This window comes from Nicotiana tabacum, chromosome 24, assembly GCF_000715075.1.
Source record: "Nicotiana tabacum cultivar K326 chromosome 24, ASM71507v2, whole genome shotgun sequence".
Lineage (NCBI taxonomy): Eukaryota > Viridiplantae > Streptophyta > Magnoliopsida > Solanales > Solanaceae > Nicotiana > Nicotiana tabacum.
Genome location: NC_134103.1, coordinates 14370232 through 14442320, shown reverse-complemented (window position 1 = coordinate 14442320; position 72089 = coordinate 14370232). Strand labels below are relative to the sequence as shown.

The 72089-nt window shown below is 35.9% G+C and overlaps 5 protein-coding genes and 1 long non-coding RNA gene across 6 annotated transcripts; 3 read left to right on the top strand and 3 right to left on the bottom strand.

The window, feature by feature from the left end:
* The first annotated feature begins 5065 nt into the window (after positions 1-5065).
* Positions 5066-5626, top strand: LOC142178025 (uncharacterized). Its single transcript, XM_075247343.1, has one exon. It carries the CDS (start codon positions 5066-5068, stop codon positions 5624-5626), a length of 561 nt encoding a protein of 186 aa, XP_075103444.1.
* Positions 5627-6445: 819 nt separating this feature from the next.
* Positions 6446-6853, top strand: LOC142178024 (uncharacterized). The gene has a single exon (XM_075247342.1). The coding sequence runs from the start codon at positions 6446-6448 to the stop codon at positions 6851-6853; it is 408 nt and encodes a 135-aa protein (XP_075103443.1).
* A 588-nt stretch (positions 6854-7441) lies between these two features.
* LOC107832016 (ASC1-like protein) lies at positions 7442-20359 on the bottom strand. The gene is made up of 7 exons (XM_075248253.1): positions 20086-20359; positions 18087-18316; positions 17588-17743; positions 10608-10793; positions 9965-10149; positions 8125-8191; positions 7442-7733 (listed from the first exon to the last, which is right to left on the bottom strand). The coding sequence occupies exons 1-6, from the start codon at positions 20221-20223 to the stop codon at positions 8166-8168; spliced, it is 921 nt and encodes a 306-aa protein (XP_075104354.1). The 5' UTR covers positions 20224-20359; the 3' UTR covers positions 7442-7733; positions 8125-8165.
* A 28247-nt stretch (positions 20360-48606) lies between these two features.
* Positions 48607-50987, bottom strand: LOC142178532 (uncharacterized). Its single transcript, XR_012706723.1, has 3 exons — positions 50850-50987; positions 50501-50571; positions 48607-48744 (listed from the first exon to the last, which is right to left on the bottom strand). It is a non-coding gene; the product is annotated as an uncharacterized LOC142178532 (long non-coding RNA).
* Positions 50571-51475, top strand: LOC107799010 (uncharacterized). Its single transcript, XM_016622067.2, has 2 exons — positions 50571-50711; positions 50802-51475. Exons 1-2 carry the CDS (start codon positions 50699-50701, stop codon positions 51218-51220), a joined length of 432 nt encoding a protein of 143 aa, XP_016477553.1. The 5' UTR covers positions 50571-50698; the 3' UTR covers positions 51221-51475.
* A 2434-nt stretch (positions 51476-53909) lies between these two features.
* Positions 53910-57442, bottom strand: LOC107799009 (6-phosphogluconate dehydrogenase, decarboxylating 2). The gene is given in 3 exon segments (XM_016622066.2): positions 53910-54855; positions 54857-55635; positions 57304-57442. Coding segments are annotated over 2 exon segments (1458 nt in total). The 5' UTR covers positions 55628-55635; positions 57304-57442; the 3' UTR covers positions 53910-54168.
* Between the last annotated feature and the right edge of the window lie 14647 nt (positions 57443-72089).

Here is a 72089-nt window from a genome sequence, read left to right as displayed (position 1 = left end):
AATTTATTTTTTTGGTACAACTATCTCTAACTTATTTGTGACTGAAACATAGTTGTTATTGGTATAACCATCTTATATCCAATACCCACTCCGACTAATCCAGATTCACGCTGCATAAGGTTCATTAAAGGGGAATCACGCCTACCTGCAGGGATTTATAATGCAGATGGAATTTCCGTTCAATAATGTTATGATTATGTTTTTTCAGAGTTGAGGGTTTATCGAAAACAGTCTTTCTACCTTCACAAGGTTTACTGCGCGCACACTACCTTCCACAGACCTTACTTGTGGGTAGGGGCGGATCTAGCGCTATAGATACGGGTTCAATTGAACCCATAACTTTCGACAGAACCCGAGAATATACTGTGCAAAATTACTGAAATATGATCATATATTAGTGTTTGAACCCATAGACTAAATGAGGTTGTGGGTTCAGTGGTAAAATTGATGGGCAAAGTACTGCTCCTTACAGGGAAGATTAGAGTTCGAATCTCTGTTTGACTTCTTTGTTTGTTCCTGTTTAAAGCTTTGTGAAGACCAACTTTTTTATAATTATTAAAAAGTCCATAAGTTAATGAAGTACACATTAAAGAATAAAATTAATTAGGTGGGTCCTCGTCTTTTAAGGATAAGAAACAGACCTCTTTAAATGGGAAGGTGCAAAAAATGGCAAAAGGGCAAATATAACCCTCTACTTTCGAAAATGGTCTAAGAATACCTCTCGTTATACTATTGGGTTATCTATACCCCTGCAGTCATACTTTGGATTCAAATATACCCTCATTTAAACGGAGGGACACGTGTCATCGTCATGTTGGTCAATTCTAAATATTTTCTAATTAATTAAAAAGACCCATTAATCATACCCAAAAAACAATTTTTTAAAGCAATTATTTTTTGTAAAAACTGGAAAAAAACTGAAATTATTTTTACTAAAAAGTAAAAAAAAAAAAAAAAACTGAAAAATATTTTCTAAAACAATGTTTTTGAAAAAACTGAAAATCAATTTTCTAAAGCAATATTTTTTGTAAAAACTGAAACTTTTTTTACTAAAAACTTTTTTAAAAAAACGAAAATATTTTTTTTCCCAATTTTTACAAAAAGAACTGCTTTAAAAAAAGATGAAAAATATTTTCTAAAACAATATTTTTATAAAAACTGAAAAAAAAATTAAAAAGCAAATTTCTAAAGTAGTGTTTTTGTAAAAACTGAAAAAATAATTTTTTTTTTTTTTAGTTAAAAATATTTCAGCTTTTTTCAGTTTTTAATTGCTTTAGAAAATTGCTTTTCAGTTTTTTTTTCCAGTTTTTACAAAAATATTGTTTTAGAAAATATTTTTTAGTTTTTTAAAGCAATTTTTTGTAAAAACGGAAAAAAAATATTTTTGTTTTTTTCATTTTTTAGTAAAAATATTTTTTTTAGTTTTTTTCAGTTTTTACAATAAAAAAAATTATTTTTCGGGTATGGATAATTGGTCTTTTTAATTAATTAGGAGATATTTAAAATTGACCAACAGGACGATGACACATGTCTCTCCGTTTAAATGGGGGTATATTTGAACCCAAAGTATGACTGCAGAGGTATAGATAACCCAATAGTATAACGAGGGGTATTGTTAGACCATTTTCGAAAGTAGATGGGTATATTTGGCCCTTTGCTGATTTTTGCACCTTCCCATTTAAAGAGGTCTATTTCTTATCCTTAAAAGATGAGGATCCACCTAATTAATTTTATTCTTTGATGTGTACTTCATTAACTTGTGGGGCTTTTTAATAATTATAAAAAAATTGGTCTTCACAAAACTTTAAGATATCAAAACCTTCCACTTTTCAGAAGGTTCATCGGTTCTCAAATTTTTTAAAGTTAGGGTTTCAAAAGAATCAAAGCAAAGGCTCTTCTTCTTGGACATAAACTGCAATCAATCCTCTTCTTTAGTTTTGCTGGTATGCCTCTATTGCTCTTTCTCAATAATAATGCAATAATATTTATTAATTATAAGTTACAGGATTCGCCCCTGTTGTTCTTGGTTCTTGCATTTCGGTGCCATATAAGAAACGGGTCAAATGTTTTACTCTATTACTTCACTAATGAAAGACTTTCTTTTGGATTCATTTATTTTAACTGTTAAACTCATGTTTAGCTCACATATAGTGAATTTTAGTGATAAACTAAAACTGCTATGATTTTTTTTGTGCTTCAACATTTGAGTTTTAAGGATAGATTTAACTTTTTATATCATATTAATTACTAGTCAATCCTTTCCTAAACTAATCTTACTTTTCTTTTGGATGACACTCCAAGAATTTGAAACAGAAAGTTCATGAGTACACATGCTATGACAGTTAGGCCTAGGGAATAACTCCATTCTTGTTATGCTGAAGAAATTAGATATTGTATCATATTAACTCTAACTTCATAAGTACTGAAGTTGTTGAAATATCGATTTGGTTAGATTAAGTTTCAATTACACCTTGAAGTGTAATTTATTTTTTGTGATTTTTAGGATCTTTTTAGTGAGGGTGGATATAATCACGAAAGTTTTCAAGGCTATTCCAACTCCTTAAAGTTCTGGTTCTGGTTCTAGTCCTCCTACGTCGAGTTCTTCTCCAAGTCCAATTATTCATGACAATATCAATCCTTCGGCAGGATCAAACAAAGAGAAAATGTTGAATTTGAATCTTGAACCTGATCCCGCAGAAAGATAGCAAATTTCAGAGTATCCTCCGAATTTACGTGACCGAGTGAGGAGATATTATATTCAACAAGGACCTTGTCAACCTCGTAATTGCAGTTTTTCAAAAAGAGATTTTGGTGGATTTATACGTCAATTTAATCTTGAATGGTTTAACACTTCATACTCTGGATGGTTAGAATGTAACACTCCTCAAATCTGTAGAAGTTTCAAAATTCTCTAAATATATAATTTAAATTATTTTTATCTTAAATTATACTTCTATTACGGATTTAAACCCATGTGATTGATTTTTGAGTTACTTCTCTATTTATAAAGAATTGGATATACAATTAGGGGAATATTGATAATTTTAATATCAATAATATTTAAAATTGGGTATCATTAATTATTAGTTAACCCTCCCCCTTCTCCCCCCCCCCCCCCCCAAAAAAAAAATAACCTTCAAACAATATATCTTATATTATAGATAATTTTCACTTTAAGGCCTCTAGAAGAAGGAAAGTCCCTTCCATAAAGTTGGAAATCTTTCCACGGTCAAAACATCCATATTGAAACAAAGCAAAAATAGTATCCTTTGCAAATGAGACAAAAAAGGCAAAACAAGGGCAGAAGCCTTATTCGAAAAGCCTTGGAATGAGAAGGACGTATTTCTCATTCATAAGGGCAAAAGGGCAGAAGCCTTATTCGAAAAAAACCCAAAAAAAAAGGCTTAGAATAAGAAACACAGATGCACGGATACGAACAGAGGCAGCCAGAAATTGCTCGAAAAATTAAAGGGTTCTTCACAACTCACTTATTCTTGAACTCAGATATATAAAATTTCCTACTTGTCAATTATCCTGCAGTAGTAATAGGTAAGAATTGGAAAAGTTAATTCCCTTCTTCCTCTGTATTAACAATAAGTTCGATGTTTAGGTGTGAAATTTTGAAATTAATTCAAATATACTGGTTGTTGTAGAATCAATTGTTTGACGGGTATAAATTGGACTGGGCCTACGTATTGGCTTAAGGAGTTTTGAGGTGAGTGGATATAACCCTTTACTAAAGTGGTTATACTCACAAAAATATGCCCACAAAGTATTTGATAAAATACTTTAACGAGTCATCATGTGCTTAATTGGAACGAATGAGTAATGTTGACTAAGTATATTCTAGTTCAAGCATATGTATTTTACTCGAGAAGTATAAGCGTCTATTTTTTATATTTTATGCTTTATTACATGATCTTACATGTTAAAGTTTCAAGAGTTAGATAGAACTTTTAAAAATATTTTGTGTAGTTTTATTTCATGCTTATGTTATATATACACTCAAGAATATTATTATGAATATTGATAAATCACTTTCAAACAAGATTTAGACTTGAAAAGTTACAAGAAGGAATTTTAGGAAGAAAAGATTTTTGGGAGTATCCTCTATTCTGAGAAAGGGTCATCGTCCAGGCCGAGGGTCCTGACCAAGGCGTTGACTTCCTGAAACTACTTGTGCCAGAGTAGGGAGCACACGAGCCGAGGGTCTCGTTGATGAGAATTTACTTAGCCAAGCTAAGGTATGATACATGAGCGCTGAGAACCATAAAGCGAGTGGCATCTCGTGGATTGGGCCTATTCGATCAGTTTGGGATCGAACCCATATCGATCACACGGTGACTAAGACAGAAATAAGTCAGGATAGATGGAACTCCCGAAGTATAAAGTGAAGTATTTTTTTATAAGAAAGAAAAAGAAAAGAATTTCTTTTAGAATATTCATAAACTGCTATTATGCAATTGTTTTAGAATTGTTCTTAGAAGCTTTAAGTTTTCATGCCTTTAGAATCTTTGATCGTAATGTATATTTTATTAAAGTTCCGTCCCCTGTCATTGAGACTCACTAAGTACAATGGATGGTACTGATGTTCTCTTTTGGGAACCTACGTTGGTCTGTGATACAACGTAGGAACCGGTTTTGCAGGCGAGCAGGCTACGGGTTAGGACTTTTCTCACTTCCAGTGCTATTGGTGAGCTCCGCTTTTGTTCGTAGAGTACTTCTTTGAGTCATCATTATTTAGCTATTTCTTTGTTTACTTAGAGAACTGGCCAGGAACTCTCATGTCCTGAACAATGCGTCAATTTATCAGTAGAGGCTTCATAGACACAGTCGGTGGGTTAAGATTTAGGTGTTTTAAATAATAACTTTGCAATATTTCAGTAGTTACTATGAATAAATTTTGGAGCTGGTTTATTTTAGATATTTAAATTAATTAAAAGTATTTGGTTAAAGTATTTCCTTTGTTGCATATAAAGTTTGAAGTTATAATAGATTTGATAAGCGCAGATGGTTCACTCGGTCATGTTTAGTGATCGGGTGTCGGTCACGACTTGTTCAGAAAATGGGTCGTGACATAGAATATAATGTTAAAGTTGATGAAACATTTTGCTTATGTTGTTACTTGTTTAAAAATGAGCATGGAGGACATGGAAAAGTTGAAGATTCTTTCACAAAAAGTAGTTTTAGAGCTTGGAATAAAGTTACAGAAAGGCTTAACGCACATATTGGAGAGGTGAATAGTCTTCACAATCGATGTTTTAAGATGATGAAAGATTTAATTAATCAAGAACAATCAATTCTAACCTCTTTTGACAAGCAGTCTGAAAAAATTAAAAGTGATTATCGAGTTCGGTTGAATGCTTCAATTGATGTGGCAAGATTTCTTTTAAAACAAGGAATGTCTTTCCGGGGCCACGATGAAGGTGAAACTTCTACTAAAAGAGAAAACTTTGTAGAACTCTTACAATGGTATGCAGATAGGGATGATGAAGTGAAAAAAGTTGTGCTACAAAGTGCTCCACAAAATAACATGATGATTGCTCCAAATATCCAAAAAGAGATCGTGAATGCTTGTGCAAAAGAAATAATTAAAGCAATAGATGAAGATTTAAATGGAGATTAATTTGGAATTTTGGTTGATGAATCTAAGGACGTCTCTCATAAGGAACAAATGGCTCTTGTTCTGCGGTATGTCAACAAAGAGGAAAAACTTATGGAGTGATTCCTTAGTATTGTTCATGTTAAAAAAATAACTTCATCGTCATTACAAAAAGCAATCTATGATTTGCTTTTAGAGCACTCATTGAGTCCATCTCAAATACGGGGACAAGGTTATGATGGAGCTAGTAACATGCAAGGAGAAATCAATGGTCTTAAAACTTTAATTCTGAAAGATAATCCTTCGGCATATTGTATACATTGCTTTGCCCATCAATTGCAATTGACTCTTGTAGCCGTTGCAAAAAAATATTGTGATGTAGATCAATTTTTTGATATTGTTGCTTATGTCTTGAATATTGTTGGAAGTTCTTTTAAGCGTAGGGATATGCTATGAGAGGATCGGGCAAAAAAACTAGAGGAGCTACAAGTGCTTGGTGAAGTTCATACAGGAAGTGGACTAAATCAAGATCTTGGACTCTAAAGGCCAGGTGATACCCGATGGGGTTCTCATTTTAAGACAGTGCGTAACTTTATTGCATTATTCTCGTCATTCATTAATGTACTTGAGTTTCTTGCAAGTGAGGGTGCAAATTATCTTGAGAGATCAGTGGCAAAAAGTCTAGTGAATGACATAAGATCTTTTGAGTTTGTGCATATGATGCATTTGATGTTAAAATTAGTAGCAATCACAAATGATTCGAATATGGCTTTGCAAAGAAAAAATCAGGATATTGTAAATGCTATGAAGCTTGTTGGTTTCGCCAAGAGGCAATTGTAAGTGATGAGAGAATCTAAATGGGAATCTTTGATAGATGGCGCCTCTTCATTTTGTGCCAAGCATGATATTATGATCCCTGAAATGGATAAGAACTATCATCTTGGAAAGCCAAAGCGTAGGAGTTCAAGTGTTACATATGCTTATCATTTCCGTGACGGAGTTTTTAATACTGTTATTGATTTGCAACTTTCGGAGCTTAACCGTCGTTTTGATGCGGTGAATAGTAATCTACTTCTTGGTATGGCTAGTTTGAGTCCGGATAATTCTTTTGCAAATTATGATAAAGACAGAACTATGAAACTTGCTACACTTTATCCTCATGAGTTTAGTGGTTCAAAGCTTGAAGATCTCAGTTACGAGCTTGACAACTATATTCTCTTTGTGAAGAAGACAATGATTTCTCTAACTTGAAAGGACTTGGAGATCTTTCAGAAACACTAGTTGAAACAGATTTGTACAAGACTTGGAGACTTGTGTTTTTGCTTGTGAAGTTAAGTCTGATATTGCATGTCGCTACTGCAACGGTAGAAAGAGCTAAGAGCTTTTTCTTCAATGAAGTACATCAAAAATGACTTGCGTAGCAGAATTGGTGATGAATTTTTGAATGACTGTTTAGTTTGTTATATAGAAGATGAAGTATTTGAAAGTGTACCTAATGATGCAATTATTGATCGTTTTCAAAACATGACAACCCGTCGGGTACAATTATAATGGTGATATTCATTGAATATATATTATGTTAGATGGTTCAGTACTTGTTACATATATATTAAATATCATTGTTCGTATTTCGTTCGGTTATTATTGTATAGTACCTTGAGGTATATCCTAGAGTCTAAATCTTGAACCCATAAAGTTAAATTCCTGGATCCGCCTCTGCTTGTGGGATCACACTGGGTTTGTTATTGTTGTCGCTATGGAGTTTCTGTTAAAACCATGCAAGAATAAAATGTGATTTCCAGCACAACTGGAAACTGCTGCTGAAGTTCCATGAATAAGTTTACATCAACTCAACTTCAAGTCTTTCTATATTAACATTAGAAGTCATTACGCACATTCTTGGTGCCAAAAAATTACAAAAAAGAAAAAGGAAATACAACGAAAATGTCCTTTAGCCAGTTTCAATAACCAGAAAATGGTGAGTTAAATTAACTTCAAATGATCAATTAGCTTTCTGCTCCATAATGCAGTTACTTCAACCTACCTTCAACTACTCCCAAGCTTTCATGAGCCAAAGCATCAATTTCTCAGCTCATCGACAAGTTCATAAGAGCATTTGGTTGTTTCCTTTCTGCAAAAGAAAAGCACAACAAACATAAACAAGTAAATGAAGAGACTCCTCCTCATCAGCTGAGCTCAAATAGCCAAGAAAATAACACAACGTGAAAGTTATTTCACAAAGAACTTAGCATACATGTAGAATTTCACAGCAATTATTGAAAACATATTTGCGATTAAAACGAAAGGGACAGCGATTCTGATTTTAGTTAAAGCAGGAATGTCCTCAAAAACCTCTCATGGCGTTGAAGGAACATAAACAATTACATACGCTTTTTTTTAATAGATTAAAATTGTACATGTATTGTATATATACCATATAATTCATAAAAAACTGATCATTGTGATCCTTGTTTATCTTTTTCCCAATTTAGCATCCAAATGAATTAAGATTGATCAACTACCTTCACATGAACATCACATCAGTAGAAGTCTTAGGGCACGGTCAATCTTCATGTTCATCTTCAGAATCTGCATGAGGTAGAACACAATCAAGGACCGTAATTGAATATAGGGAAAAAACAGTTTGCTCCACTGAAGGAGCCATTTAGTTTCTTTAACTGCTATGACCAATAACATTTTAATGGGAAGACCTTACACCATTGACCACTAGAGCAAGGAAAACTCGCTATGAGCTCTAGAAAGTGAACAACAGAAGCAAAATAAGTCAGTGTCCACAGGTAAATATAGGGCTTAGAATAAACATATGTTGAAAAAATGGATACTTCTTTTCTTCGTATGGGATGTTATTGCTAGTATCATCTGCCAGGCCAGAATGAATATACAGCTTTGAAATGTGTCACTGCTTATTAATGACAGAATAAGTTTTTGAAGTTCCTGTTTCTATACTTTGCAGACATGGACGTGCGCAAACATGTTTTCTACAATCCCACATCGAACCCAGCTTGTGGAAGCAGTATAAACAGTCCAATTCGTAACTCCATGTTTTTAATCCTAAAAGTGTTGACACTCTTATAAACATTAATTAAAACAAAAGTACTATATAGATGCACATAGAGGTATGGACTAGAAGATATTTGAGGCTATGCACAAAAACCAAGTGATCCTATTTGAATTGTGTTCTAAAAAGTAGATAAAAAATTTATTCTCCTTAGATGAAGCAACTCAACATAGTAGAGATCACTTGGGAACATTGCGTAGAATTTGATTAACTTCGTGAAGGTACATATTGGAAATAAATTCTGCGACATAACCAAAGGAAATTTCACCATTGTCATAGTTATTAAGAGCATGGGTAGCACAAGCGCCTGGGGTTTTATGGGAGTCTATGGGTCAGTAGGAAGGGGTCTATATGGAGTTCTGGAAATCATCAGGAGTCAAGTTCCAAACACAAAACTAACAAGATTCCTTATCTCTCAGTCACAGACACAAACAGTGTAAATGGGAAGGACCAAAGGACAGCATTTTCACAGTGAAATCCTCCTATAGTGAGTTCTAAGGAGAGAAAACATAGAGTTTCCTCATACATGAATTGGGTTCCTAGGGCCCCGGGACAGATATTATTTTTTGTGTGGGTAGCAACATGGGAAGCCATTTTATGCAGAGAACATGAGAAAGGAACGAGAGTTCAGATCATATGGTGTTTTATGTGCAAAAGGTAGGAGAGGACGTCAATCCTCTGCAGTCCTTTGTCTAATGCATATAGACTATGGTGCGCGTGGAAAATGTTTGGTGTTCATAGGTGATGCCGGGAACTGTTAGAAATGTGCTACTAGGTCAGAAATTCAAGAGGAAGAGATGAAAATGAGAACTTGATTTCCTCGCATGTTCTAGATCCCATATTCCTCTACTCTTATTATCTTTATTATGTCAATTTTCGATCAGAAAAGCAGGGCACAAACAACTTTACAACCGCTTCATCATCTTTAATCCGTAAAAACATGAAAACATCACCTTATTATTTCACATAAAATAAAACATAAAAACATCATAAAATTTCATATTTGGACTCCAAAGTTTGGACAGAGAGAAACTGTAGATGTTTTGAGGTAGGAAAAAAATATCCACAAGCTAATTGCTGAATTGGACAAAACTACATTTCTATCCCTCGACCAATAAGTGAAATGCATGGAAACGTTACATTTGCACTTTCCTGTCTCTTTCACCATGCAAGGAGCAAATACTTGAAATAAAATTTAAGCTATGGCTTTACTTTAGCCATGATTTGCAGTGAACAATGTAAGATCAAGATGTTCAAGATAAGCATGTGGCTCTTAAACTTACCAGAACGAACGTCCTCACTCAGTTGGCCCCTTGCTTGTATTTGTTTAACAAGCATCCGGTATATCAACACCCACCAATATATATGAAGAACCATCAAGCAAAATAGAAGAGAATTGAAGATATAATAATAGATTGGTCCATCCACTTTGTGTTTCTCCTTATCCAAAGTCTGGAGAACTTCATAACTGCATTAACAGAAAAATAAAAGAACTTTCACATATATCTCGTACACAACTATTTCTCACGAAAAGGGTAACAATAACTGGTAAGTTCATATTTCTGCAGAAAACACAAATGAAGTTTTCAAAAGAGAACTAAGCGTTAATATCAATCTATCAACAACTCCATAATGCTAAACTAGTTGACCATATTAAATCCTCTGAATTAAGAACTGAGCACTGATACACAGCTTACTTAGCTGCCGGCGCGTAAAGCAATGCAGGGAAAGCTGATATAAAGCATAAAGAATTATATTAATTTGAACTCCATCATCAACAAATGATAATGCAAATTGTAACTTAAGGCAGTGAATAACATATAAGATGGTGCTTTTTTAAGAAGGTTAAATCAAGAAATGAAGGGTTCGCCAAGAAAACAGAAAGCAGTTTCTTTGAAAGTAGGAAAAAAAGCACCTATGATTCACCTGGTACTCCAAAGAACCCAGAACGGGAAGTATGTGAGGCGAAGTACAATCCAGGATAAAACAAAAAGAATAAATGAAAAGCTAGCAAGAGCTTCAGCACCACTGTATTTGGACATCTTTCCGATTTCGAGGAATATATCACTGGCATCATGAAGGGCTAAAACTACTGAACCGACACGTGCAAACCTGCAAATAATAAAAACAGAAAGCCAATAATGTTACATGCTGATAACTTATCTTTATGATAGCACAGTATTCATAGCTTTACATATTGATGGCATCGTTAAATTCAGTTGTTCACAGTTTGTAATTCGTCCCTTAGAAACCTCAAAAATCTTTATTGCTTTTGTGATTCTTCTCCACCACAAAATATTTTGAACATGAATCATCAAGGCAATTAAAATTCAACTTCACATTATTGAGACAGTTGTCCAAAGAGCATCAACCTTGTAAGTAGAAGAACACATTTGCTATAAAAAATGAAGAATAATTTGTACTATAACTTTTTGACAATTCCTCTTATAAGTAAACTAGTTCTCGAACACGTGCAATCCCATATTAATTAGTATAAATTAACAAGAAAGCTTATAAGTTCTGGAATCTGCAATCATGTTTGTGCAATATTAACAATTACTATGTATATTGGATCTCTCAACCTCTTGTGGGCGAAAGGAACTCCATCCAGAGAATAAAAATGAACTGCTTAGTACTATTTTTTTTTTTGGAGTAAAGAATGCCCCGTAAGTTTTTGTTATCATAGAATCTTTTGTAAGTTCTTGTTTTAGGGGGATTCTTATCTTTTGTTTTTTCTTGGAGTATGTATCTTGTCACTTCTAACTGCACAGTCTTTGTGCTGTTCTTTTTATAAAATTGTAAGCAACCTCAAAAAAACAAAATACATAGTACTATAAACATTTACTATTCATGTATCATGTTATATAATTTTTTTGTATACAGTCATCAATTCAATTTTTATTTTTACACGGATCTTCTTCTGCTTGCAAAGTGTCCCGCTTATTAGATACTATTAACAAATTACCACCACTCAAACCACTAGAATAACACAAAAGCCAACCAATCATTTTATAACAAAAATATAACAACAAAATCAAATAAGGCTGCTAAAGATTTCAACAATCTAAATTCCAGCTTTTGTATGTGAAAAGATGTTCATAAATTAATAAATTTATTAAAATGTACTTTTACATTTTTGTACAAAAGTGTAATAGAAATAACGTTTGTTTGAAGGGTATAATGGTCATTCAATTTTTGATGGGTATTTTGGTAATTCAAGTTTCTACTTTGGGGCTTCCTACTTATAATATAGTATGATATGATATGTCTTGATATAAATGGAAGTAAACCATATGTGCTTCATCAAAAAATAGGGAATCAAAACAAAATATGGCACTCTACATATTGCAGCGTCATCTACACTAATCGGAATCACAGGTGCTCGAAAAGCTTTTCAACATAAGAAAAAAGATGAACGATATATATACAAAAGCTATATGACTCCTTTCTTCCAAAATTGTTAGCATGAGTGTCGGTGGAGTCACATCTATGCTCTTGGGTATTCGGAGAAGGCTTTAATACAATTATATTTTTGAAGGAAAGATTTGGATGTGTCTCCTTTACTAGCATAATGGAGAGGTCCTTAAGAGTTCTTCAATAACCATCACTTAGTTGATCTTCGTCTGAAAGGTGTAAAACTTATTTGGTATAGGGTGGAAGAGTCCAGCGTAAATGCATACTTGATCGTTAACGGATCAGGACATATGAAAATAGTAAGGACATAATGATCACAGACTATTGATGAGGATGTACATATACTTTCATTATTCATTAGTGTGTGTTCCTCGAGCCATTAGAAAATTATGATTTTCTTTCTGGCTAGCAATGAGGGAAGCCGTCCTGGAAATGAACAAAAGGGAGAAAAAAAAACTCACATGACTTGGTGCTATCTTGCAAAAAGTCGATAAAAATGTGTACCAATTATTACTGCACTCTCTTATTATGTCCCATCCTTACGTAATGAAAACAATTTCATCCTAGAATTTCCTTTCAACATCGATCTTACTAACCCAACCTTAATGCCAACATTCTCAAGTAGTGTAAACATAGATTTTTAGTACTCGTTCATCATATATCTGCTCTAGCTGATATCATCTCATTTTGACCGACTTCCTTTCACACACTTGCACACTTCTAACAACTGGTTGAAAAGTACATCCATCTTTGTCTCATATTGATGAATACCTACTCTATCATCCTTGTATCTTCGATGCATACCAACTCTACCCCTAGCTCCCTGCCTCCCTCAGCCCCACCTTGATAATGAACCTTTTGCTCGGGTGATTTATCCCTTTACATTCCATGAACTATTTTGAGCTCCGTATACTTTATTCACAATCCTCTCCCAAACTCACCTGTTAATTTCATCACCTTGCCTCCAAACTCACCAAGTCCCTCTTTTATTGCATTTGGTCTCACTAACCCCCCTTCTTCTCCCCACTACTCACTTCCCTCTTTGTTGCACTTTGTCGATTAGGATGCCAATTATTCTCCCCTTAAAACTTTGAAATGTTATCCTCAAATAGAATTAAAGCCCGTATGTGAGGGGGCGTATTGAAGACATAATTAAGTAAATAAACGTGTGTTCTCTCTAAGAGCTTAAGCTTTTAGATGAGATGGTTAGACACTTCAATAATTACCACTGAGCTACTCCTTGTCCAAGTAAGTATTCCGATTTAATAATCCATCCCAACATACAGACAGGTGCAAAACTTATTTGCTTGCAGGCAGTTTGCCTTAATCCTTAGACTCTTGTTCATGTATTTTTTCTCCGTGCAAGGAAACAAATTATATTAATAAGAGCAGAAAGGTCAAAAAAAAAAGGAGGATACGACATAAAAAAAAAGTAGGCAGAGATGCTAGGTTGCATTGAAACTACTTTCCTATCATCTGCCTATCTATTATAAATATGTCCCAACATTAACCTATTGCTTTACACCACAAGGATCTTGGTTTCTATCTACTTTTTTTATAACCGTGAAATGCCGGAGGGCTAGTGGCGCACAGTTCGAAAATCGACGGATAATGAGCTCGTCCATCTACCGTTGTCCACTTAAATATTAGGCTCTTGTATGTGGCACGGTTCAAACTCATGACCAGTGTTGTGAAAAGCGGGCGCTTCCTCGCTTAAAGCGAGAAGCGAAGCGAGGCGATCTGAAGCGTAGCAGGTACGCTTCCCACTAAAAAGCGAGAAGCGATGATGCGAAGCGATGCGGAAGAAGCGAGCGCTTCTCTGTTTTAAAGGGCTGCCAACCTATTTAATTAAAAAAGATGTTCTTTTTTTAAAACATATCGACCAGCAGCATAACAGAGAAAAAAAGAGGCAACGCAACAGAGTCCTCCTCCTCCTCCTCCTTCTTCCTCTTCTTCTACTTCTTCTCTTCTTCTTCTTCTTCTTCTTCTTTCACTGTTGTCAGCGCCCAAATAGCAACAAAATGCTGGCGAATTCTTTTTTCCCCTTCAGTTCTTCTGTCTCATTCTTCTCTTCTTCTTTTTCATTTTCTTGCACTGTTGTCAGCGTCCAAATAGCAACAAAATGCTGGCGAATTCTTTTTTCCCCTTCAGTTCTTCTGTCTCATTCTTCTCTTCTGGAATGCTGCCCATTTTTTTCTTTTCGTTTGAAATGCTGCCCATTTTTTACTGGAATGGTATACTGCCCTTCCTCTTATTTTTATATTCTTTATTCATATTTCTTATTGCCTTTCTTATATGTTATGTAGTTGTTCTTTTAATGGCACCAAAAGAAGATAGGAAAGGCCCGGCTTGGGCTTATTCTGCAAGAGTTAGCGAGACCAACAAGATGACAATTAGATGTCTTTTTTTGTGACAAGATTTCAAATAGGGGAATCTATCGTCAAAAAGCGCATCTAATCGGTGGTGATCCAAATGTCGCATCTTGTCCTAAAGTTCCGTCGCATGTGAAGGAAGAATTGAAAGCATTCCTTCAAAAAAAAAAAGAGTTAAAGACTCAAATGCTTCATGAACAAGAACTGTATAATCTTGATGATGACGATGATGAAATAGAAGAAGGTGACGAAGCTTCGTCGCTTCCATCAAAATCACAAAAACGGGGAAGGATGCAAACAATGTCTTCTAGTTGTGGATCCACTGGCAAGACCAAAGGTCCTATGGATTGTTATTTCCAGCAAAAGATAAGGGAGGAAAAAGTGTTAATCTTTAAATTGCTGCCAAAGCGATTTTGAGGGATCGTGCAGTTACAATGTTTGCGCGGTGGATGTATGATGCAGGTTTTCCTTTTAATTGTGTTAATTATACAGACACTTTTCTGCTTTTATTAAGGCCGTATGCCAATATGGTCCAGGAATGAAGCCTCCAACTTATCATGAAGTTAGAGGTCCATATCGAAAAAAAGAAGTGGAAGAGACTAACAAAATCGTGGATGAGCACAAAGTAGAATGGAACAAGTTTGGTTGTTCCATTATGATGGATAAGTGGACGGCAAGAAATGAAAAAATGATCATCAATATCTTGGTGAATTCTCCTAAGGGAAGCTTGTTTCTTGAGTCCGTTGATGCAAGCGACTCTTCTACTGATTCAACCAAAATGTACTCCTTGTTCAAGAGTACAATAGACTCTATTGGAGCAGAAAATGTTGCTCAAGTTGTCACGGACAATGCCAGTGAAAATGTTAAAGCTGGTGATTTGATGTCTGTAGGGTACTCGTATATTTATTGAACTTTGTGTGAAGCACATTGCATTAATTTGATCTACGGTGACATTTTCAAGGAGAGACCCTTCAGTTCAGTCTTTAATCAAGCAATTGGAGTGCATTCCTATATTGTTCAAAGGTTTTTGTTGTTGAATATGATGAAGAGATTCACTAAACAAAGAAGCTTGGTGAAACCTGCAAAGACAAGATTTGCTACCGCTTTCTTGACTTTGCATAGGATGTGTGAGCAAAAAAGCAATTTGAAGAAGTTGTTTGTTTCAGATGAGTACACTAACAGTGCCTATGGAAGGGAAGCTCGAGGGAAAGAATCTGCAGATATTATACTTTCTACTACATTCTAGAACAATGTGGTTCATGCATTGAAGATTGGTGGCCCTTTAGTTAAAGTGCTTCGTTTGGTGGATGAGGAGCAAAGGCCACCAATGGGCTACCTTTACGAAGCAATGGATAGGGCAAATGAGGCAATTCAAGACTCTTTTAGTGATCAAAGAAAATACAAAAGAGTCTTTGAGATCATAGATAAAAGGTGGGACGGTCAGATTCATCGCCCTTTGCATGCAGCTGGACTTGTTTTGAACCCGGAACTGTTTTATGACAATGAAGAGAGGATTCTTGGAGATGAAGAATTGTGAAAGGGATACATTGAATGTATTGAGAAGTTGATACCTGATTTATCCGTGCAAGATAAAATAACAGAGCAATTTAGTACTTATAGGAATGCCGAGCAACTTTTTGGAAAAACATAGCAATTAGACAAAGAAAGATGAAGTCACCAGGTGAGCGAGTGCTTATATGTTGCTTTATAGTTAATAAGTTATTTCTTTATCAATATTATGTTTTGAATATTTGTTCTACTTCTACAGTTGAATGGTGGAAGCAATATCGCCATTCCACTCCAGAATTACAAAAGTTTGCCATCAAGGTTCTAAGTCTAACATGTAGCGCATCCGGGTGTGAAAGGAATTGGAGCGTGTTTGAACATGTAAGAACTAAGAAGAAAGATTTAGTATATTGAGATAATTAAATTATATCTCAATTGTCCTAATCTTACTAATTACTTATTATTTGCAGATTCATACAAAAAAGAGGAACAAACTAACCTTGAAGGGTCTCAATGATCTAGTTTTCATTAAGTACAATAGAACATTGAGGCGTCGTTACAACGCTCGCAATGTAATTGATTCAATTAGTTTGGACAACATCGATGATGCTAATGAATGGCTAACTGGAGTCCCGAAAGATAATGCAGATGAAGAAGTATTTGAGGAAACTTCTTATTTCACTTGGGGTGATGTTGCGGAGGCGCATGGAATTGGGGAGAGGATTTATGGTTTGAGGGGGAGTACCTCAACTTCAATTTCACAGAGGAAGAGGAAGGGAAAAGAAGCAGCTACTTTGTCCCTAGTTGATAAAGAAGAAGAAGTTGAAGAAGATGACAAGCAATATAATAATGATAGTGGAATACAAGAATTTGACAATCTTGTAGAAGAATAGGATGCTCATTTTGTGCTTTAATTGATGCTACTCTTTAGTTTTTACACTGAAATATTGAACATTTGCTTACAATGTTACAGTTACATGTGTTGTCTATGCAGTATTTATTTTAATATTTTTTTTTAAAATTCAGCTTCACTTCAAAAAAGAGAGCGCTTCGCTTCTCGCTTTAAGCGAAAAGGGGGTTGTCGCTTTTCCTCGCCTCACACTCTTCACAGCACTGCTCATGACGTGCCTAATCACACAATATATGTTGCACTCTTACTAGACAAAATACCCGGGAAGTAGTTTATATCTACTTTTTATCTCAAAATAATCAAAATATGGACAAAGACAAGAACTAACCCATAATCTGCATTCTAGAAGATCCCCTAAATCAAATAACTCCATGAGAAGCACGAAAATTTGAACATAATTTACAAAATCCATGTGCCTGACATTTTTTTACACGTTCAATATCGTCGTTGAATTTGGATTTTTACTTCTCTGTATCTGATATGGGAAACTAGTTGCTGTAATGTTTTTAACATGCATCTGCTTCCAGTAAGAATTTTAAACTAATAACACATAAGCCCCCTGCTTCGATCGTGTTTGGCTCCAAGAAGTTGAATGCCCTGAAAATTTCTGTCCTTTTGCAAAAGATAGACTTATACCCGCACAATCTCAGCAAATAAAATTACCTTTTATTTAAAGCTATAAGCTCACCTCCACAGAAACACACCTGGATATATAGGAAAAGGCGATAAGAATCGCAGTGGCAACGTGATGACTCATCGAAACTCCAAAGTCAGAGCGTCTTGTCTCCCAAAATATTAGCGCAAATATGGAGTATGCATAGAACCCGCCACTATACATGTAAAGTGCCTTCAGTTTGGACCTAAATTTACACAAGAGAGTCACTCAGATAGGCAGAGATATATATCAAAACCATGTAAGCTAAACTAAAATTCATCAGCTCTAGCTTTTGAAAATGTTACTATGATTTATGGAAAAAGAGGCCATAAACCAGTAGCTTCTGTCTGCAAGAACCACAATTATTTCCCAGAAAATATATAGGATGTTCTATCTGAAACAAACCAGTTACTCTTGCCTGCAAACTTTACCACTTATTTCTCAAAATTTTAGCAGTCACCACCTCATCCTCAACCACCCCCCTTCAAATGCAACACTGAAGAAAACACAAAGGACAGAAGCTAAGAAGCAAATAGAAGAAGTCTTACTTGTACATCTGGTCAGGCCAGACCTGATCACCGGGCCCTACCCAAAAGTATTTGGTTTCTGTCAACCAAGGCTCATTGTATGTCACCACAAGTGCAAAAACTTCCGCAGAGAGAAAATATATACATTTCCATGCTGATTCCTTGAATTTCCGTATCTTTTTCCTCCGATCATCAGTCTCATTTTCTATCCTTTCTTGTCCTTTCCCAAATATTAACCTTCTGGCCACTTTCTGCAATATGTACATAAATTCCATGTCGAAAAGGAGATCATCAAGAAGAACAATTCATGTAGAAAGAAGTGGAGAGGTACTACCTATTCTAGAAGCAGCATCACATGATTCTATAGAAAAGAAATTCCAAGTGAAGACTAGAGGAAATTGAAAGGAGGAAAATTAGAAAAGGATATAGCAAGAGTCAGACTTTACATGATTAAGTTTTCCAGTTCGCCTCAAACTTGATGACTCTAAAACACAACTATTCACGTCTCTTTAGAGAAAATATGCCTCAGTTTCATCAACTGCTTCGTGCCTCTATCATTTCTAGTCAGTCTGCCTCTTCTTTTAAAGCATAGCTTCTTTCAATTGGTGAATCAGAAAAGCTTTTTATTAAGTGCAGACCATTTTAATCCTTTTCTGTTCCCTATAGGAACTGAATCTTTCTATTTTTATTTTTATTTTTTATTTTAATTCTGTATAATATCGGACTGAGATGAGCTTAAATGAAGCGACAAAGTTAGTGAAAATTCATATAGCCGACCCCAACGTGCTTGTGATCGAGGTGTAGTTGTAATTGTTGTTATTGGTGGTGTACAGGAATTGTATATTCAATATCTATAATTTGCTTACTTCTTTCCTCCTAACCGCATTAATATCTTAACATCCCTTTAGCTAAAATTGTCCAAGTAACATGGCAATATTTAATTGCAATATATTTGTGCCAGCTGCTTTATTTGCTAGACAAGAAAAGGAAATATAGAAAGGAAAAGGGAATCTGCATCATTTTGAGCACAATTATAGTTTTTACTTCTATTGCAAATACTTTAACTAAAAATTAAGCAAGTAAAGCTCTATATGATAATATCACAATAAGCATCGCAACAACTGCATCAATGGTAACCAAAGTATACTCCCCTACTCTACACATAAGCAAACGATACCCCAGGAATGTGAGTTCTTCTCCTACTTCAAGATTGATTAACCAATTTAATGTGCACATTTTCTTTATGACAATGGTAATAGCGGCCAACTTGCGCGCATCTCGACTATTCCACCAGGTACCTGCTATCTCTAGCAGCGCAGGTAGCAGGTAACTCTGCCCACCATGACTTAGGAGATGGAAGGAAATCGTAGAGATTTTTCTTAAACGATTTTAATGGGTGCTTAGAACCTTTAACCAATCAAAACACTCATTCTCATGAATCTCATCATCCTATTTTGTTACATGCACTTGCCAAGGATATGACTTTTGCTTCTAGAACTAGCAGTTTTAACCGAATAGCTAAAAACTTCAACTCACTCAAAAGACCAATTTTCTCTTCTTTTTTTTTATAACCCAGAAATCCCCCAACGCCAGTGGCGCACAATTTGAAACTTAGTGGATAATGGACCCATCCCCGTGGGCGGAGCTAGAGACCAAGGTACGGGTTCGGCCGAGCCTAGTAACCTTGGTCCATGCTCTGTATTTATCTTAAAATTTTCATTTAATATGTATATATTATTAATTTAGAAACAAGTAACTTTCTAGAATTATGAACCCATAAATTTCAAATCTTGGCTTCCCCACTACCCTTCTCCACTTACATAAAGACCAAGTTACTAACATAGAGATCCTACAATTTACATTTAGATTCATCCATACCAAAATCATCAAAACTAACAAAACCACATCTAAAAAAACAACCAAAAAATTCACAAAAATGCCAAACATCCACAAGTTTCAATACTGAATCATTGAACAAAATCTACCAGAAAAGAACAAACTTTTAGAAAAGGAAAGTTACCTCAAAAACAAATCTATCAAGCAAGAATCTGACAGTGGGAAAGAAGAAGGCAAACAATGGAAGAACAGCGAAATCTTCATATGCAGGGTAAGATTCATATTCCCAATTAAGAAAACTCCCAATTTGAAGCATACCCATTATCTCAATTTCCCAAAAGATTCAACCTTGCATATGTTATATGTGAAATTTTTGATGGGTTTGCATGTGAATTGAGAAAAATCCGGTTTTTTTAGACCCTTTTCTGAGTCTGAGTTGGAGTGTGACTTTGGGAGCTTCGTTTAGCTCGAAAGATTGGATCAAGTGGATGATGGTGGGTCCCATGCCAAAGCACATTTAATTTTAATAAATAATGGTCATAAACTATTGAATTATCTCCCGTCTATTATATGGCACGAAAGACATTTTAAAAGACTATTATAGTCTTAGGGTGTGTTTGGTACGAAATTGTTTTTGGGGGGGCAAGTGCACACAGTCATTATCATGGATGTTATTTAGAAATTAATTAGCTCTTATTTTGTTCTAAAAATTTTAAACTAAAAATATGAACTTCAGGACAATTCAGATCCCAAAATTGTACTGAAAAACTAAAATTCAGGACGCACTGACTAATTCCTAAATAACAGCCCTATAGAGTGGTTATGCGGTGTCATTTCTACTGAAAATATTTACTAAAACGCATTTTCAACCTTCCTCGTCCTATTCTTCACTCTCACCCCATCCTCCCCCTCCTACCCACACTCTCACCCCTAACCCGGGCCCACCCCACACCTCTTTCCCCCTAATATCGCCACTGCCACTTCAGTCCCTAGACCCTGATTTACGACCCTCCCCGCCCTTACCCACTTCGTCTCATATAGTATTTGCCTAAATTATATATTTTCCAATAATATTTTGTGCTACCTAAATAAACACCGAAAATGTAGTAAAAACCCACTTAATACCAAACACACCCTTAATCATAAGTGTATTCAATTATCATTATCCTTTCCAAATGTCTCAAGTAATTAATATTCTAGCAAGGGTAAGTGCGTAAAAAAGGATAAATGCTTATTGTTTTTACACAATAACAACGAAAACGACATCTCAGTCTTAAATATGATGGGGTTGACTATTATTCCATTATCATGTAACTCAACATGTTATCATCATATATATCAAATAAGAAAAGAACCTACAGATAATATATATATATATATATATATATATATATATATATATATATATATATATATATATATATATAAAAGTTATATTCGATATAATATTAATTTCAACTATAGCAAATATTATGATCTTTTCATTTTATTGTGTATTATCTCTAGTTAAGTCTGTAGTGTCAAATATTTTAAAGCAAATTTAAAGTATGTATTATGTAACAATAAGTATGTATTATGTAAAAACATATTCTAAATTTGGAGGAAGTGTTGTGTAACAATAAGTATGTATTATGTAAAAACATATTCTAGATTTTTTAACTATTTGTATATAATTTGCTTCTCCCTTAATCAATAAGAGAAAAGAAAAAATAGAAAAGGAAAGAACATGCAGAAATGCATGTCAGATATCGGTTCACATGCAAATCATAAATTTCAATTTTCAACCATACTTAAAAGAACCCAAACTGATACTCCTATTATAATTATTAAATTTCAAAGGACTAAGCAAACATGTTCCACCAATAAATGAAGAAGAATAATTAATGAAAAGTCAGTCTGCCCTTGTCTGTGATAGAAGTTTAGGCATAATAACTGTACTATAATTTATAGTAGTATATTTTATTGACTTAGTTTAAATATTAATTTAGCAAAACATTTCTAATAGCGGAGAGAAAAGAAGGATGAGGCCCTTTTTAATAATATCTCAATTGTAACGGCAAGGTTTCGTTTGTTACGGGATAAAGGATAATTAATCTCTGAATTAAATTTGAGGTAAGTTTATCTTATATTTGGTTGAGATAAAATCGCGATAGTGTTATTTTATCCCAATGGGAGCATTTATCCCGATGGGAGGGTGGGATAATTGTAAGGCTCCGTTAAATTTTTTTAATAATTTAATATTTTAAAGTGCGATAACACTATTCGGGAATAACGTATTCGAGTATCAAAGGAGACTTATGGGGTGGAACCACATTATTTGGACATCAAAAGTGTTTCAACGACATCGTTTCTTCGAGTATAAGTGGTATCACATTAAGCAAATGAGCTCCAAATTCAGTTTCGATTGAAGCATTAGATCCGTATTGAAATTACGAAGCCATAGCAAAAAGAATCGTCGAATTCGGACATCGTATGAGAGAGTTATGCCATATTTTTCCATCGTCAACGCCTAGGGTAGCGTAGGGCGCTATCCCTGGCGCTGGGGATCTTGAGGTTCTGGAACTAGCGCCACAGGCCCCACGCCACCTGTGGCGCCAGAAAACACTATATACTCATTCGGGGTTCATTTTACCCCATTTCTCTAGGCCGAACTTTGGGGTTTTCCTCCACTCTCTTAAGACCCCCCAACTCCCCCCATCTTCAAGGTGAGTAATTCCTACTAATTTTGTGTTTTGATTCCATCAATTTCATCCTAAAACTAACTCAATCCTCCATAAAATACATAGATCTTCAAGAACCCAAAGGAGGATTTTGCAAGATTTCTTCCAAAAGGTAATCCTACACCCTTAGACTTACATGTATGGATATATTATGGGAATATGGGTATGAATTACATATTTGAACTTATGATATGGTGATTGGAAGCCATAAGTTCCCAATTTAAATACATAACCATTGTAGAGATTGAAAGGTGATTATTTGATGGAATTTTGTTGGTTGGGTATGGATGGATGGTCATGTATGTGATGTTGGAAGTTATGAATTGTTTAAGAATGATGGTGGGATAAATTGTTGGTAAATGGTAGTAGTTGGATGAACTAATTTTATGGGTAAGAGATGTAGAGATTCATGCCTACTAGGTGTTTGATAAAATGCCTAAATGGCCTAAACTATGAAATTTATTACTAATATTGGTTCCATTGGATGTTGTTATTGTAGATTAAAGTTGCTTAGTGCAGTTGATCGTTGTAGTATCATTTAGAGATGAATTTGAGGTATGTTGGCTAAACTTTCTCTCTTAGAATCTAATTCCATAATGTTCCCGTAAGTTCAAGTATGGATGGCTCAAGATTTCTAATTTCTATATTCCGGATTATCTCCTATAAACTTGGCTATTCCGAATGAGCCTTATGTCGAAAGATATATGTTCAAAGTATGATTTGCGTATTAAAATGTTATGACTTTGAGTCGTGTTTTAAATGAAAACTAGTATACTAATTGGGTGAGAAAAAAATTCGATGTGCTTAAGACTCCAAATTGCTCATATGTGTACATAAAGTCTTGATTGAAAATATCTTGTTGTTGATAATCTATAAAGATGCTTGAAAATGAAATAAGTGAATAGGGGATATAGAGTGTGGCCAACGTGCCAAGAATTTAAATTATGATTGTGGCTAGTATTGCAAATAAAATGAGAGGATGCGATAAAGAATATGAAATGAGCCTCGACTCAACTGTTTAAAATTGATTTCGAAAATAGAATTGCCTAAAAGTTCTTGTACTCAATTCATGCCCATAAGTGGCTATTTTAACTAAAGCTTTACTTTATAAATATATCCAATGTGGCTCGAGTTCTCACATACTTAGGCGTTGAAATTGTATATTGTCATCTCTGGAAAGAGTATTGCAAGAATAAATGGTGTATTGATTGTGTATGATTTTGATGTGTGTTTCTATTACTGGTCGGTATGCCCCATTCTTTGGGAAGAAACCTTTTGTGTTTAAAGTTTCTATTACTAATGAATTTGAGGTATATGATTGCTGAAATATTCTATATGTTGATATTTGATGGTGATCTTTGAAATTGAAAGAGGTAAAAGTGTGGAATATGAAATACGGCCATCGTGTCAGGAATAAAGAATCTTGTGAATGGCCAAATGAGCCAAGGAAATATTGTCGTTATGAATGACTGAAAATACCAATGAGAATATATACATGTGAAAGATGTTGAGGTGAGTACAATTGTAATTATATTACCTATGTGTGCAAATCAAATCAAAAATATTTTTTGGGAGCATCATTAGCAAAACCGAGGAAGGGTGGGTCATAAGGCCCACACTTGAAACTACACGTGCCGGTGTAGGGGTCGATTGTGATTATTCCCCTTATTTGGGATGAAATTGTGATATTTTCCCCCTTAATTGGGATGAAATTGGTGATAATTGTGGATTTGAAAAGTCAACCCACACGGCATATGTGGGAAGACAGCCTAGCTGATCGGGTGGAGATCGGACTCCATGTTGTGCACATGGTGGTACTACTCTTGGTAACAACTTTATTTCGCATCATATGTCAAACCACATTATCCGTGGGGAGATGGACTAGCCGATCGGGCATGATCGGACTCCGTGCTAACAAAGACGGTGGTATATCGGTGCTAATGATCTCCCAATCAAAAATGGTATATGAAGTTCGTATTTGTAACGACTCGGCCGGTCGTTTTAAAGTTATAGCCCTGATCCCCTATTAACTGCTTCTCCCATATCTATTTCTGCTATTGTGACTTGCCGGGAGGTTTCGTTTTGGTTTTTGGAGTGATTTGGGACACTTAGTCCCTAAATGAAAGTTTAAGTCTTAGGATTTTGACCGTAGTCGGAATTGTGTGAAGACGACTCCATAATGGAGTTTCTTCGGTTCCGTTAGCTCTATTGGGTGATTTTGGACTTAGGAGCGTGTCCAGATTGTGTTTTGGAGGTCCGTGGCTTATTTAGGCTTGAAATGGCGAAAGTCGAATTTTTGGAGATTTGGACCGGTAGTGAAAATTTTGATATCGGGGTTGTATTCCGATTCCGAAAGTTGGAGTAGGTCCATAGTGTTGTATGTGACTTGTGTGCAAAATTTGAGGTCATTCGGATGAGATTTGATATGTTTCGACGTCGTTTGTAGAATTTAGAAATTTTAAAGTTCATTAGGCTTGAATCAGTACATAATCCGTATTTTTATGTTGTTTGACGTGATTTGAAGGCTCGACTAAGTTCGTATGGTATTTTAGGATTTGGTTGGTATGTTTGGTTGAGGTCTCGGGGGCCTCAGGCATATTTCGGATGCTCAATAGGTCATTTTTGGACTTAGGGAGTTGGCAGATTTTCTGGTGTTATTGCACATATTTTTCTTAATCGTGTTCGCGAGGGAGATCTCGCGATCGCGTAGGTCATCTGAGAGGTCAGCTAAAATTGCTCTTCACGTTCGCGAAGCTGAAGACGCAATCACTTAAGGTTATGAGGCAGTGCACCGCGAACGCGTGGGCTAGGCCGCGTTCGCGACGAAGAAGTGAGGCAGCAGTGGAGTTTGAGTGTTACTCTTCGCGGTCGCGTGAGCACTATTGCGATCGCGTAGGTGTGAGCAGCTAGTGCATCGCGTTTGCGTGAGGTGTTATGCGTTCTCATAGAGTAAATTTCTGAGGGAGCGAAGTTGTTCTTCGCGATCGCAATTAAGGAACCACTGGGCAGAATTTAAAGTTAAAAAATGAGGGTTTAGATTCATATCACAAATTTTGATTGAGAGCTCGGTAAAAGGCGAAATTTGGTGAGATTTTCGGAGGAAGATATTGGGTAATAATTCCTAACTCCTTTATGATTAAATCCTACTAATCTATTCTTGATTTCATCATTTAATTTCGGATTTGGGGTGGAAATAGGGAAAAATTTGAGAAAAGTTCTTAGGCCCAATTTTGGGATTTTGATCGAGATTTTGGTATTGGATTTGAGTGAATTTGGTATGGTTAGACTCATGAGTGAATGGGTGTTCATTGTTTGTGACTTTTACTCGATTCCGAGACATGGGCCCGAGGAGGCTTTTTGGGCGTTTTTCTAATTTCTTGCCTTAGCTATGATTTCGTTAGATAGATTAGTTTCTTGTAGCTATATTTATGTTATGTAATTGATTTTGGCTAGATTTGAGCCATTCGAAGTCAGATATTTGTGGAAAGAGCATTGTGACAGATTGATTTGAGCTTGGTTCGAGGTAAGTAGCTTGCCTAACCTTGTGTGGAGGAACTCCCCTTAGAATTTGATACTGTTGGATATGTGAGCGTCGTGTACGTGAGGTGACGAGTACGTACACATGCTATTTATTGTAAAACTCTATTTTTCACTAAGTCATAACTTGTTTTCTCCTTATTTGAAACACACTAGCATATGTAACTATCTTGTTTAGACTAGAATAGCATGCCTACATTGTTTAACTGCCTATTTGAAATCTGTGCAACATGTTTAGTAAAATTTCATGCTTTCCTTGACTTGAACTTAGTCTAAACTGTAGGATTTCTTGCTGTAATTGTTACTTCGGTTGGTTGCGCTGCATATTTATTTTGGAACTACGGAACGGTATTCCGGGAGATCCCCATGTACTGCATATTTACTTTGGGACTATGGAACGGTATTTCGGGAGATTCTCCTGTTTTGCATATTTATTTTGGGACTACAGAACGGTATTTCGGGAGATCTCCCTGCACATTTACGTTTGGGAATACGAGACGATATCTTGGGAGATCCCCTGTTGTTATCACTGTGTTCTGAGCTGTTGTCTTTCATTGATTCTATTCTTGTTAGATTTCCGTATTTATTTTACTGCGATATTTTATTGTCTTATTTCATTATATTTATACCAGTAGGGTCCTGACCTGATCTCGTCACTACTCGACCAAGGTTAGGCTTGGCACTTAGTGGGTACCGTTGTGGTGTACTCACACCCTTTTCTGCACATATTTTTCGTGCGCAGATCCAAGTTCATCTTACCAGCCTCATCACTAGTTGCAGTCGCTGCTGCTTATTGGAGACTTCAAGGTACATCTGCTCGTGCCCGCAGATCCTCGGAGTCCCCCGCTATCCCTCTATGTTCATTTTTCCTTCTTTTTGTGGAAATGATGATAGAACAGTTAAGACTTCTTAGTAGCTTGTGACTTATGGTATTCCGAATTTTGGGAATTGTTTTGTACATTTTCAGAGGTGATAATTGTATATGTCAAGTGGCATTCAGTTGCTTATTAGATATTTGTTACTGTCAGTAGTTAATGTTCGTATTTTTATTTTATTTTTGCAAAATGTTAGGCTTACCTAGTCGTAGAGACTAGGTGCCGTCGCGATGGTTCACGGAGGGAGAAATTGGGTCATGACAGTATTTTAAAAATTATTATGTTTTCACTGGACATTTAGATATTGTTGATTGTGACTTGTTATTTCTATGTATTGCTTTTTCTTATATGGACATTCTATTTTGAAGGAGGACTTTTAGCTATACATACTAGTACTATTCGACAGTACTAACGTCCCTTTTGTCGGGGGCGCTGCATCTTCAATGGATGCAGGTGATTCAGCAGCGGACAACTTTGGTCCTCGTTAGCAGTTACTCCCTATTCAGCAGGTTTTGGTGAACCCTACTCTATTCCGGGCCCGATGTCACTTGATGTTACACTTTGTGTCTTGAGGTATAGCCGGAGCCTTGTTGCCGGCACTTTCATACTATTCTTCTGTCATACGTAGAGGCTCCGTAGACAGATTGTGGGTAGTTTTTGATGTGGGAAATTGAACTAGAAATGCTGATATTTGGCAAACATGTTTTTCATTATAATTATGAACTTGTAATATTTTGGAAATCGTAAATGAATCTCTTTTGAATAATGGAATTGGAAAAATTGGGGTTGTTAATGAAATTTTCTCAGTGTTTGATTAATGGAGTACATCTCCTCTTATTTCATGAATGAGTTTGGGTAGAATAAAATCCAACAGGCTTGCTTAACCAGGTTTACTCGGTTGAGCGCCGATCGCGCTCCCCGAGTTCGGGGCGTGACAATAATAATCCCGAAATAATTAATTCTGGGATAATTTGACGTTCCTAACTAGGGGTGGCAAACGGGTTGTCCGGGTCAGATATGGGTGGATTGAAAACGGATAATGTAAAAAACGGATAAATTAAATTCTCCGACTTGACCCATATTTATACAGATAGAAAATGGATTAACCGGCGGATAATATGGGTATCCATATTATCCATGGCTTCTTCAATATAATTACTTTTGGGAGAATTACTAGTCTCTCAAACTTAAGACAACCCCAATTTGAGTTTTTGCAATTGATTATCCATTTTTTAAGTGGATAATATGGATCTTATTTATATTTGACCCACTTTTAAAAAGTTTATTATCTTACTCATTTTTTAGTAAATAATATGGATAAATAATTATTATTTTTTGTTCATCTTGCCACCACTATTCCTAACTATTATCTGCTAGCCAGATTTATTGAAACTTGGTTGTGACTACCTTCGAAAACATATATGATATGAATCTTGCTTTCAAGAATTTGCCTACGTATGTGTTTTTTTTAAAATAACTTTGCACAAATAGTTTTGATACAAATTATATATCAAATTGGTACATGAAGTAACGCCTTTCCAATAACAGTTCCAAATCTTGATTTACTTACAAGGTGAATTATGAATTTATGACTATAGATACGATGTATGCAAAATTCTGTGAACGATATTATTAAAGATGACTCTTAATTAATGTGGCTCGGGTCCAAATGATGTATTACATGAAGTATTTTTTCGTTCCTATATAATATTTAAAATTTATTTATTAAAATTATTCTAGATTTATATATTACCCGACCTAACTATGTTTTTTTTTTATAATTTATATACAATCTATTATTAGTGCCTTAAATTAAGAAATTTAATTATACTATTTTTCCTTTTTTACTCTCCTCTTCTCTTTCCTTATGGATCTAGATTAGCTCCTGTTGTTGATAATCTAGTAATTATCAATAGGGTTCTATTTAGAAAGTCATGATTGTTTCCTCTAATTTCTTCATTTTTCTGGTCACGAAATCTCCATTATAACTCACCTTCCAATGCTCAATTTCTAACTTAACAAAATTCCTCAATTCTTAAAATTCTTCAAAAGGAGTCTATATCTCCATCACTAAAATGCTTTTGTGTTTAACCTAAGGAGTTAAAAAAACGGAAAACATATTAGATGTATGAGTATGGGACTGAAGTGGGTATAGAACTATGAACTTTTATTGAATTAAGTAATTTTTTTTGTTTTTGAAAATCAAGTAGCTAAATAAAGCTATTGAGGAGAAAACGAAAATCAATGAAGAATCTAAAAAGATAATTCAGCGAACAAATCAAGCATCTAACTCATATTTGTTATGTTTCTCTTTTAAACCGTGAGCAAGAAAATAAAGAAAATGGAGCAAACAATCATGACCTTTTAAATTTTAGATGGACACATGATCTTAATCTAGAACCCTATTGATAATTATAAGAGCTTCAACTACGGGAGCTAATCCAGACTCTTTCCTTATTTTCTGACGTCTTTCTCCATATACAATCTATTTTTTTTTCTTTCCTCTTCTTTTTCCTATTCTCTGCTACCTATGAACTAAAAATAAAATTTCAAACAAATTTGATACATTTATAATAATAAACTAAAAATAAATTGTACAACTAATTATATAGTATACAACTTATCTACAACTTTCATACATTATTTATACCAAATTAAATACAGTTACAACATTATATAACTTAAATACAATTTTCATACAAATTTTATACAATATGTATTTTGTATATGATTTGTATATATTTTATAAGTGGTGTGTTCTTCTTCCTCTATGAAATTCTAATCAACACTTCCTCTCTTAATACAATATTGATACATTTCAACAACTTTATGTAACAAGATAATATTTATAACTTAAATACAAATTTTATACAACGATTCATACATTATACAAGTATTTTTTAACTTTCATACAACATGCAAATAAAAATAAATATATAGTTACAATAAAATACAACTTAAATACAATTTCGTAAGTATATTGTATGTCATGTGTTCTTCTTCTTCGAGTTTCAATATGAAATTCACCCAAAATCAAGTCTAATCTTCACCAAACACCCTCAAGATTGAGATATAAACTCCAAAAAAGATTTTTAATTGTTTGCAACAATACCCAATCCAAACAAACAATAGTTTTTAAAAATCCAAATTCGAATTCAAAGCTTTGAAGCTTTTTAATGGCTGTCAGTGGTGGAGAATTAAACACCTTCAAAATTTATTGATTGACCATTTCAATTCGAATATCAATTGTGCAACATGAAAGGAAATTGCTATTCAATTCCTAATATAAAGGGATACTCATTAATACTAATTGTATATAATTGATAAATCGTATATGCCCATATAGTTAAGTTAAAACTTGATTAGGGAGGGTAATAAAGTTTCATATGTAGTATAGGAAGTTAAAAATCTCTTACATGAATATCTAACAATGGCATTTCTATGTCTTTGGACAACAAGGAGTAAGTTGGACGAAAAATGAGCAAAAGAAGTTGATTCAGGACCAAGAGAAAAAAGAATAACTTTGCTTGTTCACTCTCGCGTGCGAATATATATATGCCCTCTCTTGCTCCTTCTTCCATTATGCAATGGCACAAAAATTTAAAAATTTGTTACACATCTCAATAAAAATAATCAAAAATACAATCTTTCATCTTTCCATCCCCACTCCCCATATTTATGATAATAGAATGACATCTGCAACTTTAAATCTGATTAAAATGTTGGGTTAGTGCCGACCGAATTTGATTCTATATTAACTTTATTACTGAAGCTTCTTCTAAAAATGTTACAACCCATGTTTTCGTACGTACGAGTATATCGTAAGTCAATTGATGTAAGCTCAGAAATGAAATCATCTTTAAAAAGTTTACAAAGTTAGCTAATCATGTTAATTTGGAGGTTACAAATATTTAAGATCATCGACTGCAAGTACTAAAAGGTTTGAAAGGCTTAGAAGCTAAACCAATTGAAGAAAATAAGTTTCGTCGAAAGTCAACAAGTTAGGAATGCTATAACATGTACTTTTAGGGTGAGACTAGGGAATGCTAAGGAGGTTATGTTATGAGTTATGTTAGTCGTATGATATTCGTGTGTTATGTTTTGACGTCAAGCGAGTTGTGAAACAAAAGTCGATGAAACTCATCAAAAGTTACGTTCATAAGATTTACTGAAATTTTGGGTCAAATATAACTGCGATTTTCTCCCAATATACTTAGAGTTATGGGGTATTAGTCTAGTTTCTAACACATTAAACTGTTTGTTGATACGACATCAGAGTAGAGTGATATTTGTAGTTTCGCGAGACTGCACAGACTACATAGGTGACAAGTAGGTGTGTCACTAAAGCTTTTTGAGCAATACATTTCATGTGCTATAAGAGGTCTTTTTGAGATATATTATATATCAAATTGAAGGTCTTGGAATCTAATTTTCAATTCTCTTAACAGTTCATTCATATGACGTCCGGATAAAAAGATATAAGTATATGAAAAAGGGCCAATGATAGGGTGCCAAGTAGCACCTTTTTGACTTTTCAAAGAAATTAGACATTTATATCCTTATCTCGTCTCCTTCTTCAATTTTCCATAGAACATGACCAAATAAGACCCCTAACTTTACTCTCAAGCTCTCCACAAGGGTTTCCAACAAGATTATCATCCGGGGCACGAAATCAAGAACCAATAACAATAAAACGATCTCTACGACGTAAGTATCGCTATATTGCCTCTCTTTTTCTTTGTAGTTTGAGTTTTGGAGGTATCAAGAGTTAATAAAATTCCTTATTTCTATATTTAAGCTTTTAAATATCAATAAATGTTGATAAATTCGTTTTCTAATAGTTAGAACTCACGGGACGGTGATCGAAAACCGTGAGTACGAGTTACTCACTTGTAGCGGACTGTTTTGTGTTGATGTTGGGATGCTTGTTTTACTACTGTTTTGTGGAGTTTTGGAGGAGTAAGGTTGTGAAGAAACACCACATAAATGCAGGATAGTGGGCTGGTCGTTCGTCGTAACATTTTCGGGCTGTTTGACACTACTACGGTGGTCGTTTTGTGTATGAAGAGGTTGGGGTGTGTTGGGCTATTTTGTAGTATTTTGTGGTGTATATAAGGTTGGAAAATAATGTATATATATTGATATTGTTGTATTCTTGTGTTATTGGTATTTTCTTGAATTTGGAGAAAGTAAGGATTATAGGGGAGATGCTGCCCGTTTTAATACAAAATAAGCTTGTCGTTCGTTGTACGATAGTTGTACCTTTTGTAATTTAATGATAGTATTATTATCGTTGTTGTAGGTTAAGGTACGAAGAGGCGAGTTCAACTTGGTGATTTGGAAAGATTGCGATAAGGTATGTTAAGGCTATACCTTTCTTCATTTTGGCAGCATCTCGTTGCTACATGAGTTTGATAACGAGGTATAAAGAGAAGTTCGTATTCATGAACTTATGTACATTATCCCAGTCTCATAAGTTACAGTATTCTCCCTTATCGGAACTTCATATTCAGTTTAGTATTGTTTTCTTTAAGCCAAGAGAGAAAAGAATCTATTTATATAAAGTATTATAGTATTTTCACCACCATCGAGCTATAATTGGTGGGCAGGCTCCTATTGGGCAACCTCTGATCAGATGGTAAGTTATATACCGAGCCTACTATGGCCGAGCACCTATGAGCGAGCCCAGAATTGGCCGATATACAGAGCCTAGTATGGCTGAGTGCCTATGGCGATCCTACTACAGCATAGCAGTTACATATACCGAGCCTTATAGGGTCTGATAAATATTTTACTTACTGTATTGAGAGAGAGGAGTCAGTATCAACAGGTAAGCATATATTCAAATTATATTTGACTCACAGGTACTTTCAGTTATTATATTATCAGTTCAGTTTCAGATTTCAGTTATCTTGTTGCCTTACATACTCGGTACATTATTTCGTACTGACGTCCCTTTTGCCGGGGAAGCTGCATTTCATGCATGCAGGTTTTGATAGACAGTTGGATAGACCTTCCTAGTAGACAAAGTCAAACATCTGCTTGGTTGGTAAGATCTACTTCCTCGCAGTTACCAGGTCTATACCTTAGAGTCCATTTTATATATACAGGTTTGATGGGTAGGTCAAGGCCCTGTCCCGACCATGATACAATTCAGTTATCCCTAGAGGCTTGTAGACGATATATTTTTTTTGTATCAGTATTATGGCTTTACCGGCCCTATGTAGATGTTTAGTTTAGTATTGTTGGTTGTAGATGTTATTTGCATATGATTCAGAATATGGCCTCATCGGCCTAAGTTGAGGTTTACCCCTCCAGAGTTCACAGTTACAGAGTGGTACGCTCGGGCTGAGTATGGCGCCGGGTGCCGGCCATGCCTCTTCAGATTTGGGGCGTAACAAACTTAGTATCAGAGCAGTTCTATCCTAGGGAGTCTACAAGCCGTGTCTAGTAGAGTCTTATTTATAGGTGTGTTGTGCACCACACTTATAAGCAGGAGGCTACAGGGCATTTAGGACTTTCGCTTTTTCTTCTTACTCTAGATCGTGTGGTAGAGATTAGTCGTAAGAATTCAAACTCCTAAATTTTATTTTATTCGTAATACAACGATACCTACATCTAGAAAAATAATTGGTAAGAGATTGAATGTGGCTACAGAAGAGTTGAGTCAGAAGAACTCGATTTTGTATCATATTTACGATGAGTAAATGTGAGGTCTTCAATAGATCATGTGTGTACTAAGACTGTAAGCTTCTTGATAAGTGATAGGTTACAACTACCTTGCTTTATGTTTTGATGATCTAACAAACTTACTGTCAAGAACCAGATAAGGAACCAGTTACATATTCTCAAGACCTTAAGATCAAAAGGTTCCAGCTTGGAATATGCTTCAACTCTTCAGAGTGAGAGGAACAATAGAGGGAACAGATAACTATCGTTTCCCGAGGAAACTGTACAAGTCGACTGCCCCAGCTGTAAAATTACTGCCTGCACACGATACAATACAGAAACAGTGCAACAGTCAACTTTATGGGGAAGTGTCTTTTACCTACCTTGCTTACATCATCCCAAGTGATGTCATAAGTGCATTATTAACATCAAGGAAGGTAAAACAAATGAAGGGTTCACATAGAGAATTCAAGCACTCTTACGGTCATTCATTATCAAGCAACCAATTCTCAAGTGCATCAAGAACAAAGAACAACACTACTACAGACCAGTTCCCCACAACAAGTCATTGTATGTCCTTAGTTGAGTTGTAACTTTGTAATAGTTCTTAAATTGTAATTCCTACTTAGCTTATTTAGAAGTATTCTGTAGGAAACTCTTTGTAAACCTTAAACCTTTGTGTTTGAGTCTTGGCTAGTGTTAGTCGAGTTGTAAAGTCTTTGTAATAGAGTTATTACAAAGTGGCTTGTAATAGAGTATTACAAGTTAGTGAGGGATTAAGAGGTTAATTCCTAGGTTGCATAGGTTGTAATCTAAAAGTTGCTCAGTAGTGAAGTTGAAATCCTACAAGGGTAGGTCATGGTTTTTAATCCCGTTGAGCTGGAAATTTTCCACGTAAAATTCCTCTTGTCATTTACTTACTGCTGTGTGCGTGTGTTCCAGTGGAACCGATAGAGAACCTGGTTCTCTATAGAGTTTGGTGGACCCTTATATTCTATCAATTGGTATCAGAGCAGGTTCTTTCTATCAGGTTATATGGTAAAAATAAATAAGAGAATCAGAAGGTAGACACAACTTTCAACAAGTAAAAGAAGCAAGGTAAAGAAGGGTACGTGGTACCCAATTAGTAAAGATTATCAATATTTACAATCCAGGCAGAGAAATATAAGCAATATGAGTTAATTTCTACAGTAACGGAGATATATACAATTGGCCACACCCATCTCAGTTATTCCCTATGGGAGCTAATGTTTATTGTATAAGAGAAAGATGGGACATCAGGATCCAGCTGGGGTTAAAGTAACCAAAAACGGTGGATGGATTGTTACCATTAGCTAAAATTTTCGAAGAATAGTGCAAACGTGGTAATATATATCATTATGGGACACCCAGATGGTGCACTCTAGAATAGAACAATCAGATATGAATACTAGAAAGTTCAAAAATTTCAGAAGGCAGGCAGTGGAATCCTAGAAGGGATAAATATTTACCTTAGTATAGCCCCCGTCCCTATTCAAGAGAGAATGCTAGGTGACCTGAAGAGTCAGTGGATAGATCAAGGTGAGCTAAAAGCGAAAAAATATTTTGTTGAAGTTTTCAGAATAAGGTAATAGACGAAAATATTAGCAGGAGAATAAGAATAAAGTAAATAAAGTATTATGAATAAGATGTGATAAATGGGTGATAACGGTTAATCAAAATATGATATGATGACAGAGTCTATAGTCAAGTGAAGGAAAAGACAAGATGTGACAGGCCTTGAAACAATAAAAGAGTATAGGCCAAAAGTCATATCCTCATTTCGAAAAATGAGTTGGTGCGTCCATCGTGATTACCAAAACAAAAATTTAGAACCCCAGAGTAATAGAAATCAGCATGGGCTAGTGAACAAGATAAACTGAACATCAATTAGGGATCGAATGAGGTGATAATAGTCGACATCAAGAGAATTTCAAAGATCGCATTCCAACAATAATACAATGGACAACAGAAGAATAACCTTTAAAGGTCACTCAGGAAGACGTTTCCCTAAAGCAAGCACTTTGAGCAAAGTTAAGCTTAAGTGACTAAGTGTTACAGTTACACTAGGTATCACCGTCGTGTGTAAGATATTCAATTATCCTTGGTACAGAAGTGTTACTGCAAGGCGAGTAAGAGTCAATGAAGACGTAAAAAAAGGTCAAAGATGAAGAGGTAAAATATTTATAAGTAAGTCTTCATTGCATTAAATATTAATACTCCCTTAAATGGGGGAAGATGGTGTGATATGGTATTAAGTCAGAGTTAAGTAGTTTAGGTAACTATGGAATAGTAAAGGAAGAATGCAGTAAATAGCGAAAGGAATGATATTTCATTTATTCAGATCCTACAGATATGCTACGACTCCAGAACATTATGCAAGCACGACGTCAGGGAGAGGCAGTAAGCATTCCCACACCAGATGTTATTGATAAATAAGTGCGAATGAACACGTGATACATTAGGAGCTAATGCAAAAGTTAAGTTAAGACAAAAGACATAACCCAAGAGAGGTTACACATAATGTAAATATGAGCATGGACTGACGAGTAGTTAGTAGTTCATTCAGAAAGAGTCTAGTCATGGTTAGACAAGAGGTCTCAGATAAATCAGTAGATCATGCAAGATAAACGAAGTGAAAGCCAGCATAGGAAATTCGGTATTGCAGATACATCATCGTAATCCTTAAGAAATGTTCTGATAGGAGTTGGGATAGTAAAAGGTACTGTATAAGTGTTACGAAAATAAAAGAGAGTGTGCCACTAAGGAGATAATCAAAATTTGAGTGCAGAAGTAACGCTACGAGCATAAGGGCGCAGAGATAAGTAACTAAGGATAATTATTGGCGAGTCAGTACATCAAAATTTTCATCGGGTATATGATGTAAAAAGCTCCCAGCTTTACAAGAGTTAGAGGGTCTTCCCTACGTGCTACAATGAAAGACTAGCTGAGAAAATAAGTAAGAAGGCTTCAACATAAACATAGTGACCTAAAGAAGAAATGATCTTGTAACAACAGTCTCACTACAATATTGTATACACTCCATAAGAAAGTGGCACATATCGTGGCTAATGAACGGGAAGTAAAAATCAAAAGTAATATTTGAGATCATATGAGTTGCACGAAATTCCAATAGGTGTGGGCACTAAGATAAGCCAAGTATTCATGCAACAAGTGGCAGAACGACCAGGAGAAGTAATTGCGCACTTTTAAAGAAAGGTGAGAAGGCACGAGTTAGTTACGTTATAACCGCACTTAACATTTCGGAGTATTATCCATGCAGCATATATGTTGCCATTCCTATAGCTATAGGAGACTCCGGTATAAAGTTTAAATAAATAATTGAGTCCACCTCACAGATAAAGGCTTGAATTGTTAGAAGATTATATTAGGGATGTTCCATGGCGTCCACCAAAGGCGAAGGTAATAATACCCTGAGCCGCATATTGGAATATAGCTTAAGCCTACTTAAAGGCTGAGAGAGAAGAGGAAACTAACGAGTTACATCAGGTAAGTGAATCGGAATTCTGATTATTAGACCAATATAATTATAGAAATCATGATTCTGAACATTGCAAAATCACTCTTAACATTAGAGGTACAATAATGATAGCACATCAGCCATATTCTATAATGACTCTACAATAAAGCCAGATTAAAAAAAAAGTACCAGCCTCATAAGGAGTAAGTATGAAGCTCCCGTCGGATTGTGTACGCACTAGAGGCATTAGTTTATAGTAGAGCTTCAAGTTGTTGATGTGAATTCTACCTATATAGAATGGAGGTTATGAAAGAGATAGAAGATACAATACGAGATTAAAATTTAAGTAAGGTAAAGGTTATAAAGGTACGAGATGCTCAAGTGTAGAAGGTTGTGAATAGTCCATACATTAGATAGAGGGCTAGAAGCGCCGTGATTCAGTATCCACAAATGATAGTGGTGTTGTCAGTGACATATCTTCTAGCCTATGGTTTTCAAGTACCGAAAGGTCTAGTTAAGAGAGTAAAGAAGAGTTAGATACGATTTGATGTCTCGCTTGAAGTTCTAGAATAACATAAGGAAATGTATGGTGCTAGAAAGTTAAAGTATGGTAGAGCAACAAGGTTTTAGGTGGACATGAGTAAGGATAAAAAGAGGTGATTGAGAAGGTGACGAGAATATGTAAGGCCTCAGAATTAAGCCCATCAAAACAAGAGAGCTGATGGTTTCTGTAAGTTATAAAAAAAACTCAGTATAGCCTGAATGAACTCAGAGGAGTCTAAGACTGTGAGCAATTTGAAAAGATGAAATGTTGCCCTGGTAGTAGAATAAAGGTATAATTGTGATAGATAAGAGGATGACGTTAAGGCCATTGATTGATTAATGATTCAAAGAGAAGGGATTTCATGAATTGCATGAGATTAGAATACCCCTCATAAAATGAATCGCGTTGGGATGCGATAAAATATGGTTATTGAAGGGATGTCTACTCTGATACGACATCGGAGTAGAGTAATATTTGCAGTTTCGCAAGACTCCACAAACTACATAGGTGACAAGTAGGTGTGTCACTAAAGCTTTTTGAGCAATATATTTTGTGTGTTATATGAGGTATTTTTGAGACATATTATATACCAAATTGAAGGTCTTGGAATCTAGTTTCTAATTCTATTAACAGTTCATTCATACGACATCCGGATAAAAAGATATAAGTATATGAAGAAGGGCCAATGATAGGGTGCCAAGTAGCACCTTTTTGACTTTTCAAAGAAATTGGATATTTATATCCTTATCTCGTCTCCTTGTTCAATTTTCCAGAGAAAACGACCAAATAAGACCCCTAACATTACTCTCAAGCTCTCCACAAAGGTTTCCTACAAGATTATCATCCGGGGCATGAAATCAAGTTGCGATAACATTAAAACGCTTTCTACGACGTAAGTATCGCTATATTGCCTCTCATTTTCTTTGTAGTATGAGTTTTGTACGGTATTTAATAGTTAATAAAATACTTCTTTATGTATTTAAGCTTTTAAATATCAATAAAGGTTGATAAATTTATTTCCTAATAGTTAGAATTCACGGGACGGTGATCGAAAGTCGTGAGTTCGAGTTACTCACTTGTAGCGGACTGTTTTGTGTTGCTGTTGGGATGCGTATTTTACTACTGTTTTGCGGAGTTTTGGAGGAGTAAGGGTGTGGAGAAACATCACATAAATTCAAAGTGGTGGGATGGTCGTTCATTGCAACATTTTCGGGATGTTTGATACTACTATGATGCTCGTTTTGTGTATGAAGAGATTGGGGTGTGTTGGACTGTTTTGTAGTATTTTGTGGTGTATATAAGGTTGAAAAATAATGTATATATGTTGTTATTGTTCTGTTCTTGTATTGTTGGTGTTATCTTAAATTTGTAGGAAGTAAGGATTATAGGGGAGATGCTGCCCGTTTTAATACAAAATAAGTTTGTCGTTCGTTGTGAGATAGTTGTACTTTTCGTAACTTAATGATAGTATTATTATCGTTGTTGTAGATTAAGGTACGAAGAGGCGAGTTCAACTTGGTGATTGGAAAGATTGTGATAAGGTATGTTAAGGCTAAACCTTTCTTCATTTTGGCATGATCCCGTAACTACATGAGTTTGATAATGAGGCATAAAGAGAAGTTCGTATTCCTGAACTTATGTACATTATTCTAGTCTCATAAGTTATAGTATTCTCCCTTATCGGCACTTCATATTTAGTTTAGTATTGTCTTCTTTAAGCCAAAAGAGCAGCGAGTATATATATATATATATATATATATATATATATATATATATATATATATATATATATACAGTATTACAGTATTTTCACCACTATCGAGCTATAATCGGTGGCAGGCTCCTATTGGGCAATCTCTGATCAGATGGTAAGTTATATACCGAGCCTATAGTGGCCGAGCGCCCATGAGCGAGCCCAGAATGGCCGAGATATAGATCCTAGTATGGCCGAGTGCCTATGAGCGAGCCTACTACGGCATAACAGTTACACATACCGAGCCTTATAGGGCCTGATAACTATTTTACTTACTATATTGAGAGAAAGGAGTCAGTATCAGCAAGTAAGCATATATTCAAATTATATTTGACTCACAGGTACTTTCAGTTATTATATTATCAGTTCAATTTCAGATTTCAGTTATCCTGTTGCCTTACATACTCGGTACATTATTTCGTACTGACGTCCCTTTTGCTGGGGAAGCTGCATTTCTTGCCTGCAGGTCTTGATAGACAGCTGGATAGACCTTCCTAGTAGACAAATTCAAACATCTGCTTGGTTGGTAAGCTGTACTTCCTCGGAGTTACCAGGTCTATACCTTGGAGTCCATTTTATATATACAAGTTTGATAAGTAGGTCGAGGCCTTGTCCCGACCATGATACAGTTCAGTTATCCCTAGAGGCTTGTAGACGAGTCCTGTACATTTTTTTTATATCAGTATTATGGCTTTTCCAGCCCTATGTAGATGTTTAGTTTAGTATTGCTGGTTGTAGATGTTATTTGCAGATGATTGAGAATATGGCCTCATCGGCCTAAGTTGTGGGTTACCCCTCTAGAGTTCACAGTTACAGAGTGGTACGCTCGGGCCGAGTATGGCACCGGGTGCCTGCCATGCTTCTTCAGATTTGGGGCTTGACAAACTTGGTATCAGAACAGTTCTATCCTAGAGAGTCTACAAGCCATGTCATATTGCAGATATTTTTACCAAAGCCCTAAGCAGAGAACACTTTGAGAAAAATCACCTGGTACTGGGGTTGATAAAACCCAATGGAGAACCTGGTCCCTCAATGATTGGCTATGAAAGAAATGTTCAGGTAAATTTAGCTAAAAAGTGTTTTCTGGCAAAAGTCTAACTCACCTCTATACCGTTACAGGTAGACACGCATGATGATTATAGAGCAAATAGGCAGTTGATGCAGTACGCGCTGGTAAAAAGGGCAAAGCTTACAGATGCAAGATTGGTCAGGGAACCCGGTTCTCCTGACACAGGTTAGTAGTTTCTATGTTCTCTCATGCACAATTTTGAAAGATTAAAACAAGTGCCACGTCATCAGTATGTTAGTTACTTTTTCCTTGTGTTCTTTGAACCCAAACGTCTCACCCATTGAGAACTGACCCAACTCCTAAAGCTGCCGCCTTTTCTTAACCGGTCCCCCATCCATCATAAATTCATCTATCACTGTCACAACTCCTCCCATCATATTTCAAAACCTCATTCTTCTACCTCTCTTCAAACTGCCAAATCCCTTCTCTTCTTCTCGCCATGGGTGAAAATCAAACAACCTCGAGTGTTCTAAGTGACATCCCCATTAAGTCCTCACCTGTTGAAACACCGATATTAGACTCATCACCCCACACCACTGCTAACCAAAACCCTAGGACAGAGTCACCCCCACATTCCGTCTCCTCTCCTACCCACTCGAGTTCTGGTTCTCATAGGAGTCACAAAATCTCGACTCCCAAAAGATTTGTAGCCCATAGCCCTTCTCCTACTTCGCCAAAAAAGGGAGATGAACAGAGTACTACTGACAAAGAAGAAAATCAGGAAATTTCAAGTTCGCCTATGCAAAAAAGGTTCAAAGGTAGATCAAACTAATAGTTTCGAGAAGTTTGACTCAACAAAGACTGCTCCTGATCTTGTGTCCACGGGTAACACTCCTTCCTATATTGAGTTTTCCATGAATGTACAAGAAAAAGAGGCAACAGAGAACATGTTGTCCATAGCTCATGAATGGGTTGTTATAGAAGGAGGTGATGATGGTTTTGGGACTCAGGGGGAAGAGTCTAAGACTATGAAAGAGGGTAGAAAGCTTGTGCCTGTTGAATAATCGGCACAAGATAATACTACTGGGATACCAAATAAGGGACCTGATCCCTCCCAGGAGGATCTAACTCAGGGGTCCTCTTAAGAGCCCCAGGTCAGTGATGACCCTGCTTCCTTTCCTCATTTTGATGCTGAGCCTTTGTGTGTGGTGGTGCCTGAGGAAAGATCTGTGTCCAGAGAAGAAAAGGGTGATAGTGAAGAGGATTCTGATGATATGCCAATTACTAGCATGACTAGGTTTAGACCAATGGTTGCTCAATAGTCTACTCCTAAGAGACCTACTACAAGGTTGCAAAGGAAGGAGGCTCTTGAGTCTGCGCTTAAGAACAACCAAGCTAAGTCTAGGAGAAGAAAATTAGTGAAAGATGGGAAAGTTGTGAGCGAGAAGATAGTGCCATTTGTAAATGTGGATGATGAAGTAGAAGAGGAACCTGGTTCCTTGACTAGAAAGCGCTCACAGAAGCATGGTCTCCCGAAGACTAAAAGGGGATCTTCTTTGTCTGCTGAAAGTCTGAACAAGTCTGATGATGTTGTCGCTAGTGAAAATGTGGTGAAAGAATCTGGTGATAAGTTGGTAGAAGAGTCTGCTGCCAGGAAGATGGAAGAATTAGGTGAAAACTCTGTGAAGTCTGATGAAAAAGGAAAGAATGTTTGCAAGTCTGCTAAGAGAAAAGCCGATACGGATGAGGAACCTGGTTCCTCAAAGAAGGCTAGAGTGAGTAATCCAAGGAGTGCTGGGAAAGAGAGGTTAAGAAGTCAAAAGGTGCTATGGGGCCGCACATTTGCCCCTGATATCTTGGAGGAGGCTGGTATGAGATAGCTGGTTGAGATCTGTGAGTTCCAACAATGGACACATTTGTTCACATGCTCCAATGGTGTATAAAGAGGAAGTTCAAAGTTTCTATGCTGGACTTTTTAAAGTTGAATATGATCACATCTATGTATTGTGAATGGAGTTGTTATGGTAATGGACTCTACCTTGTTGGGGTCCATTCTTGGTGTGCCTGCTGAAGGGATGTCTAGTGTTCATGGATCCTGTTCTCAAAACTTGAAGGTTACTATACTTAACTTGGAGGTTACAAATATTTAAGATCATGGAATGCAAGTACCAAGAGGGTTGGAAGGCTTAGAAGCTAAACCAATTGAAGAAAATAAGTTTCGTCGAAAGTCAACAAGTTGGGAATGCTATAACATGTACTTTTGGGGTGAGAGTAGGGAATGCTAAGGAGGTTATGTTATGAGTTATGTTAGTCGTATGATATTCGTATGTTATGTTTTGACTTCAAGCGAGTTGTGGAACAAAAGTCGATGAAAGTCATCAAAAGTTACGTTCATTAGATTTATTGAAATTATTGGTCAAATATAACTGCGATTTTCTCCCAATATACTTAGAGTTATGGGGTGTTCCACCCATCAAATTGAATATCTATGAGTCTAGTTTCTAAAACATTAAACTGTTTATCATTACGACATCAGAGTAGAGTGATATTTGTAGTTTCACGAGACTGCACAGACTACATAGATGACAAGTAGGTGTGTCACTAAAGCTTTTTGAGCAATACATTTCATGTGTTATAAGAGGTCTTTTTGAGACATATTATATATCAAATTGAAGGTCTTGGAATCTAGTTTTCAATGCTCTTAACAGTTCATTCATATGACGTCCGGATAAAAAGATATAAGCATATGAAGAAGGGCCAATGATAGGGTGCCAAGTAGCACATTTTTGACTTTTCAAAGAAATTGGATATTTATATCCTTATCTCGTCTCCTTCTTCAATTTTCCAGAGAACACGACCAAATAAGACCCCTAACTTTACTCTCAATCTCTCCACAAGGATTTCCTACAAGATTATCATCCGGGACATGAAATCAAGTTGCGATAACATTAAAATGATCTCTACGATGTAAGTATCGCTATATTGCATCTCTTTTTCTTTGTAATTTGAGTTTTGGAAGGTATTTAATAGTTAATAAAATACCTTATTTCCATATTTAAACTTTTAAATATCAATAAAGGTTGATAAATTCATTTTCTAATAGTTAGAACTCATGGGACGGTGATCGGAAGTCGTGAGTTCGAGTTACTCACTTGTAGCAGACTGTTTTGTGTTGCTGTTGGGCTGCGTATTTTACTATTATTTTGTGGAGTTTTGGAGGAGTAAGGGTGTGGAAAAACACCACATAAATGCAGGATGGTGGGCTGGTAATTCGTCGTAATATTTTCGGGTTTGACACTACTACGATGGTTGTTTTGTGTATGAAGAGATTGGGGTGTGTTGGGATGTTTTGTAGTATTTTGTGGTGTATATAAGATTGGAAAATAATGTATACATGTTGATATTGTTGTATTCTTGTGTTGTTGGTGTTATCTTGAATTTAGAGGAAGTAAGGATTATAGGAGAGATGTTGCGCGTTTTAATACAAAATAAGCTTGCCGTTCGTTGACTTGGTGATTGGAAAGAGTGTGATAAGGTATGTTAAGGCTAAACCTTTCTTCATTTTGGCATGATCCCGTAATTACATGAGTTTGATAACGAGGCATAAAGAGAAGTTCGTATTCCTGAACTTATGTACATTATCCTAGTCTCATAAGTTACAATATTCTCCCTTATCGGGACTTCATATTCAGTTTAGTATTGAGTATTGTCTTTTTCCAGTCAAGAGAGCAGAAGGTTTATATATATACAGTATTATAATATTTTCACCACCATCGAGCTATAATCGGTGGGCAGGCCCCTATTGGGCAACCTCTGATCAGATAGTAAGTTATATATCGAGCTTACTTTGGTCGAGCGCCTATGAGCGAACCCAGAATGGCCGAGATACAGAGCCTAGTATGGCCGAGCGCCTATGAGCGAGACTACTACGGCATAACAGTTACTCATACCGAGCCTTATAGGGCCGGACAACTATTTTACTTACTATATTGAGAGAGAGGAGTCAGTATCAGCAGGTAAGCATATATTCAAATTATATTTGACTCCCAGGTACTTTCAGTTATTATATTATCAGTTCAGTTTCAGATTTCAGTTATCATGTTGCCTTACATACTCGGTATATTATTTCGTACTGATGTCCTTTTTGCTGGGGACGCTGCATTTTATGCCTGCAGGTCCTGATAGACAGCTGGATAGACCTTCATAGTAGACAAAGTCAAACATCTGCTTGGTTGGTAAGCTCCACTTCCTCGTAGTTACCAGGTCTATACCTTGAAGTCTATTTTATATATACAGGTTTGATGGGTAGGTCGAGGCCCTGTCCCGACCATGATATAATTCGGTTATCCCTAGAGGCTTGTAGATGAGTCCTGTACATTTTTTTATATTAGTATTATGGCTTACCAGCCATATGTAGATGTTTAGTTTATTATTGCTGGTTGTAGATGTTATTTTCAGATGATTCAGAATATTACCTCATTGGCCTAAGTTGAGGTTTACCCCTACAGAGTTCACAGTTACAGAGTGGTACGCTCGGGCCGAGTATGGCACCGGGTGCCGGCCATGACTCTTCAGATTTTGGGGCGTGACAAACTAAACTGAAAGAGAATGCCAATATTCAAGGAGAAAGTTAGGACTATTTATCTAAATGATATTCTAATTTATCTTTTGTCTTTAGATTATAGCCATTTTATCAATTTAGTATTTATTTCTAATTGTTGTATCACCATTGACGTGAGAAGAAAAGAAAAGAGAGAGAAAAAGAATTGAGCAGACTTATATTTTGGACGAAAAGATAATAAAGTCCCTCCTAATAATGTGTTGTTAGGGTGCTACTAGGGATATTTAAGTAAAATGAAAGATGTATACAATTGTAATAGGTTATAACCTACTACAACTATGTAGTAGGTTAGCAAAACCCATATATATATATATATATATATATATATATATATATATATATATATATATATATATATATATATATATATATATATATATATACTATGTGCACTGTCCTCATATATAATCATGTATAATCAGTGTGTAGTCTATGATACCGGTTTAGAGAATAAACAAAAAAATTGCAGAAAGATGACACTTTTTGGGGTGATCTTAAACTTTTGACCCACAATTATCCTATGGGCAGAACTTCAAGGTCTAAAGTTATAAGTATTGCCCATGAGGCAAGCAAGGGCAACCGTTGTTAAACTTGAAGTTCTGCCCATGGAGAAAGTGGGGACAAAATTTTAAGATCATCCACTTTAAGGGGCTATTTGTGTACTTCATCTTACTGTTTATCCGACCGGCTATTTGTGTAAATATCTCTAAATAAAACATAACTGGGCTATTTATTCAGACTCAAAACTGTCAGGTAAAGCAATTTTACTACTTAGGCTTTCCCGACTTGGCCCATGCTCATTTCCCGTGCTTGAGATAGTGGCCAATCTGTTAAATTTGTACAAAGAAAAAAGAGTAATCAACTAGTTTAGTGTCCATTAAAAAAAAAACAAATGAAAAAAATCTGTTAAAATTCATCAAGATGAATTTAAAACCTTAGTCCTAATCCAAATTAAAAAGATTTTACTAATCCAAACATAATACTTTTGACTAATCGAAGAAACTTGTAAAATCGTCACACTAAAGCCAAGCCATATGAAACCATAACTTTGTAAATTATGGCAATAAATAATTTTATGCATTTGTAAAATTTGGAGAAGTAATAAATTAAAGGAGGGGGAAATTTAAGGAAGTATTTGGAGCAAAAGTAGTGCAATTTGTTTTTTATTGGACCGATCAACATAGTGAGAAGTTGTTCAGCCTGTTGATATTTAATCATTGCGGCAGAGAAGAAGTTTTTATCTAATTATGCAACATATATGGCTTGCAAAACAATACTTAACATATAATTAATTTGAAGAAATTATTATGGATATCCGATGCCTAGATAATATAGTTGGATATACGTTGTCATCATAGGAGCAGTTGCATGATTATAAAGATGTGTGGAATAAAAACAATTCATGAATTATTAGATGTATAGATAATTAGGTATTAGGCTAGTTATAGTACCTAATTATGAAACTGCAAACACAATCATTAATTTGAAGAAATTATTAATACATAATTGACGCTTGGATACTATTGGTAGATATGCGTTATCATCAGAGGAGCAGTTGATGATTGTAAAGACGTGGAACAAAAACAATTATGATGTAATTTAGATAATTAGGTTTTAGGCTTACAAATTAAATAGCAACATTACATGTTAAGATTAACATGGACAAGGACAACTCTATATGATCAATAATATCAATTAATTTGGCCATATAATTGATTTATATATTCAAAGTAGAATTGTTTTTCCCCAAGAAAGCAAACATGGACCGGATTTTTCTCTGTATATATCTTTCCTTGAATGACAACTTTTGATTGAACAAGAAAATTAGATTTGTCCAATAGAGAAAAGAGATTTAATAATTGGAGCTATTAGGTCCTTGCATAAGATGTCATGCTTAAGCTTATATCCAATTGTTCAATCAAATCAAAATAAGGTTGTGATATAACCAAAGTCTTCTGATGGCAAGAATCACGGTTTTCGTTAAAAGTAAAGTGGTGTTCTCTCTACGCAGGTAGGACCTACTCGTATTACCAAGATCTTTCGAGTAGGATATGTAATACGTCCATAAGGACGACGTCACGCCAGAGGAGGTTCAGAAAGCCATTTAAAAATAGCTGAGAGTTACCTCTAACTATTTTTAAATGACTCGATTATATAACTCCTAGCATAATCATAAACTAGGAGGTTCAGAAAGCCATTTGTTATATTTAATTTTTCATAAAAAGATTTTACAAAAGCCATATGAAAGCTACGTTATGAGCACATATACAGTATATGACTTATGAGAATGGAGATAAATGGTTATTGTGTTTAGCAACTTAATTGTTTCACGTTTAGCCTCTTTAAAAATGATTTTTCATGCATAGGCAAATTAAAATCATTTTTGCATGGTTGTTATGACTTATGATAGATGATATTCAGGTTGTAAATCAACTGCAAGTATGGAACCGAGTGTAATTAACACAATACACTTGTTCAGTTTACGTGACTTCTTTTCTGATTCCTTACATAATAGTTTTTTCTATTATCATTGACTATATTACAGTCTTCGTATTATATTGTTGTATAATTAATCCGTAACCACATGATCACGAGCTGTTTAATTGGCTCAATTAGAAAGTTGTCAAGCTAGATTTAATTTAATTTTGAGTCCAATGCGATTAAAACTCAAAATATTTGATTCAGGTTGATTCGTGAAGAAAACCTAATTCTCTACTTTGGTTTTGTGGCTTTTTTAAGATAATGTATAATCTCTCGTTATCTAAATGGTTATTCTGTTAAATTGTTTTTCAAACTTTATGGAGGTAATGTACATTTTATGACTTCTTTTCTTTTTGTATTTTCTATTAAGTGTTAGGCATGAGTTAGCACAAGAGTCAAAAAGGTAAATCGAATGAACTCATAAAACTAAAAGAAGATGATGAGCCTATGTCAAGGGTTTTCTTGTTCCACATTTTGTATAATTCATGAATTTTCAAATAACTTGTACTGGGATTAGCAATACTTCATTTAGTTTCTGGTATTAAATCCCCATAAAGTTGTATTAATTGCAAGGATTTATACCTTAAACCAAATATCGTATAATCAAAACGAATTAGTTTTATATAAAGATTAAATTTCTATCCCTCAAACCAAATAATACTGAAAGGATATTTATATGATGATTAATATTCTAGGAATTGTTATCCAGTAAATAACTATAGTATTATAAAGAGATTACCTACTTTAAGAGATTTTTTGTAAAATAGTTATATATATGTGTTCTTATTTCACATTCTATCTTATTCTTTTGTATGACCAACCAAATGCTACATAAATCATATGAAGCGAGTTTTTGTTTTTTCTCTCTAACCCCTCTAACCAAAGGTAGTGAGAGTATTATGTTATGCAAAATTTTATGTTGAGACTACTTCAGTCCCTCCAATCAAACAACAAAATAAAGGGAATTTAAAATAAAAGAAGAATTAACTTTACCCATGTTCTAATTCATCTTAACATGTTCAATTTTCATTAAGAAATGCAACAAATGAGAATATACTTAAATTAACAGACTGGCCATGGCTCTTGGCTCTTTGCTCTTTGTGTTGTCATGACTCATGCCATAAGTTGGTCATTTCTGATAAGAATATTTCTATTAGTGAAAAAGCTAGAATAATGGAACTTATGAATGAATGATTAAACCTAATAATGCCAGTTTAAAATGCATGAACCTCACCTGTCACATTGAGGAATAGGATTTTAAAGTTTCATTTCCAACTAAAAAAGAACAATTTGTGCAACCCATAAAGATGATTCTAAATTTCTAATATTAATTATAAGACAGCTAAATTCATAGACCAATGAAACCAATAGACCATGACTCAATACTGCCAGATAATTAAGTGCTTTATAATTATTCCATTATCTGTCTTTGAGCTGTTTAGATAGTGCCTAATTACCAAGATTTATGATAATGATTATGAATAGAATTTTGGTGATGTGTAAGAATGACTTCCACAAAAAAAATATTGATGAAAACACATGCATATAATTGCAATCCAAAAAGCATCAATGTTCTTGCACATGAGGCCTGGATTTCCATAATTTAAATGTTGAAACACATGATGGAAGCAAACAAGCTGTTGAATCAAATCCCCAGCTAAGGAAATGTTGTCCCCTTATTTTTTTATAACTTCCAAACAATTGACCCCCATATGGAGCCCAAGAAACTGAGAAAGAAAAAAAATCAAGATTCTATCAAAGAAGATAGCCACTATATATAAAAGGTGCACTAAGCTCTTGCTATGCGCGGGGTTCGGGGAAGGGCCGGCCTACAAAGGGTGTATTGTACACAGTCTTACCCTGCATTTCTGCAAGAGGTTGTTTCTACGGCTCGAACCCGTGAGATCACATGGCAGCAATTTTACCAGTTACGCCAAGGCTCCCCTTCAAGGCCACATATATATATATATATATATATATATATATATATAGTCTGAAAAAAATATGCAAAGGGACCTTTGCTGTCTAAACTCAACAGAAAATAAGCCAAAAACAAGAAAATAAGTGGGGAAGACTCTTTAGAATACTACCATGAGGATAACAATTAACAAGAAATAAACAATCAGAGCAAAGTTCTCCCTTTTCTTGGAAGGTCAGACTTATTCAACAAACAACCCAAATTTCCAATCATGATATAGTAGCAAGAGATGAACAAATGAAATGAGTAAAGTGTAAAAAAACAGATTACTCCAATAACTTTTTTGCCCATCAAAGGCCCCAGTCACAAAGGGGTACTGAACAAACTATAATCACATAGCTGACTCATTAGCTACTGTCAAAAGTCAAAAAGTTTTTCAGGAAGTTTACTGTGAGTTTCAGTTTTACCCCCAAAGAAAACAAAAGACAAATGCCTGCTTTATGAGGTGAAAGATAAGGGCAGACAAAGGACAAAACAAAAGTAGCAAAAAACTTGACTGTTTATTGGGGGAAGTTGGGATTTTACATTAAACTATATTTTTTTAAACTCGGAGGGGAGCCTTGGCGTAACTGGTAAAGTTGCTATCATATGACCAGGAGGTCACGGGTTCGAACCGTGGAAACAGCCTCTTGCAGAAATGCAGGGAAAGACTGCGTACAACAGACACTTGTGGTCCGGCCCTTCCTCGGACCCCACGCATAGCGGGAGCTTAGTGCATCGGTCCTTTTTTTAAAATATTTTTTAACCTCATATAAGACGCCAAAACACAGTTGGCTTCAGTTCATATATCTCACATGAAAGGCTGATCTTTGTGGATGAAACAGACAAAGAATTTAAAGGCTCTTATAACCAAAGAGTACTGTAACAGGACCTCTTCTATCTAATCAAGAACACTGGGGTTACACATTCTTACCTATTTCTGGAGTGGGACACCCTCCTTGTATTTCCATTTCAGAAGCTGCTTCTCTATTTATGAGGTAGACACTGAGAGTAAAGAGGATGGTATTTCAGGTGTGACAGATAAGTATTAATAAGTGAAAGAACGAAGAGAATCCTACAATCCCAGTCTATCTTGCTATTGTGCTGCACCTAGCTAAACATGCATTGAGGAATGAGTAAAGAAGGTTAGTCATTTTTATTTTTTCTTTGAATGCCTTTCATTTTCCAGTTAGAGTAATGGAGTATCCTAAACTATCAACTTGGAGGTATAACAGAAGAATGCAGCAGTAATGAGTCCGGTTGGACAATGTATATCGGTTCACCTTATCGTGACTATAATCATGTTGAAGATGACGACGACGATGATGATGAAGGAACTCCGAGGAAGGGATACAAAAATCTTGATTATATTGAAGAAGGTGGTGGCAGTGACGACTCCATGACTTCTGACGCTTCATCTGGTCCAAGTCAACAAGGAGTAAGCACAAGCGTAGAGCAAAGTTATCGGAAACATGAATTCAAGCATGCAGAAGAAGACAACAGGAAGTTCACAAGCAAGGAACAACAAAGACAAGCGAAGAAGAAAATATCTGATAAGAATGTAAAAGCAGCAAAAGAAGATCCAGGTCATAAAGCAAAGAGTGGCAAAAGTTATGGTTATTGCAGTTCAACAAGGGAAAAGCATGGAAATTAAGGGCTAAACTGAGATACCACAATCACTGTAAATCCTTCTTATTTGATTCTTCACCGTCGGCCATTAGTCCATTTCTGATATCAGATTTTGGGTTGATATCTTGAAGGGAGTATTTCACTTTTTTATTTTAGTTCCGACGGTGAAAGAAGAAATCATGTAAAAGATTGAGCAAACCTACTTGGCTCATGAACAACAAATGTAATGCATCACATATCCTATAATGTCAAGATTTAAGAGTGTCGCCGATGAGGTATATTTGCATCTTTCTTCTCAACCGATAAATTTCCTCAATCTAGTCAGCCTATGATGGCTATTGGAATTCCAATAAAAGAAGCAGGAAATTGTGGAAGGCTCTTATGTTTTCATTTTTTTTTTTTTTAAATAAGAGTCTTTCTTTTATGAGTTCTTGTTTTCAGATACTTTAAGTTGGTTGTGCAGGAAGGGAACCTTGGAGCAACGGTAAAATTGTCACCGTGTGACCTATAGGTCACGAGTTCGAGCCGCGAAAGCCGCCATTAATGTTTGCATTAGGGTAGGCTGTCTACATGGCCCTTCCTCGGACCCTGCGTGAACGCGGGATGCCTTGTGTGCCAGGCTGCCCTTTAAGTTGGTTGTCCAGCTGCTTCAACCTATCGGTAGGAGAACTTACCTTATAGGAAGAATTGCTACATAAATGTAGTAAGAAAAGCAAGTTATGTCTAAAAGAATCAAACGAAAGGGAAGGGATAAGGTAAATGAGAAGGAATGAGTTCAAGACCTAATTAGTCTGATCTCTCAAATTTTATCCGCTATTTTTGGTGGTGGTTTCAGAGATCAGACTTGCTAATTACACATGAACTGCAGAACAAATCATGTTGCAAATCCAAAAGCTATTCAACATAGTTACAGCAGTACTTAAACAACATGTGCTGTATTTAATTAAAGCACGATCCTCTGCAATGTGTAAGCCGAGGGTCTATCGGAAACAACCTCTCTACCTTCAAGGTGGGGGTAAGGTCTGCGTATACACTACCCTTCTCAGACCCCACTTGTGGGATTACACTGCGTTTGTTGTAAACAACCGACCATGTGGAGAAGATATGCAGAATTGACAATTCAAACATCTGTCACATAAGCTAGCAAACATCTTGAGTTCAGGCTAAATGCACAATCTACGAGAAGAGGTCCTCAGATGATGTTTAGAAAAGCCACGTCTCATGTTGCAACAAGTTGAAGGTGTAAACACGAGTTGTCTATAACAACAGTTAGCGAATTAACTCAAGCACAACCATTTTAAACTGACCCAATTAGATATAAGAAACTTACAAACAGACGATTTTCTAAAAGTGCGATCTGTGTAGAGGGCAACGGAAATTAAAAGGAGAAATGTACAGGCTCCATGGATACTCTTGGATAAGGACATAGATAAAGATGCAGAGCAGAGGCATGGACAATAAGTCTCGGTAAGGCCAGCTGCTTACTGAAATTTGCTCATGAGAATTGAAGGCAGAATTTTCTGCATCTGCTCCTTGGCAAGTGACTCCAACTTGGGCTGAACAGACAAAAGTTGAAAGAGGTGTTTTTCTTTCTTTCTTTCTTTCTTTGGGGGGATAAGGAAAGAGGTTTAAAATTGATAAGTCCAATACTCCAATTATTTAGGGATGATTAGATATATGCTATGAACTATTGGACTGATTAATTTTTTTCCCAGTCTATGTAATCTGATAAATATATAGGCAAGGTTCTTGAATCCAGCAAATGTGAAATATTAGTATTCAGAGCTTAAAAATTGGCACCATATAAGCAGAACCAGATCGGATGTATGATACTTGCAGTAAATGTCCACTTACTACCAATCGATCAATCAACTACGCCTTAATCAAAGATTAGTTGGCGTTGGATGTGAATCCTCTATCATTTCGCTTTATTTGGGCCCATTTCATTCCAATACTAAACTACTTGTTTTTTAAAGATAAACCAGAGGTTCTCTAAATCTCACACTTATCCCAACACTGATATACAAGTCTTCAACCAATATAAGAAGACTCCTGGAAAACACCGGACCAAGTGTGTCCATTTACTACTGATCATTAGTTGAATTACGAGGTCCCTAGTTCCAAGTGAAAACCGGTGATGAAAATCTTCTGACATTCCAATACTAAACTACTTGTTTTTTAAAGATAAACCGGAGGTTCTCTAAATCTCACACTTATCCCAACACTGATATATAAGTCTTCAACCAATATAAGAAGACTCCTGGAAAACACCGGACCAAGTGTGTCCATTTACTACTGATCATTAGTTGAATTACGAGGTCCCTAGTTCCAAGTGAAATCCGGTGATGAAAATCTTCTGACATTTCCAAATATTAGCTAATTAAAGACAACATGGGAACTTGAATGTAACTTCCCAAAAAGGAAAGGATCAAAAGATGGATATCCCCGTATATAAAGCAACTTATCAAAGGGTCAATTACCCATATACAAAATGCTGTAAAAATATACTGGACCAGATCTTCTGTGGTTCTGATTTAAAATCAGAGGTTAATCAAGATCCTCAAGTAAAATAGCACAGATATTTCAAATGAATCAGAAAATATCGTGTAACACACCCGAACAATGTAGAGTGAAGGAACAAGATAAATGCATTAAATGGTTAAGAAAAATGAGAATGCAAGTCAAGATAGAGCAAAAGTAAGGACAGAAAAAGATTAAAGAACTTTATCCAAAACAAGGGATAATACTTTCTTTGCTTGTATGAGAGTTTTCAGCAACTTGGAAAACATAACACGAGAAAAAAGCTGCCAAGGACTAGAAATACAAATAGGCTCCACAACAAACATAGGGAAATTTCAACACCTGAGAGACCAGATGACAAGATGTGATACCACAGGATCTCTCTTCCCAGATTCAGTGACAACATGAACTTTATTCAATTAGGTCAATGGCAAGAATGTAACCAGAAGAAACTCAGATCTTCGACTGTTTGGCAATCTTGAACCACTCAGTATGAAATGCCCCCGGCATATCAGTCCTCTCATAAGTATGAGCACCAAAGTAATCCCTTTGAGCTTGGACCAAATTTGCGGGAAGCCTTTCCCTCCGGTATGAGTCGAAATAAGCAAGACTTGAAGACATACCAGGTGTGCTGATACCCGAGCTTATAGAAAGGCAGACCACTCTTCGCCAGGCAGACTGTCGTTCAACTACCTCCTTTGCAAATTCTTCATCCACAAGCAGGTTAGCGAGATCTGGATTTCTGTCATAAGCCTGCTTGATACGATCCAAAAATATAGCACGGATAATGCAACCACCTTTCCAAATCCTAGCAAGCTCCCCTAGTTTCAAGTCCCATCCCTTTTCAACACTCTTTGCCCTTATCAAATTCATTCCCTGGGCATAGCTACATACTTTTGATGCATAGAGTGCTTTTCTCACATCGTCAATCAATTGCTTCTTATCCACAGACTGTTCAACAAGTATATCGCTAACCCCGCTAGATTTGAAAACTTTGGCTGCCTGCACCCTTTCATCCTTCAATCCACTAAGGAATCTTGAATCCAGTGATGACGCTATAGTAGGAGCAGCAACTGACAGTTCAGCAGCTTGCTGAACAGTCCATTTACCAGTACCTTTCATTCCAGTCTTGTCCAGAACCCTTGTCTACTAAATATCCATCTGCTTTGTCATCCTTGATTCCAAATATATCAGCTGTGATTTCAATCAAGAAGCTCAGAAGCTCCCCTTTGTTCCATTCTGAGAAAACTTGTTGCAACTCATCGTTAGAGAGCTTCCCAACAGATTTCAGAACATCATAAGCCTCCGCAATCAATTGCATATCACCATATTCAATTCCATTGTGGACCATCTTAACAAAATTGCCAGAACCACCTTTACCAATGTATGTAACACAAGGTCCACTATCAGGAACTTGAGCAGCGACCTTTAGTAAGATATCTTCTATGTACTTGTAGGCTTCAAAAGAGCCTCCAGGCATCAGCGACGGTCCATTTCGAGCCCCCTCTTCACCACCTGAAACTCCCATCCCTAGATAAAGAAGTCCTAACTCAGCCATTTCTTTCTCTCTCCTCTCCGTGTTCTCATACCATTCATTACCACCGTCAATGATACAGTCTCCTTTCTCCATGTAAGCCGAAAGAGTTTTGATGGTCTGATCAACTGGTGCTCCAGCTTTGACAAGAATGATTATGACGCGAGGCTTTTGGATAGAATTCACAAAGGACTCTGGATCATGAAAGCCATAAAGAGGAAGATCTCCTTCTTTTTTAGCTCGTTCAACAGTCTCATCAACTTTTGAAGTGGTTCGGTTGTAAACAGATATAGGGAATCCTTTCTCAGCAATATTGAGAGCAAGATTTTGGCCCATAACAGCAAGGCCAGCAAGACCAATTCTTGTCGGAGAAGCCATGCTGTCACCTGTCATCAGAGGATGGGAAATAAATCCTTAGGATGAAACTGAAAGCATAAAAGGTACAAGAAGGAATAGCTTATAGCAACAACGAGAACAGATAATTAGGACACATTTTGAGAGGACATTTCTGCTAACATCGACTCTCATTATTACTTTGCACATGGGTTATTTCTTCTAGAATTAAGCTAATAAAAGAACCAAAAATCGTGATTCCTACTTCATATAGTCAAGTTGTTGCCTTTCTTGAGCAAATTTTACCTAATTGAAGTCAACGTGTGGTTTAAACTCAATTATATTTTCTGTCATTCACAATTTTGCTGCTTATCAAACCAGTAACAGAATCAAGGAAATACCAATTCAGATACCTTAAACTAAAAGGGTATAGGAACAAATTACAAAACCAATTCATGGAAGCAAATGTGAAACGGATCCGGATGCAGGAAGGAAGAATAGAATCAGCTGACAGAGAAATACCAAAAAAGTTACCAAAAGGTGACAAGAAAAGAACAGTTATTGTAAACTAAAGCAACAAAAACATAATAGATCAGATCTGGATGAAACATAAAAAGAGAAGTTCCAAACCTTTTGGCCAAAAGCACAACAAGAATCAAAGAAAGGTAACCAGAAAAGAGGAAAACCAAAAAAAAAAAAAAAAAAAAATGAAGGTTTCAGCATTCTAACTAAGCTAGCGTTTGGCCATAGATTTCCCAAATTTATTCTGAAAAATCTGATTTGGGTGAAGTTTGGTTTGAAGATGAAAATGTGTTTGGACATCTGTTTTGGGTGAAGTTTGGTTTGGAAAAACATGAAACATGACCTATATCCACAAGTTCTAAAAATTATCACAGATACCCAACAGTATCATTATCAATAACATTCATTATATTATCGCAAACCATAGTCCTGAACATAAATAAATTTGATACAAAATTATCATTTTTATAATGAACTACATGAAACAATATCGGATGACCGAGAAGACGAAGCAACATCGTTACAAAATAATTAATGGAGGTTCTTTTATGAAATACAAAAGTTTGGGGCAATTTTAAAAAAATATAATAGTGATATTTTGGCCCAAAACTAGCTACAGAGCTGATTTTAGGATTTGGGATTTGGCCAAAATATAGGCAAAATCTATGGCCAAACATGTGTTTGCCAAATAAAACCAAATTTTATTTTGGCAAAATCTATGGCCAAACGGGTCCTAAGTGATCCAATGCAAGTACTGTAAAATCCTGCAGTAAAAAAAACTACTCAACCACAAGACAACCGAATGAAGAATGAGAAAAACCCATATCAGAAATCAAGAATTAAAGCTAAGATCTTCAATCAAATACTAAACTATCACAAAATAAAGATCAAAACTTTAACAGATTACTGAATTAAAGCTACCTACTTTACTCAAATACTAAACTATCAGAAAACAAAGATCAAAACTTTAACAGATTAAACCTGAATTAAAGCTAACATCTTTAATCAAATACTAAACTGTCACAAAATAAAGATCAAAACTTTAACAGATTAAACCAAATTTTAAAAAAGGTATAAGTACCTCAAATAAGTCCAAAAAATGAAGAAAAAGGAAAATTTGCGATCTGGGGTTGTTAAGATCTTCTAAATAAATAGTGATTTCATATAAAGATATAAGTTTAATGAGTGAACTCACCTACCCAATGTGAAGTTTTACGAATGGAGAGAAACAAACTTTAGGTGACGGGGTCTAATTCTCTTCTACAAACACTGTGGCTTACGTATTGCAGTCAAAGCACGACTGCTCTTTATATATTTCTGAGTTTCCAAGAATGCTGTCCTATGGGCTATGGCTATTCACATGATAATTTTCAAATATTTCTGATATTTCCCTTTTCCTTTGAATATTCTTCTTTCCTTTTTTTTGGGTGGTGTCATTTTATTTCGTTTTCGATTAAATTATATATACTAATAATATATAAACTATTTTATGCTAAAATTAATACTATGTAATAGTATATTAATTGTTGTTTTTAATTCAATTACCAATTAATATTTATCTAAAAAGTTATGAAATTATCTAATACGTATCAATTTTATATATACACAGTCATTTCATAGAACTTACTCTCTTTTTTTTCTGCTTTTTCTCCTTTTCTTTTCAGTAACACCCTATCAACTTTTCTCTTTTTCCTCTTTTTCCTCTTTTTCTTTTCAGTAACACCCTATGAAAACGTTGATGTGAAAAGCTCAATTTGTTTCATACCAACTTATAAATCTGAGTAAAGTGTACACTGTAGGATTGTAGGAAGGCAAGATGTCTAGGTTCAAACATCTAGTACTTACACTTTTTTATTTATTTTTTATTATATATAATTAATGGTAAGGGGATGAGAAATGAAAAAGAATTATAAGGTGGAAAATCGAACCCTTACTGTCACGATCTGAAATTCCCACATTCGGGACCGTGATGGCGCCTAACGTTTCACTTGTTAGACAAGCCAACGTTAGAATACAATTAGTCATTTTTAATAAAATTTTTAATTAATTAATAACAAGAAAACAAATGCGGAAATAAAGTCTGAAATAAAGTGAATAATCCATAATAATCGCGATATCTAAATACCATCTCAGAACTGGAGTCACAAGTGCACGGACTTCTAGAATAATACAAATAAAGGTCTAAATAAAATTTAAGTTGCTTGAAATATAATACACAACTGAGATAATATAGAAGGGGACTTCAGAACTGCGAACGTTGTGCAGTTATACCTCAAGTCTCCACTGGTAGTTGTATCCGGGCAAATCTACAGTACGCCGCTGGGACCAACTCCGAAATCTGCACAAGAAGTGCAGAATGTAGTATCAGTACAACCGACCCTATGTACTAGTAAGTGTCGAGCCTAACTTGACAAAGTAGTGACGAGCCTAAGGCAGGTCGCTTACATTAACCTGTACACAATATTAATAATAATAACGGGAATAGTAGTAAGACCGGTAAATAATATCAATACTTGAAGTCAATTCAGCACTCACAATCCCTCAACTTCTTTTCATTGCGGTACAACTCGTTTCCCAAATATAAACTTTAAATAAATCTGTTGCAGCGTGCAACCCGATCCCCCATATATATTTTAAATAAATTTATTACGCCGTGCAACTTGATCCCCCATATAAACTTTAAATAAATCTGTTGCGGCGTGCAACCCGATCCCCCATATATATTTATACAACTCTTAAATATAATAAAAATACTCCAATAAGTACCGCGTTCAATGAGAAACTATTAAGCATCAAGGCATACAATAATTATAATTTAATTATGAACAAACAATGACAAGTAGAAATTAATTGAGGAAATCAGGGAGAACATAGGGAGTTTAATATTTAATATGCTAAATGTCAAATATCAATTAAGACACATAAATCAAATAAGCATGTAACAATTATTGCAGAAATTCAAGAATTAATATTTGACAAGGAATATGAGTGAAACAATTATTATAACGATTAATTCGTGTCTTAAAATAATTTAATATATTTAAATAATTAGGCAACAATTAATTTGACAAAGTATAGGCACCCGCCACCTTGCCTATACATCGTTACACATGAAATTCACATAACAAATAATTCAAGGGTTATATTCCCTCAAGTCAAGGTTAACCACGATACTTACCTCGCTTCACAACCAAATTCAAGTTTCCAATACACCCTTACCTTGCGAATTAGTGTCCGAAATCCTCAAATCTAGTCATAAACAATTCAATATATTTAATACAAATCGTAGGAATTAATTCCATATGAATTTACTAATTTTTCGGATAAAAATTCAAAATTTATCTCAAACTTCATCAGTGGGACCCACGTCTCGAATCCCGAAAAACTCACAAAATCCGAATACCCGTTCCGATACGAGTTCAACCATATAAAAATTATCAAATTTCGATCCCGGATTGACCTTCAAATCTTAATTTTATATTTTTGGAAGATTTTATAAAAATCTGATTTTTCTTCCATAAATTCACGGATTCATGATGTAAATGAGTATGGAATTATGGAATATAATCAATATAGAATAAGGAACACTTACCCCAATATTTTCCCGTGAAAATCGCCCAAAAAGCTTCTTACCCGAGCTCAAAATCGAAAATGGTGAAAAATGGGACGAAATCCCATTTTTAGAACTTAAGTTCTGTTGCCCAGATTTTTACTCATCGCGATCGCGGGAATTCATTCTCGATCGTGTAGAACAATTTCTGCCTAGGTCCATATTACTCTTTGCGATCGCGGATAACTCTTTGCGATCGCAAAATATATTTTGGCTACCCGGATTATTAACTCTACGCGATCGCGTAAATGGTCATGCGATCGCGTAGAACATTTTCTCAGCCTTACGCGATCGCACAAGTTATGTGCGATCGCGTAGCACAAATGGTATACCCAGCTTCTGCCTTAATTCCTTCTACGCGAACGCGGCTTGGCCCTAGTATTCGCAGTGCACTGGGAGCTAACCTTCTGCGATCGCGTGCCTATCATTGCGAACGTGAAGGGTAAAACTCACGGTTCACAACTTCCTCTTCGCGATCGCGAAGCACAATGCATCAGATGACAGATGAAGCTAAAAACCAGTTTTTTTCAAAGTTCAAATGGTCTGTAGGCCATCCGAAACTCACCCGAGCCCTCGGGGCTCTAAACCAAACATGCACACAAGTCCAAAAACCTCAAACAAACGCGTTCGCACGATCAAAACACAATTTAACACCTAGAATTACGAATCGGACACCAAATCAAATGAAATTTTTAAAAAAACTTTAAAACTTCTATTTTCACAATCGATCGTCCGAATCACGTCAAATCAACTCCGTTTCTCACCAAATTCGACACACAAGTCATAAATGACATAACGGACCTATAAAAATTTTCAGGACTCGAATCCGACCCCGATATCGATAAAAGTCAATTTGTGGTCAAACTTTGAAATCTTTAAGCCTTTAGGCTTCTAGTTTTTGCCAACTGGCGATAATTTAAGCTAGGGACCTCCAAATTTAATTTCGGGCATACGCCCAAGTCCTAAATCACGATATGGACCTACCGAAACTGTCAAAACACTGATCCTAGTCCGTTTGCTCAAAATATTTAGCAACGTCAATTCAGTTGAGTTTTAAGGCTCTATTTCACTTTTTAATCAATTTTTCATATAAAAACTTTCCGAAAATTTTTACGAACTGCGCACGCAAGTCGTGGAATGATGAATAGTGTTATTCGAGGTTTTAGAACATATAATTAATTATTAAATTTAAAGATGGCCTTTTGGGTCATCACATTCTCCACCTTTAAAATAAATGTTCATCCTCAAACGGAATTAGAAAAAGTACTTGAGCTGGTGAAAAGGTGTGGATATTTACTCCGCATGTCCGACTCGGACTCCCAGGTAGATGCTTCTACCGCTGACCTCTCCATTGCACCCGAACTGAAGGATAACTCTTAGACCTCACCTGTCGGACCTGCCAGGCTAGAATAGCTACCGGCTCCTCCTCATAAGTCAAATCCTTGTCCAATTGGACTGAGCTGAAATTTAACATATGGGACGGAGCACCATTATATTTTCGGAGTATAGACACATAAAACACCGGATGAACCGCTGATAAACTAGGTGGTAATACAAGCCTGTAGGCTATTTCACCCACCCTTTCAAGAATTTCAAAGAGTCCAATAGACCTATGGCTCAACTTGCCCTTCTTTCCGAACCTCATTACACCTTTCATAAGTGAAATCCGGAGAAATACTCTTTCTCTAACCATGAATGCAATATCACGAACTTTACGGTCAGCATAACTCTTTTGCCTAGACTGAGTTGTGCGAAATCGATCCTAAATAATCTTAACCTTATCCAAGGCATCTTGCACCAAATCGATACCCAACAATTGGCGATCGGCATCGCCTTCCATATAATGCCTCATATGGAGCCATCTGAATGCTCGACTGATAGCTATTATTATAAGCAAACTCCGCAAGTGGCAAGAACTGATTCCAAGAACCTCCAAAGTCTATAACACAAGCGCGAAACATATCTTTCAATATATGAATGGTGCGCTCTGACTGTCCATCCATCTGTGGGTGAAATGTTGTGCTCAACTCAGCCCGCGTGCCTAACTCACGTTGTACATCCCTCCAGAAGTGTGAGGTAAATTGTGTACTTCGATCTAAAATAATAGACACAGGCACACCGTGAAGGCGGACGATCTCACGAATGTAAATTTCAGCTAACGCTCTAAAGAATAGGTAACTGCCACTGGAATGAAATGTGGTGACTTGGTCAACCTATCCACAATGACCCAAACTGCGTCAAATTTTCTCTGAGTCCGTGGGAGCCCAACAACAAAATCCATAGTGATACGCTCCCACTTCCACTCAGGAATTTCTAACTTTTGAAGCAAGCCACCAGGTCTCTGATGCTCGTACTTGACTTGCTGACAATTTAAACACCGAGCTACATATGCAACTATATCCTTCTTCATTCTCTTCCACCAATAATGTTGCCGGAAATCTTGATACATTTTGGCGGCACCTGGATGAATAGAATATCTGGAACTGTAGGCCTCTTCCAAAATTAATTCACGAAGCCCATCCACATTAGGCACATAAATATGACCTTGCATTCGCTGAACTCCATCTTCCCCCATAGCAGCATGTTTGGCATCACCGTACCACACCGTGTCCTTAAGGACAAGTAAATGAGGATCATCATACTACCGTTCTCTGATGCGCTCATATAAAGAAGACCGAGCGACTATACAAGCTAAAACCCGAATAGGTTCTGAAATATCTAACCTCACAAACTGATTAGCCAAAGTCTGGACATCTACAACTAACGGTCTCTCACTAATCGGAATATAAGCAATGCTGCCCATACTCATAACCTTTCTACTCAAAGCATCGGCCACCACATTATCCTTTCAGGGGTGATACAAAATGGTGATATCATAGTCTTTCAACAACTCTAACCATCTTCTCTGCCTCAAATTAAGATCTTTTTGTTTGAACAGATACTGAAAGCTACGATGATCAGTAAATACCTCACACGAGAAACCGTAGAGGTAATGCCTCCAAATCTTCAACGCATGAACAATGGCTACCAATTCTAAGTCATGAACAGGATAATTCTTCTCTTGAACTTTCAATTGTCGGGACGCGTATGCAATCACCCTGCCATCTTGTGTTAATACCGCACCAAGCCCAATGTGAGATGCATCACAATATACCGTATACGATCCTGAACCTGTGGGTAATACCAATATTGGCACCGTAGTCAGAGCAGTTTTGAGCTTTTGAAAGCTCAACTCACACTCGTCTGACCATCTGAATGAGGCACATTTCTGGGTCAGTCTGGTTAATGGGCTTGCTATAGATGAAAATACCTCCACAAACCGACAATAATAACCTGCCAAACCCAAGAAACTCCAAATCTCTGTAACTGAAGTAGGTCTAGGCCAATTGTGAACAACCTCAATATTCTTAGGATCCACCTTTATGCCTTCTGCCGATACAACATACCCCAAAAAGGCAACTAGTTTAACCAAAATTCGCATTTTGAAAATTTAGCATATAACTGATTATTCTTCAAAGTCTGAAGCACACTCCGAAGATGTTGTTCATGTTCCTCTCGACTATTGGAGTAAATCAAGATATCACCAATGAATACAACCACAAAATAATCCAAATAGGGCTTGAACACATGATTCATCAAATCCATAAATGTTGCTGGGGCATTTGTCAATCCAAATGACATCACTAGGAATTCATGATGCCCATACCGAGTCTGAAAAGTTGTCTTAAGGACATCAGATGCCCTAATCTTCAACTGATGGTAACCAGACCTCAAGTCGATCTTTGAAAACACCTTGGCACCCTGAAGCTAATCGAATAAGTCATCAATTCTTGGCAGTGGATACTTGTTCTTGATAGTAGCCTTGTTCAACTGCCGATAATCTATACATATTCGCATTGAAATATCTTTCTTCTTTATAAATAATACTGGTGTACCCCAGGGCGAAACACTGGGTCTAATGAATTCTTGATCAAGCAAGTCTTATAACTGCTCCTTCAATTCTTTCAACTTTAGCAGGGCCATACGGTATGGTGGGATAGAAATGGGCTGACTGCCCGAAGCTAAACCAATACAGAAATCAATATCTCTGTCAGGTGGCATCCCCGAAAAATCTGCAGGGAATACTTCTGGAAATTCACGTACAGTTGGTACTGAGTCCATAGAAGGAACATTCGCACTTGGATCGTGAATATAAGCCAAATAGGCTAGACACCCTTTCTCGACCATATATCGAGCCTTCATATAAGAAATAACTCTGCTGGTAGAATGACCAGGAGTTCCTTTCCACTCTAACCGAGGTAACCTTGGCATGGCTAGGATCACCGTCTTGGCATGACAATCCAATATAGCATGATAAGGTGACAGTCAATCCATACCCAAGATGACATCAAAATCTACCATATCAAGAAGTAGAAGATCCACACTAGTCTCAAGACTACCAATAGTAACCACACATGAATGATAGACATGGTCTACTACAACAGAATGTAGATACACACACAAAAGCACTCATAGAATCACAAGGCACAACCAAATACGAAGAAAAATATGAGGACACATATGAATAAGTAGATCATGGAGGACACATATGAAGCATCTCTATGGCAAACTGGAATAATACCTGTGATCACGGCATCGGATGACTCCACCTTAGGCCTAGCTGGAAAAGCATAAAATCGGGGCTGGGCCCCACCACTCTAAATTGCGTCTCTGGGACGACCTCTAACTGGCTGGCCTCCACCTCTAACGGCCTGACCTCCACCTCTAATGGCCTGACCTCCACCTCTAGCTGCCTAACCCCTACCTCTAGCTGGCTAAGCAGGCGGTGAAGCAACCGGTGCCGGTATGATGGCACGAGAATCCTGTCGAGATCTGTTACTCGACAACTTAGGGCAATACCTCATGATGTGACCAATGTTCCCATACTCATAACACCCATCCTGATGCCGTGGCTGCTGAAGCTAAAGCTGACCCAAACGAGCTGGATAACCGCTGTAGTGACTCTGGAGTGATGGTGCACTGATAGGAGCTGAATGTGCACTAAATGCTGGCTGCCCAGAGTAAAGCATAATATGACCGTGACTCCCTGAAGCACCGGGAGATGCCTAAAGTGCTGAATGAAACGGTCTGGGAGGATGACCTCTACCAAAATTACCCCTACCTCCAGACGAGGCACCACTGAAACCGCCGAACTGACGAGGCCTCTTATCATACCTCTGCCCTCTCTCCTGTGCAAGAACCATCTCTATCCTCCTTGCGACATTAGCAGCCGCCTGAAAGGAAATCTCACTTCCGACCTCCTTGGCCATCTGAAGCCTGATAGGGTAAGTGAGTCCCTCAATAAACCTCCCCACTCTCTCTCCCTCAGTAGGTAGTAAAAGGAGAGCATGACAGGCTAAATCCATAAAACGGGATTCACATTGAGTAACAATCATACTGCCCTGCTGTAGACGCTCAAATTGCCTGCGGTAATCCTCTCTGAATGTGATAGGGAGGAACTTCTCTAGAAATAGCCGTGAAAACTGCTCCCAAGTCAATGTAGGCGATCCAACTGGTCTGGTCAATGTATAATCTCTCCACCACTTTTTGGCGGAACCCGTCATCTGAAATACAGCAAAATCGACCCTATTGGTCTCAACTATACCCATGTTCCATGCCACCTCATGGCAGCGGTCAAGATAATCCTGTGGGTCCTCAGAAGGTGTACCACTAAAGTGAACTGGAAAGAGCTTAGTAAAATTATCCAGTCTCAATAAGGCCTTAGAAGACATGGCGGGCCTATCACCGGCCTGTGCCGCAATAACTAGCTGAATTACCCCAACTGGCGGGACTCCTGGAGCCTGATTCTGGAGAGCCATCTGCTCTGGAGCGGGAGTAGTGGTATTTTGTACTCCTCCCCCAGCCTGTGAGACGGTTGGTGCTACTGGAAATGTACCATTCTAGGCCACACCCTCCATAAGACTTACCAAACGGACTAGAGCGTCCTGAAGCACTGGAGTAGCTATGAATCCTTCTGGGACCTGAACTGGTCTAACTGGTACAGTCTGAACAGGAACCTCCTCTTGAAGATCCACCTGAGGTTCTACAACAGGTGTGGCTGCTCGAGCTCTAGACTGAGCTCTACCTCTACCTCGGCCTCTAGCACGATCTCGGCCTCGACCTCTAGCACGACCTCGGCCTCGACCTCTACCCCTGGTCATAGTTGCCACTGGGGGCTCTGGTCCATGTCCGTCGATAGATGTATTACGTGTTCTCGCCATCTGCGAGAGAATAAGAATAGAATGGTTCAATTATTGATGATAGAATAAAATCACACAACAGGATAAGAAAGAAGTGATATTGTTCCTAAACTTCATAGCCTCTGAAAGATAAGTACAGACGTCTCCGTACCGATCCTTCAGACACTACTAAGTTTGCTCGTGACTCGTGAGACTTATGTAATCTAGTGCTCTGATACCAACTGTCATGACCCGAAATTCCCACCTTCGAGACCGTGATGGCGCCTAACATTTCACTTGTTGGTTAAGCCAACGTTAGAATACAATTAGCTATTTTTAACAAAATTTTAAATTAATTAATAACAAGAAAATAAATGCGAAAATAAAGTCTGAAATAAAGTGAATAATCCATAATAATCGCGATATCTAAATACCATCCCAGAACTGGAGTGACAAGTGCACGAGTTTCTAGAATAGTATAAATAAAGGTCTGAATAAAATTTAAGTTGTTTGAAATATAATACACACCTGAGATAATATAGAAGGGGACTTCAGAACCGCGAACAGTGTGCAGTTATACCTCAAGTCTCTACTGGTAGCTATATCTAGGCAAATATACAGTACGCCATTGGGACCAACTCCTAAATCTGCACAAGAAGTGCAGAATATAGTATCAGTACAACCGACCCTATGTACTGGTAAGTGCCGAGCCTAACTTCGACGAAGTAGTGACGAGGCTAAGGCAGGTTGCTTAAATTAACATGTACACAAATATTAATAATAATAAGGGGAATAGTAGTAAGACCGGTAGATAATATCAATACTTGAAGTCAATTCAACAGTCACAATCTCTCAACTTATTTTTATTGCGGCGTGCAACCCGTTCCCCCAATATAAACTTTAAATAAATCTGTTGCGGTGTGCAACCCGATCCCCCATATAAACTTTAAATAAATATGTTGTGGCCTGCAACCCGATCCTTCATATATATAGAATATACTCTAATAAATACCACGTTCAATGAGAAACTATTAAGCATCAAGGCATACAATAATTATAATTTAATTATGAACAAACAATGACAAGTAGCAATTAATTGAGAAAATCAAGGAGAAAATAGGCAGTTTAATATTTAATATGCTAAACGTTAAATAACAATTAAGACACATAAAATAAATAAGCATGTAATAATTATTGAGGAATTCAAGAATTAATATCTGACAAGGAATACGAGTGAAACAATTATTATAACGATTAATTCGTGTCTTAAAACAATTTAAGATGTTTAAATAATTAGGAAACAATTAATTTGATAAAGTATAGGCACCCGCCACCTTGCCTATACATTGTTACACATGAAATTCACATAACAAATAATTCAAGGGTTCTATTCTCTCAAGTCAAGGTTAACCACGACACTTATCTCGCTTCGCAGCGAAATTCAAATTTTCAATACACCCTTGCCTAGCGAATTAGTGTCCGAAATCCTCAAATCTAGTCATAAATAATTCAATATATTCAATACAAATCGTAAAAATTAATTCCATATGAATTTACTAATTTTCGGATAAAAATCCGAAATTTATCTCAAAAATTATCAGTGGAACCCACGTCTCGAATCCCGAAAAAACTCACAAAATCCGAACACTCGTTTTGATACGAGTTCAACCATATAAATATTATCGAATTCTGACACCGGATTGACCTTCAAATCTTAATTTTATATTTTTGAAAATTTTAATACCTAGAATATGCACACAAGTCCGAAAACCTCAGAAGAACTCGCTTGCGTGATCAAAATTCAAATTTAATACCTAAAATTACGAATCGGACATCAAATCAAATGAAATTTTTAAGAAAACTTTAAAATTTCTATTTTCACCACCGATCGTCTGAATCATGTCAAATCAATTCCGTTTCTCACCAAATTCGACAGACAAGTCATAAATGACATAACAGACCTATGAAAATTTTTAGAACTCGACTCCGACCCCGATATCAATAAAAGTCAATTTGTGGTCAAACTTTGAAATCTTTAAGCCTTTAGGCTTCTAGTTTTCGCCAACTGGCGATAATTCAAGCTAGGGACCTCCAAATTCAATTTTGGGTATACGCCCAAGTCCCAAATCACGATACGGACCTAGCGAAACTGTTAAAATACTGATCTGAGTACGTTTGCTCAAAATATTCACCAAAGTCAACTCAGTTGAGTTTTAAGGCTCTATTTCATATTTTAATCAATTTTTCATATAAAAACTTTCCGGAAAATTTTACGAACTACGCACGCAAGTCGAGAAATGATGAATAGTGCTTTTTGAGATTTTAGAACATAGAATTAATTATTAAATTTAAAGATAACCTTTTGGGTCATCACACTTACTCGTAAGATAAAAGTTCTGATAACTAGCACAACTCAACTATCAAGTTTAGCGCTTGCACCTTGGCCTAGGGCTGTGCATTATTTGGGTCAATCCGAATATCCGAACCGATCCGTATTATTCGGATTGGATTTCAACTCTTTGGATCAGATTTCAGATTAGAGATTTAATTATTTTGGATATCGGATCGGATACAGTTTGGCTTAATTTAAATCCGAACCGATCCGAAATTCAAAATATAGGGTCTACATATAAAAGTGAGCGTTACATCAGATAATTTCTCTGAGTTTTCTTGTTGAGAAACACAAGTGAGGTTAATCATGTCCTTATATTTTTGTTCTAATTGGGTATGTAATGGTTAAAACGGGTGTGCTTTTGCATGTTTTTCAATCCATGTATATTGTGATCATACATAGTTTCCTTATCATGAAAGATTTGAGTAATTGTATGTAATGTTGTGTATGACTCGTTAGTTTGCAGTGAAGCAGGATAGCTAGCTATACTTAAAGTCATTTATTTTAGCATCTTAATATATAAGGCTTACAATTCGAATCGTAATCCGAAATATTTATCCGATCCAAACATCAAAATGCAATCCGAACCGAATTTAATTTGGTTCGAATTCGGATTGCAATTTACCAAATTCGAAATCCGAAATTATAGTCCAAAATATACGAAATCCGATCCATGAACATGCCTACCTTAGCTTATGGCTTCTTATTCTTTTTTTTTTTTGGAGGGTATTTCAATTTAAGCAAGCTTGGACAATGGCCAAGGTAATAGAATGAAATAAAGTAAACAAATTTTATTCATGTGACTTTAATTTGAATAGGTTGGGAGTTGCAAATTTTAAAAATTTCATGGTGTAATCATAAAGATTTAAATACAATAGTATTCCAATAATTCTATCAAATTTTCCTCATTTCGGATCCCAAATTTATACAGTAACTCGAATATCAATTAAGCACATGTCACTTGATCTAGAATATTCTTTCACATTATAATTTATATCAACATATTAATTCTGTTAAATAAAATTGGTTTCTGGATGTAGTTATTACTATTTATTTATTTTTTTTAAATTAGAAAAAGTCTCGTCTGAGTGCCACTTTCAGAAATGGACCTTTATTATTTGGGGTTGGGTAGGTTGGTGAGAAAAATATATTCAGTCATGATTCTCCACGAGGTTAGGTGAACAAAAAATTATTATATTTTCTTTTAAAAGAATATTAAAGTCTTATTTTTGTGTGTAGAAACCACCATTTGTATATTGTGGACAAAAAAGTTAAATCAGAATATTTACGCTCCATCTCTATCTTCCCTAACTATCACCCGTTTTGCTTCTTGTGAGTTGAAGAGTTCATCTTTTATAAATTGCTCGAGATTTTTAGATGGCCGTTTGAACCGTGCCAAGACACTTATCATTTTAGTTAGGCAAAATACATCAGTTATCCCCTAAATTGTGGATCAAATTCCTGCTATATATTTTTTACGGATGAAAATTATCTTGTACACTCAATATTTATAGAGTGTGTCTAAGACCCACCACTTTTTGTTGATCGATTTTTAAAAATATGTGTGATATCACGCACCAATAAGGTCGTGACATGCAGGGCCGACTTTTGGGTAAAGCCAATGAAGCCCAAGCTTTAGGCCCCCAACTTTAGAGACCCCCAACTTTTTACTCTATAATTTTATTTTAAATTAAGTATTTTTACTCTTATTACATATCTTGGCAAAAATAAAAATAAAAAATATCTATGTTCCTTAAAATTGGGCCCCTAACATGTAAATGCAAAATTTATGAAAGAAATCAAGTGATAATTTCTTTTTCTCATTAAATATTATGTAAATCTTTCCACTTTCTTTCTTGATTTTCACAATATTCAATTTTTTTTATCAAGCTAAAGCCTATGAGAAGTATATTATGAAAGCAATAAATATTTATTTTTACATCAAGTTAATGAATCAACTTCTTCTATTCCAACTTTTTAGTGTTAGTTTTCATCTAACATTTGTTTTTCTTGATATTACAGTACGTATGCATATATTATCATTTTAGTATTTATCAAAATTTAAATATGTCAAATAGAAAGTATGAATCCAGTTATTCAAAACTTAAGGGGAAAAAGTTGAATTAATAGTACTCTAGTCGATATACTCAATCAAATAAAAAAGCTTGATTCTTTTTCAAATATTTATATTACTTATAGAATAATAATATCAGTTCTTGTATCAATTGCCTTTGGCCGCCCTCGACCACAAACTAGAAACTTGAAAGAAGTTTTTTAAAATTAAAATTGAATTTTTTTTACTTAAAATCAACCATGGCGCAAGAAAGATTGAATGTATTAGCTATATTACCGATTGAAAAAGAATTATTAGAAGAAATTTATAACAAAATAATTATTCATAATTTTGCATTTCAAAAAGTTAGAAAATTAAATTTTAAATAAATTATAGTATATAAGAAAGTTCTTTTTTTTTTTTTTGGAAAAGGGGTTCAAGGCCTCTTATGCTAGTTTGGCTTTAGGCCTCCAATTTTGTTGAGCCGTCCCGGATGACATGTGTCATAAACAATAAAATACTTAATTTAAACTGAACTGCTAACATGATTTACAACAACAACAACATATATCAGTGCATTCCCACAGGTGAACTTTGGGAATGATAGTGTGCACGCAGACCTTACCCCTACCTTGAGAAGATATTTTCGGTAGACTCTCGGTTCAAGAAAAATATTTCAACGTAGGTATGAAAAACAAAAACAATAGTAAAGAAGTAATGTTGAAAATAATGGAGACAAGAACAATAACAACGACAAAATAACAAAGAGTTAATATCCTAAAACCTGTCTAAACTATACAACTTTTGTCAGTTGCCCACTTAAACTATCGCATGTTCCCGAAAACTCCCTGAACTATATCCCCTTCATAATAAAACCCTCTTGTCGCTTATGTGGCATAATGTGTGTAACAAATCGCCTAAGAGCGCGTGAAAGCTAAAAAAAAAGCCATTAAAATAGCCCACCCGACAGTATCTAATGGCTAATTAGCTCTTCTTTTTTAAAATTATGTTTCTTTTTGTTTTCTCCTCTTTTTCTTTATATTTCACTTTCCTTCCTCATTGTTTTACCTTTCTTCTCCATTTTTTCACCTCTCTTTTCTATTTCTTCATCTGAATCCATCTGAAATTCTCTCTCTCTTATTATCTGAGTTTATTTTTTTTATCTTTATCCTTTTATGCATCCTTCATTTCTTACCTAAATTTATTTGAAAGAAAGAATACTTTTTCAAGTATTTGTAGAGCATGATGTTTAATATCTTTCAAGAAATTAGGGAACAAAGAAATAGGACCTGTGTGTAGCTATCTTCTTTAACAATTTAGGTATCTCCTTTTAACAATCTTCAGAATTTAGGTATGTCAAAATCCTAATCTTTTATACTGATTTAGGAGCACAAACCCTAGTTTTTATCCCGATTGTCAAACAGAAGCAAGAATAGATAAATCAATCGAGGTTAGAACCAAGATTAATGGAGAAAATCACTACTGAGAGATTAGTGTAGCCATTCTCTAATGAGAGCAAAGTCTCTGATGAGAGTAAAGGGAAAATAAATTTTTTACAATTGACCCACTAGTTTTAACCCTAGCCCTCCTTTTCTATTTTTATCATGTAATTTTTTACAATGATATAATATTAATTAAGTCTGATTTTTTAGATTAAGCTAAATAAATATCCATGTAGATTGCCACAGGACGGATTTTAAAAATAATTTAGA

Coding starts and splice junctions, on each gene's coding strand:
- LOC142178025 (XM_075247343.1), top strand. CDS start 5,066: ATGGGTCGTGACATAGAATATAATGTTAAAGTTGATGAAACATTTTGC.
- LOC142178024 (XM_075247342.1), top strand. CDS start 6,446: ATGAGAGAATCTAAATGGGAATCTTTGATAGATGGCGCCTCTTCATTT.
- LOC107832016 (XM_075248253.1), bottom strand. CDS start 20,223: ATGGGTATGCTTCAAATTGGGAGTTTTCTTAATTGGGAATATGAATCT. Junction 17,744..18,086: donor TGGCCTGACCAGATGTACAA/GTAAGACTTCTT, acceptor GTGTAAATTTAG/GTCCAAACTGAAGGCACTTT. Junction 10,794..17,587: donor GCCTTTTCCTATATATCCAG/GTGTGTTTCTGT, acceptor TATTATTTGCAG/GTTTGCACGTGTCGGTTCAG.